Here is a 72,089-nt window from a genome sequence, read left to right on the forward strand (position 1 = left end):
ATACACCGCTCACTACGAGGTTCTAGCTTGTCGTAAGTCTCGCATCTCACGAAATCATGGCAGCCCCAAACCTTGATACGTGTTAACGAGGGAACCTTCCATGCCCACATCTTGTGAGGTGTTTTGGCAACCTATTAGTTGGGACTAGATTAAGGATATGGGCGACAGTCTCTAAGGCATACCTCCAAAATGAGATAGATAATGAAGCTCGACTCATCATGGAACGAACCATGTCCAACAAGGTTCGATTGCGCCTCTCAGCCACACCATTTAAGTTGTGGTGTGCTAGGAGGTGTCAATTGTGAAAAAATTTCACATTCCTTAAGATAGTCAAAAACTGGATACTAAGATACTCTACACCTCGATAAGATTGGAGCATCTTTATCTTCCTGCCCAACTGATTCTCCACTTCATGCTTAAACTCTTTAAATCTTTCAAAGGTTTTTGACTTATGCTTGATTAAGTAGACATAGCCATATCTAGAGGATTAAGCACGTTCAACATGCAAGGTGCATTGACATGAAGGATGATATTAGCTTTAGTGATTAGATAGAGTCTTAGAAAATTGTAACAATGTAATTGTTATTGACGTTTGATGATTAAATAATGGAGATTTATATATAAGTATTGTTTACTGTCTCTTGTCAATTGTTCATTTTGTGTTTCACTTTTGTATGTTTTACTTCCTGAATATTTGGATTATTCAAAACATCAATTGTCAATCGTACTTTGGAAGTAAGTAATGAAGCAAGACTATCATGAATTGGCTTGTAGATTGTCTAAGTGTTTAGACATAGCAAATGTTTGCTGCAACGTTCATGAGTACTCTTGAAATGGGATTTGAGTATTGGATTAAAACCATGCTCATTTGAATTACTTCATGGAATTTATCACGAGTAATTATGAGACGATATACTCATATAACCATTAAGCTGAGATATATGAGCTATTGTTTACGAGTTAGTTGTGCATTGATAATGCGTAAACGCATCAGTAACTTGATGTTATAAAACATATTGTTGTGTACGATTTAATGAGTAAATAGTACAAGCATATAAGTCAAAGTTTATATGTTCCTTTTTATGCCAAGGGGTAAAAGCAATATCTTGGGCCCCTTGATGATTTTGTGTTGACTTATGTGTCGGGCATGGTCAGGACTGAGTTGATGTGTTCAATTAAGTTTATTGTTGTACAAATCAGAAATCGAGAAAGAAAATTTTGTACAATGAGAATGATTATGTTCCATGTCTTTGTCCACATGGTATCTTGAAGAACGGAGGATTATAAGATCCTTTATTCCTTTATCTAAGGACACGCGACTGACTAAGTCAAAGTTCGACAGTGGCTTTTGAGAGTTATGATTCCTAGTCAGATTTTGAAGTCATACTTGTAATTATAGTTATTAGATTTATCCAAGTAGGAGAATATTGTATTAAGTTTTTAAGCCGATAACTATAATTGTTATGTACTTGATTTGATAATAGCATGATCCTTTTGGGTTGTCTTCACACTTACAACTAGACAGGATGACTATTGGAAAGAGATGTTGAGTTTATTATTTAGAATAATAAATTGGTGCATAAAAATGATTTATTAATATATTATAAGACTAATATGTTAATTAGAAATCATATTAGTAGTTAGTATTTAATCAGAAATTAATTTGGAATTGATTTTGGGATTAAAAGAACTGATTAAAAGTGCAGGGGTTGTTTTGTAATTATTTGATAGTCGTGGTTTTGGGCCATTGGATCACCCTTATTAGGGAGGGTCGGAAATCCCTAAAAGGTTATAGAGATTTTCGTCCAACCCATAAGGAAGGGGTCCATGGACTTGCTTTGGCCATAAGCTAAGGAATTAGGGTTTCCACCTTAAAGCCCTAGCTAACCTCAACTATGAATAGAACCCTTTGCCTCTTGAATTTGTGCACCTTATTGAAAACCTAAAAGAGCCGAAATTATGAGCAAGTGACTCCTATCTCCTCTCTCTCATATTCATCCTCTTGCCCTAGTGCGTTTGTGAGCCATTATAGTTACTATGCTTGTAATACTTGTTCTCAAAGGCAAGGATCTTCAAGAATTGGTTGTTATTGCTATATAGCAACAAAGGTATGTTTTATAATCTTTCCTATGTCGATTTCGAAATATTAGATGCATATTAGGGTTTTTTATTTTGTGTTCAATGCTTGTATGTCTAATAGATAAACCATAGATCCAATGTAGCTAGGGTTGAATGCATACAATTGGATTGTTTGTATAAAACCCAACATAATCTATATGGTGTACCGAATCCACAAAAGGGCTCCCACGTGTTTTGTATAATTCATTAAAATTGCTCTTAATCAACCATAAATTGAAAAACCATAAGGGAGGAGTGCCAAAATCAGTATTTGAAGGTTGGAGGATTAAAGGAGAGTGGTCAGAATGTTCTATAGGAAGAGTGAGGGCGGATGATAGTGGTTGTATGCTGATAAAATTGGAGCACACATGGAATCAATAAATTTTATTGAGTTTAAAACATCATCCTCGAGGAATGTAAAGTTCCTTTCACTCAATTGGAATTCTTGCAAGCCTTCATTCACAGTGAAATGATTAAAATCGACTACAGAGTATCTATAAAACTTTGAATTAAACCTATCTCCCGATTTTCGTACCGCATTAAAGTCTCTGCAAACACCCAATTTTCGGAAATTGCGTTCTTTAAATCATATAATTCATCCCATAAAGCTCCTTTTTTTTTTTGAAATTGATTAAGGAACATATACATTCACTATTGTTGTAATCCTGGGAAATCCTTTCCGGTGCCCGACAATGACAATGTAATACCTAGAGGCAACAAAGTTAACTTTGGAGAAAATAGCTTGATCCAAAATACATAACAATCTCCCGATCTACCTGTTGGATTTATAGCTTCAACATCAAAATCTTTTGATCCCTAACAATTTGTGGAATCGATATAATCGATGCCTACCACACGAGTTTTCTGTAGACCCACAAAATTGAAATGTACTTGTTTTTTTCTCACGATAAAATATATTTATATTTTTTTTATTAGTAATAGTATCATACTTACATTTTCGCTTCAAGTATGGTCATTACATATTATTTTTTACTTTTTTTTAAACCAGGAAATGAATATATTAATAATAGTGACCCAACAAGATGCTAGTCAACGAAGGAGTACAAGTAGATAACTAGGAAACAATTACAAACTTATAAAAGGACTTATGCTCCAATCCGTCCATTTTAAACGTCAATTACCATTCCTATGTTTGAACCATAAGAACGTGGTTGCTTTTATGATATCCGCCACCTTCATTGCAGGTACTTTGTTGTTGTTGAATAATCGGTCATTCATTGCTTTCCATATGCTCCAAAAGACACCGTAACAAACTCCAAATAACCTCTTCCTCTTTGTCTGGCAATTGCCCCACTTTAAAGCATACTCCAATACCTCCTACACTGTTTGAAGGCTTGCCATTTGAACCACTTGGGTTGTGGTGACTTGGTAAGACATGTGGAAGATATGGTGGATAACCTATTGACCCGTGTTCAAATCCTGACACCACTCAGCCCTTGTGGCTATGGAGGTTCGCCTGCAGTGATTCTAGGGCATGAGACAAAGCTTTATGTTTGCAGCGGGGATTAGTCGGTGCACGAAAACTGGCCCGAAAACCCTCGTTAGGGAAGTTCCCTTTCCAAAAAAAAAGTTTGCCGTTTGAATATTGCACCATTTAGATATCCATTGTGTAACTATTTTGCAAACTGACATTGTACAAGCACGTGGTCACTTGTTTCTGCATATGATTCACATTACTATTACCGTTACAAACAAGTAAGTGGTTAATGAATTGGAAATATGTTGTTAAAAATTATAAGAAATATAAGCATGTTGTTATTAATGGTAAAAAGGTAAAAATATTGCTAGACTCATGTAGTGTTATTGTTTGAGTACGAATTCAGTTTGAGGACAGTTTAGACTTTTTCTAGACACTGAGTACTAAAACTGACAAAAGTTTAAAGTTTACGGTCCAAGTAGAAATATTCCCACACCACCATCATCATTAGAGTAATCCCCATCGTCGATTACCGTGATTAGCCATTCAATCCAACGGTTCTAATACAATAAAACCCTTCCAAATTCCCAAACATAAGTTTTCAAAATCCCCTCTCTTCCTCAATAGATCTCATCTTCTCTCTGAAACCCCCACACTCGATACTCACGACGACAGCATCGCAATCTCTATTCAGATTCCCTTTTTCTATCTCATCCCAACCACGGGCTTGCCGTCTTCAGTACCAATTTACTCATCCAATTAAGTGTAATTTGTGATCCTAGATGCTCGATTTCACACTTATATACTTGTTCTCCGTCAAACCCTAGATTTCGTTGCTATTCGTGGGTTTTAGGGTTTTAAAGAATCGGGGTTTTGAACGGTTTGTGAAATGGCGAGTCCGTACGCATCCTCTGTTACCGCTTCCCAGGTCTTTATTTGTTGTGTGCTCATTCAAAAATGAAAACAATCGATAGCGATGTAGTTTGATTTGTTTGTGTTTCATTGATCTGTGGTTGTGATGAAACTTTTCCTTGTTGATTTCTTTAGGTTGGTTCATACTTTGTTCAGCAGTACTATCAGGTGCTTCAACAACAACCAGAATTTGTTCATCAGTTTTACACCGATTCCAGTACCATGATTCGGGTTGATGGCGAATCCACTGAGACCGCATCAGCTATATTCGTGAGTCTCTTCGATCTAACTATAGATATAATCAGAATTTTTGTAAACTCGAACCAATTTGCCCCCATTTGTCTGTGAGTTCGCGTTTTGCGCGAGTGGTCGGATGTTTTTTGATGTGATCATGCGATTTATTTTTACGCATGCGGTCTAATGTGAATTGAAATCACACTATTTTATGCTGTGCATGTATTTCTTTACTGAAGGGTTGAAGGGTGGATAGTCCTAACTCCTAAAAAGGCTTAGTTCTGATTTTACATATCCAAATTGAATGGTTTGGATCAATTAATCTGTGTTTTAAACTGATTAGTTCAAATTGAAGTTTCAGTAATCATTTGAGTGGCCTGGTATTCATGATTATGAATTTTGCATTCAGATAATTTAGATTCAAGATAATGGGTAACAAGTTTCTAACGAAGTGGCTGTCTTTCATGCAGCAAATTCATACACTTATTCAGTCATTACTTTTTAGTGGGATTGAAATCAAGACCATAAATGCTGTTCAATCATGGAATGAAGGAATCATTGTGGTGGTTTCTGGCTCAGTCAAATCAAAGTACTTCAGTGGATGGAGGAAATTTGTTCAGACATTTTTTCTTGCTCCTCAGGAAAAAGGTTACTTTGTCTTGAATGACATCTTCCACTTTGCAAGTGAGGAGGTTATCAATCATCTTCCTCCACCCATGGCTGCTACACACAATGATGATTTCCAACCAATCAGTTCAGCTTCTCCTGAGTTATTAGGTATTATTTAAACCTGATGATTAGTTGATTAGTTAAACAAGTGAAAATGCATTTTAATGTTCTTAGACTTATAATTCCAGTTGCTGAAGATGTGTTGGAGGTTGAAACAAGGGATAACTTCAATTCCTTACACTTAGAAGGTGAAGATGAAGGCGATTACTATACATCCCAAGAACATCAACACCAAAACCAAAACCAAAACCAACATCAACAGCAAGAATATGATGACAATGAAGACTATGAGGATGAACCACAAGTGGAAGATCAAATTCATAACCATGTGGACTATGTGCAAGAACCGTTGCATCACGAGACAGTGGAATATGTTCAAGAACCATTGCATCAGGACACGGTGGAATATGTTCAAGAACAAATTCCTGCTGTTGAAAAACCTGCTCCTGAACCTGTGAAATTTACCTATGCTTCCATAGTAAGTAATTCTTGTATAGTTTAATTGTTTACAGTTGATGTGATGTTTGCTCATTGAATTTTGTAAATGTTTTTTTTTTTTTTTTTTTTTTTTTTTTTTTTTTTTTACAGTTGCAATTGAAGGGGAAACCTGTGTCATCGGTTCCTGTTCAGGCACCTGTGGTTAAGAGTGTTGCGCCTGTAACCGAGTGGAATCAGCAGCCTGAACCAGTTGCTTCGTTTGTTCCCGAAACTACCCCTCATGTTACAGAGGAATCTTTATCTAATGAAGAAGGTGAATACATTTTCTCTTTTTGTTTCCTTTGGATTTCTGTTGTGCAACCTTGTTTAAGTAGCTGTATTTTTTTTTTTTTTTTTAATTTAGGGGAATCAAAGTCTGTTTATGTGAGGAACTTGCCCACTTCTGTTACCAGTCTTGAAATTTTTCAAGAATTCAAGAATTTCGGAAGAATCAAGCAAGATGGTGTGTTCTTAAAGAATCGAAAGGTTGTAATCCTTATTTTTTTTTATTATATATTTAAGCTACCAAATATTTTTTTAGTAAAGAATCAAACTTGTGCATTTTACAGGATGTTGGTATTTGCTTTGCCTTTGTTGAGTTTGAGGATGTTGTTGGTGTTCAAAAGGCCATTGAGGTTTGAGCTTGACGTGTTTTACCTCCACTTTTTTTTTTTCCTTAGATACCCAAAATACCCTTGTAAAGTTGGTCTGATGTTATGTTTTTCAAATTTCAGGCATCCCCTATACAGCTGGCTGGAAGGCAAGTGTACATTGAGGAGAGGAGAACAAACAGCAGCAACGGTTCTCGTGGAGGACGTAAGTTTTTATGCCTAAACAATTGGAAAAAAAACTAAATGTATTTGTAGAACTTGTAGAAAAAACCCTTAATTGATGTTTCAACTAAAATGTTAAAAAGAAAAAGGAAAGACATTGAATAACGGTTTGCAAAGTGAAATTGAGTTTGTTTTGAAAAATGTTGTTTGGGCACAGGAGGAGGAGTAGGAGGAAGAGGAGGAGTGGGGAGAGGCAGAGGAAGCTACAACGATGCATCAAGAGGAGGAGGAGGAGGAGGAGGACGTTATGGTGCTAATGGAAGGGGCAATGGCTTCCGTTGATTCTGCTTGTTTTGTTTACTTGTAGTCTTGTTTTTTGAAACTCACTTATTTGTTTGATTCTCAATTTTGTATGCGCTCTCCTCTCTCTACACTCTTCTGCGAATCTTCCCATCTTCATGATGCATATTGAGAATTTTGCCTTTTATCTCAATCCCTTTATGCAAAAATATGTGCTTGTGAATTTCGAGTCCTCATGATTTGAAAGCAACCGCGTGTTTTGAATAATCATAAGCACAGATCTGGTGCCTGTCAATTGTATTTTTAAATTTTATTAGTTGTTTATGTGTTTTTTTCTACAAGTTCTTATATTATTATTCAATGTGATGGGTATTTAAAATATCGAAAAAAGTTAACGTGGAAAAAATACGGTCGCGTTTTGAGATACTAGTAAAGGTTTTATTAAATTAGCTAGGGAAGGGGGTCTATAAGTAATGGGACAATTTGGTATGTAGTTTTGTTGTAATTGATGTAGAATTTAATATCTGTTTTTTTCGCTGATTTGGTTCTCTTTGCTTGCGTTCTTCCAATTTTAATCAAGTATCAGAGAGATATTGTGATTTTTTTTACAGATTTTTATCTGGCATCGATTTTCTGACTAGTCCTAGAACTTTGTTCTATTTGCACTTACAAATTGGCCCCTAAAATATCGTACTTTCAAAACATAACATAAAGCGTCTTTAACTAAAATCACTTACCTTTAGAATAATTGTCCTAAAGTAGTCATTATTAAGGTTGAAAGAACTACAAGATTATAAAATGCCTAATACAAAAAGTTATTAAAGATAGCTTCCTTGTGTCTGCCTAGATTCCAACTAGCTTTTGCTTTTATAAACTCTTTTTCCGTTCAAAAAAATAAACAAATACAAACATTTCAATAACAGTTAAGGAATTGAAGTGTGGTTGACATGAATGGAATGCAATTCAATAATAAAAAATCATAATTATTATTAAATTTTCACCTACATTCAAGTGTTTTCATTTTAATTTTTTTCGATATATATAATAATGGCATTATGGCCTTAATTAATGTCTTAAAGTTAAAACAAGAAAAAAGAAAGAATGAATTTAATTCATTCCACCCACATGGACGAATGATGAAATCTTTTCATATGAAACTAAATTTAGTTTATGAGAAATTAAATTACCTCCTATATGCCTACAATTATTTCTATTCACTAACATTATGACAAATCACCATTCAGTTTTACCTTATTTGATTGATCACTATTCTAAATACGAGTTTTTTTTTTTCTTCGGATATATGATTTCATTCAGATCAAGAGCCACAACCAAAATCCACGCCGAGGCTATCGAATCCTTTGATGGTGATAATGGAAGATTTACACGTCTGGAAAGAAACTTGGTTTTCTAAAATATTCGGTTTAATTTCTAGGACAATATCTGGTATTGCACTAAAACTCTATCAATCCCTTGACTTATATGACCTCAACTAATATTTGTTTATGATAGTTTTCTAACAAATGTAATTTTTTTTTTTTTTTTTTTTGGTTTTTAGAAACATGTTAACAGGGTAGATGGGGTTCACTTTCTAAGATGAAGTTAATTCAAAACCACTTTAGTATAGATTGAATTATTTATTTATTATCATTTTGTTTGTATTCATTTTGAAAAATTTATTTTAAAAAAATATTAAATGTGTATCGAGTCTTACATCTAGTATAACTAATCTTTTTGAAAAATAATTTTTTCAATATCGGGAAAAGTTGAATAAATGTTTTTTATATTAAATGAAAAAGGAAAAGTTGAATAAATGTTTCTATGTTAAATGTAATCAAACAATAGGAAGATAATTTCTATAATGCTGTGTGCCTCTTCATGATGTAATAATATTTATATACCTCCTAATATGACTATTTATATAAGGAGAAGAGATACTTATCACACAATCCATGAATCCAATAAAAAATATAATCGATGAAAATAAACGACATATAAATTAACTGACATATGATATAACCGGCCTAAGACTCGACCCGCTAATATTGCTGTAAAAGTATTAAAAGGTCCAAAGCACCCCTTCATATTATAGGAAAATTACATTCCAACCCAAATATTTTCCGACCCAAAAACCTGAAATCTACAGTTTGGCGTTACTAGGGTTCTGCACGCACTGCAGCGAAAAGAGGAAAGGGATGATTGGGAGGAGGTTTATTTCGTTTTTGAGGCGTAATTCTTCTCCTTCTAGGTATCAATTTGATGATATTTGTAATGTTTTATTGCAATTGATGTAAAATAATTTGAACCCCAAATTGATGAAATGGTGGTGCGATTTGTTATTGTGTGAGTCGCAGCGGCATCAGCTCGGCGGAAGTCGTGGTGGGGAAGGAAGCAAAACCCAAGACATGGGGCCGAAGAATTGTTTCCGGTGGCTTGATCTGTGTCACCGGCGGTGTTGCTTTAAGCGCCCTTGATGACCTTATCATTTATCATGGTTGTAGCAGGTAATCACTCAAAGTTTGACTCTTCCCCAAAAAAGTTATCAGCTACCGAAAATAGAAGTGTTCTAAATTTGTAATGAGTCGTTATCTAGAAATTCATGAGCGTAGATCAAAAGGAGAGAATGCTAATTCAGTCTCCCAGAGCTGCTTGTGTTGTTTGATGGAAATAAAACCATGCTGATTTGTATATGTATTTTGATCAGGATTTGTTGCTTCTGATCAAACATTCTGATGCTTACATATGTATTTTTGTAGCAAAGCCATGGAGAAGGCAAGCAAAAACCAGGCTGTAATAGACGCAATTGGGGAGCCAATTGCAAGAGGTCCTTGGTATAATGCATCACTTGCAGTGACTCACAAAAGGCACTCTGTTTCTTGCACTTTTCCTGTTTCTGGGCCACAAGGCTCTGGAATCTTTCAACTAAGAGCTGTTCGCAATGGAGGTAATTATATATTTACACACCAATATCTTCCTTTAATCATCATCATGTTTGTCTTTTAACCTTAAACGTATTGATGAATAAATGATGATGATGATGTGTAAACAACAGAAGAGAACTGGCTTTCATTTTTCCGACCACGTGACTGGGAGATTTTAATAATGGAAGCTCTCTTACATGTTCCTGAAAATGAAGAAAAGAATAGAACTTTCAGAATTAGCATAGCTGATGATTTATCTCTTCCACCAGCATGCCAGACATGTGTCACTGGTTGCACAAGAACTCAAGAACCAGATGCTTCCGGAAAGACGCATCCTCAACCTACACCCACCTAGTATTTATTGCTCACTTTTGAAATCCTTAAGTTTCACACATAATTCAGGTGCTTTTCTCAATAAAAATTTTGCTTCTAAAATCTAAACTATACACATTTAATACAATCGTTTGTGTCCGGTGTCCTGATAACTTGTATGCCCTTTTTACCCCTGTTTTATCATTTTTTTATTTTATGTTTTCATAGACTATGTTCTATATGATATCATTGTACCACACTATAAATATATGGTCTGCGACAAAAATATTTGTTACCATCTGGATAAAGTTGGACATGCGAAGACAAAATAAAGGTTCTCGATATCGTGTTATTTTATTTTTATTTTTCGCATACCAGGAATATCTGTTTGTAGGGAAGAAAGAAAATCTCATTTGTTTCTTTTATAACAGCCCCTTTTTTACCTAGAAGATGACATAACATAATAGACTGTATTTATTGCATTTGGTGTGCATTGGACTGGACTACGACCAGGACTTGTGTCCATATGGAAATAATTGTAATCTTTGGTCCCTCATGAAAAGGTGGAATATGGATATTTGTCTGCAAAAGACGCGAGTGCGCACATAGCTGTTGAAAACTTGTCTAATCATGTCATGTGTTAGAAATGCAACCTAATATTTGTTGGAAGAATTTATTGGTTTGGTGCAAAAGTGGTCAAATGCACTTTTGTGAGTTGTCTTGCATACAAAATCGTTTGTGTTTTTCTCGGTTTTTAGGTGAAATCCGTTCGGATACTTCTCGCTTTTTAAAGAGATTTATAATATTTGGTATGATAGAATCAAGTAATGAATGAAATCGTTAGTTTTATTGGAATGAAAAATAAATGTTTGTTTTTGTGATAAAATGGAGCGGATGATTCTTGAAGGGATATGGTGAGTTTTTTTTATCCAATTGTATAATGGATTTAAAATATAAACCTAGGTACATACATACCTATGTATATATATATTCGGTTTTTCAAAACTTGTTTTTCTTACTGTTGTTATACGTTCGTTTACCGTGTATCATTCTGTTGAAATTTGAATTTTTGTGTCATTTTTTCTTTGAACATTTTGCCCCCTTTATATCGGTGTAAAATATGTTGTTTTCTAATCACTTCTACGCTTTCCAATCAATCAGACGGGGTGCAACCTTTAGTATTAAGAATTTTAAATACGATGGAAATTAACTAGACTTAGTTTTAATACCCTATACCTTGATAATCAATCTAAGTTGTTTATAATGATTTTTTATCACAAACTTTATTATGCAATGCTCTATATAAATATGTAAATATTATTGAGGAAATCTCATTTTGTCTAATCCAACGTATAAATATATACTTGACGTACTTTTTGTCCTCAAAATTTGTTTTTTGTTATGTTCGTTACTTATAAAGTAGATTTTTCAGTTTATCAAATTTCTAAAAGATGAGGTGTCCAGACGTTCGAATCTATCATTTTGTATTGAGCTTGATACCGTAAATATCGTACGATTTCGAAACTAGCTAATCGTCATACATAGGGCGGATCCAAAAATTTTCCGAAGTGGGGGCAAATTTATTTTTTTAAAAACTTTTTATGGGGGCAAATTTTTTTGAAGAGTTAAAATATGTAATTTTAAATGGTTAAAATATAATATTTTTTGAAAAAAAAACTATTTTTTAATTTTTTTTTCCCATTGTAGGACCGCCTTGGTCATACATCACCGAGTTTAATGACAAGTTGTTTGTAATCTATGTCAATACAAAAATATAACCAAAATACGGAATTCTACTAATTTATATTTATTTATGCAAAGTATTAAATAAATAATCTTAAGTTGCATAGTATTAATAAAAACTTACCCATTTTTTATTTGTTGAATCCCACGAGACTGGAAACATTTTCTTTTAATTATTATAAAGAATAATGTTTTTTTAGAAACACAATTGTGACAGAAGATAGTCCTTTGCAGTTTGCAGATACATGAATGGAATCGGGGCCATGAGTTGTCAGATGAGAGTGTTTGAGTGCTGAATCGGGGCCTGGAAACATAGAAGGATACAGAACAAAAAGGGCGTTTACAGTCATATCTTATCTGGAATCAATCGAGTGAGATCTTCTGAGTTCTTGTCTATTTGGTGCGACTGTAATGGGATGGGCCCCACATTATAAAATTTGCAGCTTTGACTGTCCTCGTCCGGTCAAAACTAAAAAATATGACAAAATTTTCATATTTCATATGATATGATGGTTACGTTTATTTTCCTTCATATGATATGAGGTTAGGTTATTTAGTATCGAGTGAAATTCACATTCTAGGGTTTCGTATGTTTAGCTTTCTTCGGGATTTATGTAATGTGTTGTATAAAATTTTGTGAATTATGGCATGGAGGCCAAATATATTATATTAAAATAAGAACAAAAGAAGTACAAGTCGATCAGCTTTAGGTACCACTTTCCCCTTTAGTAAAAAAAAGATAGAAGTCGTTCTCGGTTGGCGAACACTTGCCCCTCTTCGCCGGACAGCAACCTACGCCATCAATATCAACACCCACCGTCTTTATGAAATTGACTAACCATTTTACATTGTATGTATAATCTGTCATCGTATTTATTTGACTAAAAGTGAAAATATTTTTTTGTTTAACTGTAAATATGTGGTTTATGAGTTGGGCAACATCATAACATGTCATATGTCCGTTTTATTTTTCAATACAAATTAAAACTTTAAATAGGTAAGTTCTGATTGATACGTAGACATTATTTCTTATATTCTACAAATATTGACATATTAAGAATAATAATAATAATTAGTAAAAAAAGTTCGTGCTTCACATGAGACCTATTTTTTTATTTTTTCTTTATTTTTATTTTTATTTTTTATATTTTTTGTTTGTTGCATCATTTTGTCAATGACATATAAATTGCCAAAATCATAGGAAATAACAATCTACTTTATCTTTAACCAATAATACCATTCTATTACATTTCTTTACACATAGAAACAACATACTTGTAAATTCTTACCTATAAAGTACATTGCTATTATGGGTAAAAACTTATAAGTAAGCTGCTATTATTGGAATAAGATATAAGTACGTTACCTATATTGGTAAAAAAGATTAGAGTAGATTCCTATACCGTAAAATTTGCCTTGAATAAATTTATAAACTTTAAAAAACACCAATCATATAAATGTCATTTAATGAAAGATAAATATTATGTATTTTGAACCATTGCTAAAAAGTTAATGAGTAATCACAATTGTTCAAATGTATAGATAATTAAGAAGAAAAGTTAAAACCAACCATTTGCTTGACTTCCTTTACATGTTCTTTATCCGATGAAACAAATTCAGTTGCTCAATTCAAAAGCTTCCTCATTAACTTTATCGCCACTTGTTGTAACATCCCAAAATTCATGACCAAAAATTTCATTTTTAATTAAGTAATTATAAAACGATAATCTGAAAACATCGATAATGTCATCTCATATCATACGCAAAACCCATGTATCAAATATATCAAAACATGTCATATAAAAATAATGTCAGAGTACATCTCCCATAGATCTCATGGAAAACCGTGTATGATGCGCTGCTATCATGCCGACTCCTTTCCTTTGAAGAATAAGGGCCTGAAACCAAAACTGAAAACCGTAAGCACGAACCTTAGTGAGTTCCCTCATCATATCACATAGACACATACTGCTAGGCATATCTGGGTTCCTGGCCTACCTTGTCAAGCATATCTAGGGTGCCTGTTACACTCTAAAATTTTAACCAAAATTTACATTTTTAAATCATACAAAAATCAGTATCACATTTTCTCAAAAACCACAATTTATCCAATGTCAAAACACAATTCAACAAAACAATTGATAAAATCCCATAATCCTCGACATAGTCTTAAACATGTGTGTACAATCAAGCCGACACCTTCCCGTGATTCTGAGAAGTACCTAAAACACATAACACACAACACGGTAAGCAGGAAGCTTGGTGAGTTCCCTAAAATACCACATACACAAATAATAAGCCTCAAATGGCTATAGCTCAGCATGGATCCTCCGGTCATGCGTCTCGGTGAGGACCCTCCGGTTTCACGACTCGGTGTGGACCCTCCGGTCATGTGTCCCAGTGAGGAACCTCCGGTCTCACAGCTAGGGTTGGACCCTCCAGTCCTGTATTTCAGTGAGGACCCTCCAATCTCACTGCTCAGGTTGGACCCTTCGGTCCTATCTCAGTAAAGCACCAAATAATATAACATATATCATAAAGACAAAATGCATAATATCACGTAACTCAATATAAACACATAGGACCCTCCAGTCGATAACTCAAATAAAACCCTTCGGTCACTCGGTATTACCACTCAGGTTAGTATAGTGAGAAGACTCACCTCGGAAGTAAGCAAGTAGATCTAGCACCCAAGATTAGTCTAGACTACGCCTATATAATATAATTATCTCTAATAAGCAAATAGTAATAACCACTCAATATGCTAAGCTAACTCCCCTACTAAATCTCAAAATGGTGAAAAGACCATTTTACCCCTCCATGGTCTGTAAAGTCCACAGTTGACCAAACCCTAAAAGTCAACGCTCCAGTCAACAATCCATGTTGACTAAACTCGTCGATTGCACCCATACAACTCGTTGAGTTCCTTTGTTTTCTCTAGAATATCGGGAAAATCCAACTCAACTTGCCGAGTTGTCTCATAAACTCGCCGAGTTGTAGCGTGTCCAGTATATCAGGGGAAAACCCTAGCTGACTCGTCGAGTCCCTCTAGACAATTTCTCATTCAGACGATTCTAAGCAGAAATAAGGTCTCAAACTCTAGATCTAGCCTCCTAAGGCTGAAATACCACGTAAAGTTGCGAGCTTTATGTCCATGCATGGCATTTAGGGCTCGAAATGACAACATAAGCTCTATATAGGGTTAAATGCATAAAAGCTTGCCTCTAGCTTAATAAAGCTTGGATCTTTGGGCTCAAAGGACCTCCTACAGTCCAGATCTAATGTTTTAATCTCATGTCATGCTCAAGTGACTTAATAACCAAAAGATTGATGTGAGAAAACACTAAAAATCCCTAGAAAGAGATCTAACAAAAGAAATGATCAAGATGGTAGCTTTTTACCTCCAAACAGAAGCTAACAGTGAAGAACACTGGATCCAAAATTCCCTCCTTGTTCCAAGCTGTGTTGCTCTCTAATCTCCTTCCAAAAGTGCACAAGAATAACCAAATTTACCTCTCTCTCTCTCTCTCCCACAACGAATGAAGCTTGTTTAGGGTTTCTCACAAAGCTCTAATGTGACAAGGGAGGCAGATATGAAGGCTTAAGGTCCTTTAAATAGGACACAAACCCTGAAAATTAGGGTTTTCTCACTCAACACCTACTTGTCGAGTTGGGGTCCTCTAACTCGTCGAGTAGACTCTAAAAATCACGTGGCCAGTGACTCCTCTACTCAGTGTGTTGGGGCATCCAAATTGTCGAGTTGCTCTGAAATTATGAAAGTAAATTAATTAAACATTATACCTGCAAGTTGGGATGTTACAATTCTCCCCCACTAGAATCAGACTTCGCCCTCGAAGCCATCCTCTGGAAACAACTTTGGGTATTGCTCCCGCCTCTCGTAATCCGACTCCCAAGTCCACTCGGACCCCTTTCGATGTTACTACTGGACTTGAACCATGGGCACCTCTTTATTCCTTAAGACCTTCACCTTCCTATCGAAGATCGCTATCAACCTCTCAATATAGTTCAGGTTTTCATCAACCTGAATGTCCTCTAAAGGAACCACTGTCGTCTCATCGACTACAAACTTCCTTAACCGGGACACATGGAAGGTGTTGTGAATGTGGCTCAACTTTGCAGGAAGCTCCAATCTATAAGCTACCGTACCCACTCGTATAATCACCCTGAAAGGACCAGTGTATCTAGAGCCCAACTTGCCCCGTTTTTTGAATCGGATCACCCCCTTCCATAGGGATATCTTGAGGAGGACAAAATCTCCGACCTGAAACTCTAGCTCTAAACGGCGCCGGTCTGCGTAACTCTTCAGACGACTCTGGGCTGTCAGTAACCTATTTCTGACCTGTTGGATTTGCTCTGTCATCTTGAGCACTATCTCAGTGCCCCCATCACTCTCTGTCCTACCACTCCCCAACATATGGGAGTCTGACACCTTCTCTTATATAAGAGCTCAAAGGGAGGCATACCTATACTGGAATGATAGATGTTGTTGTATGAAACTTAGCCAAGGGCAAGTAAGTGTCCCAACTTCCACCGAAGTCCATAACACATGCTCGTAACATGTCCTTGAGCGTCTGAGTCATCCACTCACTCCGCCCGTCTGTCTGTGGGTGATATACGGTACTGAAGTACAACCGGGTACCCAACTCCTCATGAAATTTCTTCCAGAACCCGGAAGTAAAGCGCACATCTCAATCTGAAACTATCGATGTCGGCACTCCATGTGGTGCCACCACTTCTCGCACGTAGATCTCAACCAATTTCTCTGCAGAAGAGCTCTCATTGATAACCAGGAAGTGAGCACTCTTCGTCAACTGGTCTACAATCACCCATATCGCGTCGACACGTCACATAATCCTCGGTAATTCGGTGATAAAATCCATGGAAATTTTTTCCCACTTCCATTGGGGAATCTTTAGAGGCTGCAACGGGCCATGTGGACGCTGGTGCTCCGCCTTAACCTGAAGACAGGTCAAGCATCTCTCAACTACCCATGCCATATCTCTCTTCATGCAGGGCCACCAGTAATCGCTATTCAAATCCAAATACATATTGGTGTCCCCCAAATGTATAGAGAATCTCGAACGATAAGCCTCCTCCATCAAAATACGTCGAGCTCCGCCTGTATAAGGCACCCAAATCCGCACATGGAAAGTTATAAGCCCCCGACTATCTGTCCCAAACTTAGAAATCTCCTCGATCACTCGCTCTCTTTTACGGTTCTCTGGTCTCACTGCCACCTCCTGGGCCTCTCGGATGGTATCTAGGATTGGAGTCATCACCGTCATCCTCATGCATACGTCTCAGATCGGATCCCTCACTACTCTACGAATCAGGGCATCGACTACCACATTAGCCTTGCCAGGGTGATACAAGATCTCACGATCGTAGTCTTTCACTACATGAAACCACCACCTCTGTCTCATATTCATGTTGGGCCAATCCATAAGGTAATTCAGGCTCTTATGGTTTGTATATATGGTACACCGGACACCATAGAGATATTGGCGCCAGATCTTGAGGGCAAACACCACTGCCAGCAACTCCAAATCGTGGGTGGGATACCTTATCTCGTGAAGCTTCAACTGCCTTGATGCATATGCTATCATGTGGCCTCTCTGTATCAACACTGCACCCATCCCTGGTATAGATGCATCACAGTAAACTACGAAGTCCTCCCTTCCTCGGGAAGGGCTAACACTGGAGCTTCGCACAATCTCTGGCGAAGAGTCTCGAATGAGGCCTACTGCTCAAGCCCACAGGAAAAAGTAACACCCTTCCTGGTCAATCTGGTAAGAGGAACAACAATCTTGGAGAAATATCTGATAAATCTCCGGTAGTAGCCTGCCAAGCCAAGAAAACTCCTGATCTCGGATGGGGACCTCGACACCTCCCATAGCATAACTGCCTCAATCTTGGCCGGGTCAACAAAAATCCCATTCTGATTAACGAGGTACCCTAGGAACTGGACCTCTCGTAACTAGAAATCACACTTGGAGAATTTTGCGTAAAGCCTCTCCGCCCTCAATACCCCAAGAATAACCCGAAGATGTTGCTCGTGCTACTCTTTGGACCTCAAGTACACCAGAATATCATCAATGAACATGATCACCGACCGATCCAACATGGTCCTGCATAGCCGGTTCATGAGATCCATGAACATTTCTGGTGTGTTAGTGAGTCCGAAATGCATCACCACAAACTCATATAGTGCCCATAACAAACCCTAAAGGCCCTCTTCTGGATATACTCCTCGCAAACTCTCCTATGATGATACCTAGATCTCAAATAAATCTTGGAAAACCAAGATGCCCCTGCAACTGATCGAATAAGTCGTCGATCCTCGGTAGTGGATAACGGTTCTTGACCGTCAGATTGTTCAACTCCCGGTAGTCGATACACATTCGGTGTGAACCATCCTTCTTCTTGACAAAAAGGATTGGCGCTCCCCACGGTGAGCTATACGGTATAATAAAACCCTTTCCCTGTAGATCCTAGAGCTATGAGGATAACTCCTTCATCTCGGGTGGTGTAATGTGATAAGGTTCCCTGGCTATAGGCACCGCACCCGAAACCAAATCGATCTGGAACTCCACTAGCCTCTCAAGAGGCACGCCTGGTAATTCCTCAAGGAAAGCATCCGGGAACTCACACACTACTTGTACATCGGAAATAGAACTTGGCCTCTCAGTGGAAACTCTCGTATCATTCATATATGCTAAATATCCCATACACCCTTGCTGTAAACTCTGCCTCGCCTTGGTGGCAGAGCAGAAAGCTGACCCAGATCTAGTCCCCTTGCCATATACGATAAGCACTCCCCCACTAGGGTCTTTTATGGTCACCATTTGACGCTCACAGTCGATCACAACTCCAAACCGGCCAACCAGTCCATGCCCACTATGATATAGACGTCACCCATCTCTATTGGCACTGGATCTATCGGGAAATCAACACCGAAAGTCTCCAATACACATCCCCAGAATACATCGGTGGCAAAAACCGCATGCTCGTCAGCTATAGAAACCCTCAGTGGCCGACTCAACGCCTCACGCCTGACACTAATGTGACGACTAAAGGATAGAGACACAAAAGATCGACTCGCACCCGAGTCGAATAACACCAAAGCAGGCACAAAACTCACACGAAAGTGCCTATATACAACACAATATAAGCACAACAAATCTCAAAATAATATAAATAATGAGATACGTACCAACAACGACATCAGGCGCAGCGCGGACCTCCTCTGCGATCAGCTGAAATGCTCTCCCACGAGCCCTCGAAGGCTCAGCCTTCCCCGGACGGCCATTAGTAACACGTAAAGCAGCAGGAGTAGCACTCTGGGCTGATCCCTAAGTAAGTTAGGGACACTCAGCCTTCCGATGACCCGTCTGGTTGTAGTGAAAGCAAACAGAAAATCCCTCAGGGAAACCCCTCACCATATGTCCCTCCTTTCCACATTTGTAGCAAATCCCTGATCAGAAAGACCCCTCATGGCTCTTGCCACACTTTCTACAAGTTTGGCCGTTCTAGCCTCCATCTCTCGAATATCTCTCCTCCTGGCATTGGTCTGTTCGATATCATGAGTTCGTCATGAACTCCCGAATATATCTCCTCAAGATGCTCAGATACCGACGCACATGTGCCTGCTCAGTGGACACGTGCTCAGGGCAGAACAAATGCCCTCTCATGGAACATCCTCGTAATCTCAGCCACTGACTCTGTCTTCTGCTTGAGAGACAAAAATTCCTGTGCCAAACGTTACCTCTCCACATGGGGGACATACTCATCTCGGAATAACCTGGTAAACCTATCCCACGTTACCGCATCATGATCTGCAGGGGTAAAATAAGTAGTCACAAACGTCCACCAGTCCTTCGCTCCCAAGCGAAGCTGGTTCAGCACGAACCAGACTCTCAGATGCTCTGGACATGAACACGTATAAAAACACCCCTCAATGTCAGAGATCCATCTCATGGCAACGATCGGATCCTATGACCTATTAAACTCTGGTGGCTTCGTGTTGCTGAACTAACGAAACAACAATGAGTCACTTCCTTGTGGCCTAGCTGCAACTATGGTCGTGATGGCAGCAACAACAGTAGCCTCTGTAACAGCAGCATATCGCTCATTGAATGTCTCAATTATGTGGTCTTAATAGACCCAAACATCTCTGGTATGGCCTCTCGGATAGCTGTGGCCACCTCCTCATGAATGATCCTGGGGATCTCCTCGTTACTCGTACCACTGCCCCCGGGGTGGTTGCGGGTAATCACCATATTGTCTCTGAAACACATAACACAAAATCATCATACACTATCTCAATATACAACACACTCGATTACCCACCCCTATACGCTCCTTAGCATCCTAAGATTCTTACTTGGGTCGCACACAAATCCGGTGTTTTCAGTAGTATGGGCCCACTACTACCTTCCACACCAACCTGTAGTCATCTCGAGTCCTCCTCTTAGGATCCTAATTCACAGTACTCTAGCTCTAATTTATGGGCCTTCATGGATTTTATCTACCCACTCAGTAGATTCCTCAATGCTCATCTAGATATCTCTCCTAGTCTAAGGCATGATGAATCAGGAAACTCTAGCTCTAATTTATGAAGTACCTAGACTATTCTTTAGCATGCAACTCTAATATCTCATAAATATCTCATAATATAAACAAATAATGGTATTTTGGGAAATCACCATTCGAACTCTAGCTGATTGTACACACTGCTCTATCTTATTTTCTCTTTAAAACTCTTACTCGTTTTAGAAAATCATTTTCATTTATAAAATTTTCTCAATTTCTCAGTTTGAGTCCAAACATACCTGATGGTACATCCGAATCCCTCAAACTAAGGCTCTGATACCAACTTGTTACACTCTAAAATTTCAAACAAAAATTTCATTTTTAAATAACATAAAAATTGTAACGCCCCATTTTCTGGTATGTAATCTAAATATAGCATTGTAGTCCCTTTTCTTAAGTTGTACTCGGTGGATTAGAAGCTCGACTCGTCGAGTAGAGGCGGGTTGTGCAAGCGAGTTTAGCTGGCGACATGACGAATCTATATTCTTGGACTCGGTGTGTCAGCCTGTCTGGATGAAACCCTAATTTCAAGGGTTTGCACCCTATTTAAACCACTTTATGCACCCAAACCAGCCTCCATCACCCACAGAACGTCCCTTACTAAACCCTAGCCTTCCCTTAAATAATTTTGGAGTGTTTCTCACCTTGTGAAGGATTTTGGTGCATTTTGGAGTTAGAAGAAGAAGAGAGAAGAAGAGCTTTCAAGAGGAGCAAAGAAGATCCGAGTTTCTTGTTGCATTTCAGTTCCCATTGAGGTATAAAGCTCAAATCTTTGCTTGTTATCATTTAAATCTCCTTAAAAGCTTGCTATTGTTGTTTTTAATCCATTTCTAGACGTTGATGTCGATTTACGAGTAACTTAGATGAATGGGCTTCAGATCTAAGCATTTCAGAGCTCCTTAAGCTCAAGGGTGCCACCTTTATTGTGCTAAATTCCTGTTCCAAACCTAGATCTCCATTTGTAGCTCATTTAGGGTATTTAAACTCCATTTCATCATGTATGCACGTAAAGTTAGAAACTTTAAGTGTAAATCCAACCCTAGGAACCCAGAACTATGAATGGAATGCTCTGTAATCGACTGTGTAGTATTGCCATGCATGAGACTCGACAATTCGTTCTTAGGACTCGATGAGTCGGTTCGTGATCCCCAAATTGCTTTCCCTTTTCTGTGTTACGAGATGGACGTGTAAATGAAGATTAGACTCGGTGATTTAGGAAGCAAAGTTGGAAATGGAGGGACTCGACGAGTCGATGCCATGACTCAGTGAGTCCAAGGCAATCTTCTTGTCTCAAGAATAGACTCGACGGGTTGTTCATACAACTCGGCGAGTCACAGTATGGACGTGTTCATATGATGAAGGAGAACTTGACAAGTTGTTCATACAACTCGGCGAGTCGAATGAAGTTAGATTGGACGTTAGTATGGAAGGAGAACTCGTCGAAGTTGTTGCAAAACTCGATGAGTTGAAATGAGTAGAGGTTCAGAAAAGGTGTTAGGGACTCGGCGAGTTGGGTGCCCAACTCGGCGAGTCCGTTCAACTAAAAGTTGACTTTGGCCTGGGGTAAAATAGTCATTTTACTCTAAGGACAGTTATTAGTATCTGACTTAGTGTTTATGGGATTTGTAGCCGGGGAATTCCGGAGCAGCAATCGGCCAGTTTCAGATTTAGCACCTCAACAGCCAGCGTTACGAGGTGAGTCTCCTTCCAGTAGAAACGGGTCTACTGCCATAATACCGACCCGTCTAGATAGAAATTTCGGACTTCATTCTGATGCCGTGAGGGTCCCGAGAAGTAGATATGTGTGCTTGATGTCTTCGTGATTCAAGCATGTTATGTTATGTGCTATATGTTCTGGATTTCGGTCCGATGTAGTAGGTGGGGTCCAAGTTAGTTCCAGACTTCCATCTGATGTCGGGCGGGGCCCAATGTAGTGGGCAGGGCCCAGTATGTGCTTATATGTTATTATATGGTATGTGGTATTTTGGGGGAGCTCACTATGCTTCGTGCTTACAGTTTCAGTTTTGGTTTCAGCTACTTCCGCCAATAAGGGAAAGAGCTCGTGATGATGGCATGGCACACACCAAAGTTTCAGTTAGCCGGTGAGTTCGCTTTGATATTTTGGATATGATTTGACACAGTTTTGATGTGATACATTTATTATGACTTTTGAGATACATGGCTTATGGTTTTTATTATATGGTATTCGATATTATAGTTTAATATAGTTTTCAAATGAAATTTTTGGGTTGTATTTTTGGGATGTTTGAAAAATCAGTATCACGTTTTCTCAAAAACCACAATGTATCAAATGTCAAAACACAATTCAACCAAAAAATTGATAAAATCCAAGAATCCTTAACATAGTCTCAAACATGTGTGTACAATCAAGCCGATGCCTTCCTGCGACCTTTAGAAGTACCTAAAACACATAACACACAACACGGTAAGCACGAAGCTTAGTGAGTTCCCAAAAATACCACATACACAAATAATAAGCCTCTCATGGATATAGCTCGGCATGGACCCTCCGGTCATGCGTCTCGGTGAGGACCCACCGGTCACACGGCTCGGTGTGGACCCTCTGGCCATGTGTCCCAATGAGGACCCTCCGGTCTCACAGCTTGGGTTGGACCCTCCAGTCCTGTATTTCAATGAGGACCTTCCGGTCTCACTGCTCAGGTTGGACCCTCCGGTCCTATCTAAGTAAAGCACCAAATAATATAACATATATTGTAACGACCCAATTTTCACGTCCAGAAATTTCGTTTTCTTAAAACTTTACTTAGAAAACACTAATAATTAAAACATTGTTTAATTAAACTATTTCACATCGAAAACCCAAATTTAAAATCCACAACATGTAAACAACCAAAATATCAGAGTATCAATCCCAGAATAAACTCGTAACTGCGGAATCAAGAGTGTGTGTGATATGCTGCTACCGCGCCGACTCTTTTCCCTTAGCTGAAAAGGTACCTGAAACCAAAACTGAAAACCGTAAGCACGAAGCTTAGTGAGTTCCCCTACTGTACCACATACCATATAATCACATAACATACATAAATTTTCAGGCATATCTGGGTGCTCGACCTACCCCTTCGGTCCTCTTGACCGGATGCTGCCTAGTATATCTGGGTGCTGGCCTCCCCTTCGGTCATCTCGACCGGATACTACCTAGCATATCTGGGTGTTGGCCTCCCCTTCGGTCCTCTCGATCGGATTCTGCCTAGCATATCTGGGTGCTGGCCTCCCCTTCGGTCCTCTCGACCGGATACTGGGGACTATTTCACCCCCTACTACTACCACATAACACATATCTCACATAGTCTATCTAGCATGGCTGGGCATGACCGCCCCTTCGGCCCTACCGGCCGGTATTCTGGGGGACTATCTCCCCTTACTGTCACTAACACATAAGCATAACATAGGTAGTAGAAACCCTAGATGAATATCACAAAGACAATCATCTAATCACACATCTCCTACTGGTGGGACGACATTGTGGCCTTAGACCCACCGCTACTGGAAGGTAACTCACCTCAAAGTAGCTGCTGATCTGATCGGAAACTGACTGTCTATTGCTGCTGCTGCGGACGCCCTCCGGCTATAATTCCCACAAAACGATCAGTCAAACACTGCTAGATGTTCTAAGGGTAAAATGACCCTTTTTCCCTCGACCGGGTTGTTTTTAGCTAGTTTCGACTTTCATTTTTGTGCCTAATGGGGGTAAAATATATGATTTTACAAAAATCATATCTCTCATATAGATCCCGTTTTCGACATTCTTTACCATAAAGTTTTTATCTCAAGGAGTACTACGAATCTCCTATTTGTACTTTTAGTCAAAGTCAACCAATATCTAAGTATCGTTTCAACGTAGTTAACTTTAATTACGCGGCTGATTTTTATTTTATAAAGTCTATAACTCTCTTATTTGGAGTCGGATTTTTACAAATCTTATATCTTTTAAATCACGTTAACAAGTACTTTTCAAATACATTAACCAACTTTGAAGACGGTACAACTTTTTGCACGCTTATTTTTTATCCTAACAATCAATTTAACCATAAATCTAATGGCACATTTGATTTTTATTATATATTAAATCAAATATTACAATATTAAACTATTACATCTATTTTTTTCCTACTCTTTCCTATCAGTGGTTAGTGACAGAATCCTCTCGGTTGTCATAGTATCGACAACACCTTTCATGTTTGCTATTTGAGGAAGTGCTTGGGAGAAGGGCCTGATATGATTCCATTTTCGGAATTAAGGACCGATGAAGAGAAGAGGCTGGTTGAAGAGCCTGAAGTAATTTTTGACCACAAGAAGAAGAAATTATGACATAAGATGATTTGACATAATGCTTAAGTGGTTGACACATTCGGCAAGGCCAAACCTCACCTGGGAGATAGGGGTGATAGGAAGAGTCTCTATCCTCATCTGTTTGGTGATGCATGATTCTAGGAAGTAATCATCCTAAGAAGAAGATAATTGTAACATTATTGTTTATCGCTAGGCATAGTTAAAATTTTATATATATGTCGTTTAACGATTGAAATAGCCTATGAATAAATAAAAGTCAATTATATATATATATATATATATATATATGTGTGTGTGTGTGTGTGTGTGTGTTTATGTGAATTTTATAGATATTAGGTGTATATGCTATCTGTGTGAAATCTTACGTCGGAACATAATAAATGGTGTGTTTTATACAAATAATCCTATGTGTGCATGCAACCCTAGAGTTGGATCGATGTTATCATAATTAGTTATATAACATTATGAACATGTGAAGAACCCTAACAAGCTTCTAGGGATTTCGAAATTCACTAAGAAAGATGAAATACATACCTCTTGTTGTTATATCTTAATAACAACTTAAATCTTGAATCTTCTTGTCTTTGAAAGCAAGTACCACAAGTGTAGTACCTATAATGGTTCACAAGCACCAAGAGCAAATGGAGAGGCAAGAGAGAAAGAGGAGAGGTATGAAATTCGGCTCTAGGAACCCTAGATCAAGGCATGGACGAATTTCATATGCCAAAGGGTGTTTATATAGGTGTAAGGATTAGGGATTCAATCCTTATCCTTATCTGGTTTCTTGCCCACCAAGCAGCCCAAATGATAACCCTAGAAACCTTATCATGGACGAATTCTAAGGCCTTATCCCCTTGAATTCATCCACCCTATCCTATAGGGCATCCATTGCCCCTACTTTGCAACTATTACATAATTACAGTTCAGCCCCCTAGTTTAGTTAACTTCTTTTAATCACAGAATTAATTCTTGACCAATGTTAACTAAATAAATATGATTTCTCCTTTAATATATTATTCATATAATATATTAATAAACCATAATAACGTATTTCTCTATTATTTCTCCAGTTAAGTTGCTTTGGTGAAGGCAACCCAAAAGGACCATGCACAACCGGGTCAAGTACTCACCAAATATGGTTACGGGCTTAGACACTAATCCAACAATAAATAGGTCTAAAATATAAATTAAAAGTAAAAAATTATTTTGGATAAATAATCTAAACGAAAGTCTTAGTAATCGAAAACACGAACTCATCCATATAAAGAACGTCTAAATCTAACTTCGTATGAGAAAGTTATAATTTTTATATGGAGTTGAAATCATTCGATTGTTAGGAAAGACAAGCAAAACGAGAGTTGAAGATCTCTTCAATACCTATCCATCGATATAAAGACAGTCGAGAACAAATATCGTATGAGAAAGTTATAATTTTTATATGGAGTTAAACAGTCTAAGTCTGTTAAAAAACTTAGCTTTAAAAATAAAGTGATAATTAGCCGATGTAGTCTAAACGAAAGCTATAGTACTCAGTAATAGCTACATGTGGATATAAAGAACATCGAAAATGGAGCTCGTATGAAAATTATATGAATTTTTAAAGAACTTAATGTTATCGCACACGCTGACAAGAGGCATGACGCGCCTTTGATACACCACCAGAAACTCGCCATACGTCACCACTTAGATGACGTCACGTCATCTTTTTCCGACCATTTGCGCTGCATGCCCTCAAATTTCCCCTATATAAATAAGCGAAGTTCAACTCATTCTTCGACCCATTCCTTCATATTCTCTCTAGAATTCTTCATACCTCTCGTACCCTTTACTCCCAAATTCCTGAATGCTTTAGCGAGGCCCTGGCGTTAGATTGCCGGAGAAAAAGAAGTTCTCGAGTTAGAGTTATGTCCGCGTAATTACCAGTTCTCGCTAGAAAACTCTGTAAGTTTGGCTACAACTATTTTAATTCAAATGTAACTTATATTTATAATCATAATCATTATTATGAACCTATGAATAAGATTTATTAGTGATTCCAAGTCATTATACTAATTGATCTAGTTACAGGAGTGATCTCTATACTGGATTTAGTGCATGTGTTTAGTTCAAATTTATGCAAATACAACCCCCCCCCCCTTTTTTGTGACTTTAATACCTTAGAAAAATAGGCATAAACATTTGTCTTGTGTCTCCGTGGATCGACTCTGCTTACCTTGTATTATCTTTTAGTGCAAAATAATAATGTTTTTGGACTTCATTTTGTACCCTATTATTTGTTGGGTTTGACACGCTAACACGAACAAATCAAACCAAACGGAATGCAGAAATAAATTTGAAAAACATACCAGACAATCATAGAAAATGGACCGAATACAAGTCTTATACCATGTGAACTAATAAGGATCTACATAGAACTAATAATAATATAAACGACTAAGGTTATATTATTGATGGAAAATTGTTTATACAAAGAAAGGTAAATAAGAGTATAAATAGAAAATTATCTAAAATTAACCTGGTTAAAGGGTTAAACATAAAATCCAATACAAAAAAACCCAAATAACTTATTATCTTAATAAGTATAATGAATTAATAGGGTAAGTATAATGAATTAATAGGGTAACATAGTTTTCAATATGTATCACGTTTAGTCCTCATTGTGTATTTATGTGTGTGTGCTCGTAAAATACGCCTTTAACTTGTTGTTTTGTACGCATTTAGTCCTTATGACCAACTACTTTGGGCTAAGTTATCAGTTTATACACATTTAGTCTTTAATGCTTTTTTGTTGTAAAATAACTCCTTGTTGTTTTTGTACACATTCAGTCCTTATTACCGATTTTCTTAGGTTTTGCTCAAATGACATCCTACGTGGGACAATTATTAACAAAGTGTTCTCATACGTGGCTTGTCCTTCGCTTATGTCAGTAACGTAATTCACACATCGGTCAAATAATGTTGGTACCCTAGTTTTCTCTAAGAATAAGATATCTTCAACTTCAATTTCATATATCTCCATAGCAGACAAACAAATTCTTTATGATTGATTTATCCCAACTCGAATTTGCACTTCCAAGACAAGATAACACCATGAAAAAAGTTCTTCCCTAATTCCTTGGTTTGTCGATCTTGATCATTTTTCAACAAATATGATTTTTGTTTATTTCACCCAACCCCAAATTTTGAAGATGAGCTTGCAGATGTTAAAGACGAGGTTTCCAATCTCAACCACCTTGAATCACAAAATACTAAAACCCTAGAACGTTTAAGGTTTTGTCGCGATGATTAAGGAGACGCGTCATGAACTTCTATTAATTTATTAATCACTAATTAATTAACAAATTGGATCCTGATAAACTCTCATGTTAATAATTGCTTAAATTTGTCATTACGTGTAATCCAAAGCGACTCCGATATTAAATGTAATATTACCAATTGTTTATGAACATGAACATTATTTCCAACAATTGAAATCATTATGAATAATTTATTTTTTCTCACCCGATGTAATGTAGTCGGTATTGATATTAATTGAAGTTTGCATTTTCATTAAATGTAGTTAATATTATACTATAATAGTTACTAATATCAGAGGTACAAATCTATTGCCAAAACAAAGACAAGAAACATATGATTTCACTTCCCAAAGAAATCATGTATGAGAACGATTCATTAATGATTGTCTCACATATAATATCATGTGAGTAAAATTTATAGAAACTTATCATAAAAACTAAATGTATATAAAAACAACAAAATTTTATTTTGTAAAGAAAAGATTAAAGATTAAATATGTACAAACTAAGAACTTAACCTACAGTAGTCTGTCATAAGAACCGAGTGTGTACAAAAACAATACGTTCAAGGGTTTATAGGAAAAATAATAAAAATCAAACGGGTACATAACAAAAAAAAATATATTATGTTAAAATCATTTTTCCATATACCATCTTACAAGACGTATACCAACAGTCTTGGGTATATTAAAAAAAAGTTTTATATATTCAAATGTATTCTAATTTATAACAAAAAAAAAAAAAAAAAAACTTTATTTCATATTTTTGTGAGTAGAAAGTTGAACATGAATCGTAAAATTACACATCAGCAGGGTGAATTTCAAAAAAGTCGTAGACATAGAGCCCTGAGGAGACTTTATTGGACCCCACATCTTGTCGGCTTGTCGTTTGGATTCCTTGTCCGTGTCCTCTCCTTCAATTTCTCTTCTCTCGGCGATATTTCCTTTTACCAAACTTTATTGCTTCTATTTCTGTTTTCTGCCCTCAACCCTTTACTTTAAAGAAATGTCACAATCACCCCTAAAGCTTTCTCTCGTTTATTGTTTTGCGCAATACCACCCTCAATTTTTGTTGAAGCAACCCTTTATCTCTTTCTTTACGGAACTTTATTGTGTCTATGCTTATGAATGGTCAAGAAAAATAGAATATCTTTGCTTGAAGAAATAAAAAGGATATGTATCACATACTAAAATTGGATAAAATATTCAAACAAATATTTAGTTGAAATGTTTTATTCAACTTCAAACAGCATTCAGATTTTCAAACTATATATCTAATTATAAAATATTCTAGTTTTGTGGCTAACTTTTTTTGGTGTACTAGTCAAATAAAAGAATATAAAGAATGTCAAAACCTTTTGATGTTGTGTATTTTATTTTCAAGAATGACTAAACTGTTTCAAGATACTTTTAAACAAGATTTAGAGATTGAATCAAGACTTCGACTCACGTTTTGGAATCAATATTCCTTCTAGATCACTTTGACATCATTTTTTCACAGAAATATCTTGAATTTACAAATAAACGTGTTGTTTCTTTTTTGCTTTATATAATTATTATATATATTCAATAAAGACACGACTTAATCTGTTAAGCTATATATAAATGCTTTTTATTAATATAAATAAAAGTAAAAAAAACATTTTCAACTAATATAAATAAAATTAAAAAAAAGTAAGGGAAATGACATTTCTCTTATTATTATTATTATTTTTTTTTATATATTTTACAAATTTATCATCATCTAAACTTTCCAGTGATTCAAAGAAGTCTCAGTTTGTCAAATGGAGCATCTTTTTTGAACAGTATTTAGTAAGGAAAAGAATAGGGCCTGAAACAAATTTTATAAAACGAGTCATTTAATCAAAGAAAAGGAGTTATTCCAAAAGCTGTTTTAACTTGGAATTTACCCAAAAAAAAGTGTTTTTTAGATTCTTGTTTTTCTTTCTTTCTTTGTTGGTGCATAGGATTCTATGCTTTTAATGAAGATAATCGTATTAAATATATGAAGGAAAACACTAACCGAAAAAGAAAAAACAGAAGGGCTTTTGCTTTTAAGAAAGCAACTTTCACAGAAAGAAATACAAGTAGCAAAGTCAGCTGTATTGTGTTGTACTCAAATCATATTTTTTTGTGCAGAAATAGTTGTACTTTTGATGAGAGAAAGCCTGCAACATTTCAGAAATAATTATGGGTCGTCAAGAAGGTTTCTTGTATATTGGTGGGGGCAGAGTGTTTAATTACAAATGGAAACAGAGATGACTGTGTTTGTTTTTGTAATTGTGTGGGGACAAAGTTAGGAGAAATCGATGATGAATTGTGAGACGCACAAAGCCGACATGTGGGTCCCACTCTCCACCATCACCACCCTCCTCCTCCTCCTCCTCCACCTCCATTGTCTTCTTTTGTATCACCAAACTCACCTCCCCTGTCTTTATTCTCTTTATCCCAACAAAGTTTAAATCTTTCCTTAGTGATTTCAAATATCTCTTGTCAAATGGATGTTACCCTTGGCTTGTTAGGTAATTCTCCGGCCGTTGATGATGGTGGTGGAGGTGGAGTGCCGTCTGGTGGATCAACCACCGCTAGGTCTATCTTGACAGTATCGAAGGAAGATAACAAGAACAACATGGTAACCATGTCTGTTGAGGTTACTTCATCGTACCCTGTTGTTGATGAGAATTTAGATGATCTTGAATTGGGACTCGGGTTGAGTATCGGAATCGGTGGTGGTTTGAAGTCAAAAGCGGTGGTAGCAGGGCCTTGTTGGAATCAGTATGCAAGAATCTTGACAGCGAAAGATTTCCCTTCTTTGGTTTCGAAACCTAACTCTTCTTCTTCGTCTTCTTCAGTAAATATCCCAAATTCATCCACTTCTGGTTCCAAAAGAACCGCGGCAGATTCTGTTTCTCCTCCTAATGGTAACAGGTATACAGTTCTTCTACTATATTTCTCTTTCTTCTGTTAGAAATTAGGGTTCTTATCTTCAATTCGAACGATATACGAAAAAGCATGTACCTTAGGTGTCCTTGTTCTTTGTTTTGGTCAAAATTGATCACAAGTTTTGGATTTATTTTGGTTTACTGATTTCTGTTTTTAAATTTCCGTAACTGAAGCGTCGTTGGGTGGCCGCCGGTAAGCAGAGCTCACCGGATCCCTAGTTTGGCGAACAACTGCAAATCACAAACCGAAGAACTTAACTCAATACCCGAACAAAACAAAAACAAGAACACAACGAACAGAATCAAGGATTATTCAACTGAAAGAAACGGGATTTCCTACAAGAAATATCGTTCTGTAAAGGTGAACATGGATGGAACCCTGATCGGAAGGAAAGTCGATCTCAATGCTCACAACTCATACGAGGCCTTGGCTCAGACGTTAGAAGAAATGTTCTGGGGAAGACGTAAGTTGGTATTTTTGTTTTTGATCTTGATTAAGTTCCTGAACTGCATAATTTGGTGTTTATATTTTTCAATTACTGATGTAGTAATCATCTTGTTTAGGGTCGAGCACAAAAGCAGGAGGATCTTCAAGATTATTGGACGGAACATCTGAATTTGTTCTAACTTATGAAGACAAAGATGGAGACTGTATGCTTGTCGGAGATGTTCCTTGGCAGTAGGGTTTCTCAACTTCCATTTCTTAAAAATCTGATTGGATAAATGTGTCGTATCCGATGTGATGTGACATCGGATATTGGTACACCAATCAAATATCGCGTTGCATTTGCAACGCGATATGTCAGAACGATCTAACATGTTTATCTGATTTCAGGATGTTTTTAAGTTCCGTTAAGAGGCTTAGGATCATGAAAAATTCCGATTGTAGTGAGCTTTCAAGAAATCAACACGAGACACATAACTGATGCAGTATAATGATATGCATATAAACTTTTATATTTTTGATTAGATGTAGTTGAACCAAGTTCTTGTTGGTTGAAGGGTGAAAGGAGAGTGATGGTTTGGTTCTACGGGTTGTTTAAATCCAAAGTGTCTCGGGTGAGACCGGTTTTGTCCGGGAGGTTTGTATAAGTGTCTTGTTCTTGGTGCAAGCATATTTTAACAAAGCATACACAATGCACACATCACTGATAATTTGAGTTCTATGATATTGTAATTATGGAATTTACTACATATGAAATTAGGGTTTTGGGGATTTTGTGTAATCTTGGTTGGATTTTTCTTCCATGATCAGCTCTCAGAGTTCAAGATCTGTATGGTTTCTTGTTTATAAATTTTCCATAATCCTCTACAAAAGACCTACGGGGCAACTCCTTATGTGGGTCAAAATCACGACGGGTCTTGTTGAGTTGAAATTGTAAAAACCCACTTTAACATCGATAAAGAAGTTTGAGTATATCATGATCACTTGTTACATATGACACGAGAAAATATGTTGTTCCATATTCCATGTTTGGGTGTGTGTAGGACAAAATGATGTTAACGGAATAAGATTACAATTTGTTAAAAATAAGAAATTTTTTTGTTCGATCATAAAAGGTGGAATAAAGAGGGACTGAGACTCACTTTCAATCTTTTGTTTGTGTAGAAAGATATGAGTAGGGGCTTCATCCTCATTATCAAATAATTGGTCTAGAAAGTGTGTCTTGTCATTTCTCGTGTAACAAACATATTTCATAAGTTTTCTAATTTTTAATGTTGATTAAGATGTTATATCTAGTTGATAACTTTGAATTGCTTCGGTTTTAAAAATAGTATCATAGAAATAGCCATTTTTTGTAATGAGGTGAGGATTCAAGCATCTCTTGAACTATTGATTTTGAGTACGTAGCGTCGTAGCCCTTGCGAAACAGCGAGTGTTTTAAGTGGGTGCGGTGTGGAAATTACAAATGAACGAAAATCACTTGGAAATAAAAGCTACATGTTTAAGAACCCCCAACTAGAATCTTGTTCTTCAAAGAAATAATATCTAAATCTTTTACAAAAGTTATCAATACTAAACTCAATTCAAACTCAATAATTAATTCAAACACGGAACTAAGTCACTAACTCCAATTTATAATACTAAACTCTAAAAGACTCTTAAACTTATCAGAAAACAATAATTATAAAAAGCAAGCAAATAAAATAAATGGATATAGACGAAACTAATCTTTATAAATGTAATTAACAAAAATGGCCAAATTTATCTTACTTTCTAAATAGAGCCACTTTGCTCGGAACATCTTGTTCCCAACTAGTTATATTTGGTCCAAAGTGATAGTAAGATGGATGGCAAGTAACAAAAATACATTTTGGAATTTGACATGGGAGAAAGAAAGTTATATTTCAGATTGTCATTTTACATTTCAGATTAAATAAAATACTTTTCAAATGCACAATCCCTAATATTTTAAAATATACCCTTTGTTTCCGTAAATACTTTTATTATGAATACACGTAGCCAATTTTAGTCAAAATTTTCAACAACTAAAAATGAGTTCATATTCACGAAAAAACTTTGCCAACCTCCATCTTTACTATAATAATCTTCAAAGAACCAATTTAGAAACTATTAACCATATCAAAAGAGGTGTGAACGACCATTTTAACATCCCTCTTTATTACCATATTCTTCAAAGAACCAATTCGGAAACTACAAATCATATCAAAAGAGATTTGAATGACCATTTTAACCTCCCTCTTTACTACCATAATCTTCAAAGAACCAATTCGGAAACTATGAACCTTAGAAAACAAAAGATGTGAACGGTCATTTTAACCTCCCTCTTTACTACCATAATCGTCAGAGAACCAATTCGAAAACAATTAACCATATCAAAAGAGATATGAATGACCATTTTAAGTTTTTCTTCGTTGCCCTTGGCAATGTATTCCATATCGGCGCAACACGATCTTATAAGTGAGTATATATATTGGAGTTCCCCTTCTCTCCACAAGGGCTCTTTTGGAGAGACGATATTGGGCTCCACATATATTTACATGGTATCAGAGTCGGCGTCATGCACCCATGTGGTTCAACACATCCCTATTTACCCTTATCGAGCCTCCGACTACGAGGGGGAGTGTTAGTGTATCCTACATCGGTACAACACGATCTTATAAGTGATTATTGTTAGGTGTATTTTGTGCATCTTTTTGTACACATTTTAGTCTCATTTATGCATCTATTTAACATAGTTGTTATTCATTTGTCTTGAAATTTCATCCAATTCATACTAGTCTCAAGAACAACATTATTTGCTAGTCTCAAGAACAAAATTATTTGCAAGCTTTCATGTTCTTTTCAGGTAAACCAGAGGTTAGAACGTGCTTTGGGAGGTGCCGGGAAGCATTGGTGAAGATTTCGGGATGATCAAGCGAAGAAAGGAAAAGTTGGAAAAATCAAGTTTGGATTCGGAGTTAGAGGAATACACGGGTCGTGTTCGATTTGCACTGAAAAATGAACACGAGTCGTGTTTGACCTAGAAGAAGCTGTTGACCATGCTGAACACGACCCTTGTCAGTTTAGCCTGTTTTAACACGGGTTGTGTTGACCATGTTGAACACGACCCGTGTCAGTTTAACATATTTTGACACGGGCAGTGTTCGTCCCAAAAACTGCATTTTGACAGTTTTTCCTATTTTTCATATTACGGGATTAGGGTCATTTTTAAACACACACGTCATAACAGAGCACTACTGGTGAGGGGATTTCGAAATTTTTTTCAAGGGTTTGATCATTTGTCATTTGAAAACATTATTTATCTTATTTGTAAGTTGTAATTGCATACTATTTCCATCTTGTAACTTGTGATCTTGTTCTAGCCATGTGTGGCTAGAACCCTAGTTTCTCCAACTTCATGTCTTGACTTCTTAGTTGTGATTTCAATAATATGACCTGATGTTTGCTTTTAATTTCTATCTAGTGATATTGATTTTGCTTTAATCGAATGTTTGATTCTAATTGTGATTCTTATTAGCCATTTGAATTAGGGTTAGGTCATTCAAGTTATCTATTTTGCAAAATCCGTAATTGTTTTGTGAATTGGCTAAGTAACAAGAACTAAACTGATTTTCATTGAATGAATTCAGTGTAAATCTTATTCACACATTCTTACACTCCTGAGCTTGTGAGGAGTAGTGGGTGTTGTTGGGAACATTCACATAAAGCTTAATGCAATCTTTTAATCTAATTCTCAGAGCTTGTTTAGATTAGATTAGTAAGGTTAGGGTTAATCAAAGAGCTTGTTTTGGTTAATTAATCTGATGAATGGGAAGTGTTAGAGCTTGTTAACGCTTTCAAGTACCAACTTAGATAGAATTGAGCAAGTATCTAGTCATCTTTGAATCGCATTGCTAAGTTATCATACATAGAGTTGGAGTCCTTACAATGTTTGAATTTAATTCACTTATTTAGTCGATTACTTGTGTCTTTAATTATTTGTTATAATCATTGCATTCAAATCCCCCCCCCCCCCTTCTTTACTGTTGGTGACCAAAGTGCCTTGCACAAAGAGGTATAGACTGATTGTCCCGTATCTTTGTGGATGGATCCTACTTACCTTGTACTACCTTTAGTGCAATATAATAGTGTTCTTTTGGACTATATCGTACCCCTTTATTTGTTGGGCTTGACACGCCTAACAACTATATATGTTGGAGTTCCCCTTATCTCCATAATGACTCTTTTGGAGAGACAATCTTGGGTTCCACATATATTTACATCCTTAAGATGTGTGGTAATATACTTTTGTAATATATCACTTTTTTGCTTGCAATAACAGTTCCATTAATATGATTAATGGAAAAAGAATTTGTAGATTTAGGCATATATAAAATGTTTTAATCATAACAATTTTTATTCACTTTAAAAATGAGTTCATATGATGAAGAATATTGTTATATTTGTTCTAATGAACCATTTCCTGATGCCGGCCTAAAAGTTAATCATGATGAACCATTACGAGCTAAGATACCTAATTTATATATTTTGAAGTGATGACAAATGATATAGAAGACAACCGAAAGGACTTAGAAAATAGTTGAATACTTAATGAAAGTGTAACCACTCTGGCTCATAGGTGAAAGAAAAGATGAAATGGGTAAAGGGACCATGCACTCACTTGATAAGGTGGTGACTCGGCACTCGGACAACACTTCGTTATTGTTAAAACAATTTCCCTCGGAAAAAACCTAGTATCAATACTACTAGGGTTTAGTCTAACGTTAACCGCGACTAACTAATAGTCCAGCTATTATTACTATTATATAAGCGTTAAACAATACTTATATAACCCATAATAATAGCCCAAGTACTTATGATAAGTTCTCAATAACATTACTATATTGAAACATAAGCTATACAAAAGATAGGATAGGCATAACTCACTTACAGCGGGTTTTCTCGAAAACCAGGCTCTACCAGAGCAGATTTTCTGAGCTGAAGGCTCTTCTCTTCGTAGCCGCCAGGCGCTCCAGGAGCCTCGGGGCTTCCTTCAAGTGCTAGGGGGTTTACCTAGGCTTTGGGGGGGGGGGGTTAGGAACCTTTAGAGAGAGAGTGTAGAGAGAGAAGGTTAAAGAGGAGAGGTGTGAGAAATGAGAGAATCTGAAACCTCTATTTATAGGGCCAAATCCCAATGGACTCGCCGAGTCGGTGCCACTTGTCAGCTTTCTGGTGGCAAAACGTGTGTGACCTACATTGTGCCACGTCACTCCTTTTGCAGCAACACCCTACCGGCTTCTAAACCCCATAAATTTCACATACAAGCTCCGTTCTCGACATTCTTTATATCCACACGTATGTAAAAACAAGATCTACAACTTTCATTTAGACTCTGTTGGCTAATTCTTGACAAATCTTAAATTTAAAAGTAGGAGGAAATTATACTATTAAATATCCGTGTAAAATTTATAACTTCTACATACAGACTCTGTTTTCATCTGTATTTTTACTATTGAGTTCCTATTAATGAGATCTTCAACTCTCATTTAGGTCGCGTAGTCCAAAAACCACTCGAACTAAAATTCGAGTTTCGGGTCGTGCACTGTTATGCTAAATCTTAGAAAAATCATAACTTCCTCATACGAAGTCAGCTTTGGGAGTTCTTTTTATGGACGCTCTCAGTTTAACATATTCTACGACTTTTGTTTAGATTACTAAGGCTAAAAAGTTCTCTATCGTAAATTCACTATTTACGTCTCTCTGTGCCGTGCCGGTTTTGCCGAAAAACTTCGACGGGTTATAACTTCTTCGTTATAACTCGGATTTTGTCGTTCTTTATATGTACGGAATCCTTGTAACATATACTAAAAATTGGTTAAGATTAATCCTTATAAATAATCTTCCATAAAAAATTCATTTTTTGATGCTTATTGTCTCTAAATTGATTAGCCCGGATGTACGGGTGTTACAAAAGTCAAGCTAGTTCAACAAGTCAACGGTTAAGATCAAAGTCACATTCAACACTTCTATTAGCCGACCCTCACATTGTGACCAACTCATGGTTACGTCGTGGGAAACAGACTCAACCCAGTCCTAACTCAGTCATAAATCAACTCGGTCTCAACTCAACTCGGTCTTGATCCAAACCATCATCACGTAGTATTGTACAGGTCATCACATCGTGATGAAATTAGTCCAAGTTAATCGGTAAAAACCCTAGTCGTCACGTCGTGGCACAGAGGGTGTCGCGTCATAAAAACTGGTTATCTCACCTTAATGGATTAATCCATTTTCCATTGATTCCATGAGCTATGAAGCTCAGATCTGATGCTTCCTAAGGTCTTAATGGATGAAGTTTCCAACTTTATACACTAGAACATCCCTCTAAGCCAAGATCTTATGTCCAGGGTCCTTTAAGGCCACTTAATACATGTAATCAATCATTAAGAATGCAATTAAGATGTCTTCAATCCAAAACTTCCAAAAGGGTTGTAGGGACCCTACTGATCCCTAAAAATGCAAAATATATGAACATGCATATCCTTTCCCAACACTAGGTCAAAAAATGCAATGTGACCAAAAATCCATGAAAGACTCCCAAATCACCACAACATCCTAGATCTATGAGATTATATACTCTTGGGACACAAAGAGATCAAAAAGTTGCAAACTATATCTTTTCTACCCATCTCATCACCATAAATGGGGCTAAATATGGCATAGAGCTTAGATCTAAGAGGCATACAACAAAAGATGAGGGTTTGAGGACTTACAAAAACTCGAGAAGCTGCACACAAGAATGATGAGAGATTTCTTAGAGGAAATAGGCACCTAAAACTTCTTTTTCTTCCTTCAAAACCACCAAAACTTGAAAAATGAGCTCAAAAGCTTCAAGAGAGCTATGGTTTGGTCAAAGAGTCTTTTAGAGGTGATAGAGGTTGTGAGTGGAAGAAACCCTAGCCCCCTACTTGCTTTAAATAAGGTCCACATCCAAAATTAGGGTTTTACATCTGATTAGGTGTCACGTCGTAACCCATAGAGTCACTCGTGACACATAATTGATCAATCCCGAAGAATGTGGCCATGTCACGTTGTAAAGGTGATTCCCTCACGTCGTGACCTTCCTAAAACTCATACTTGTTTTACAATTCCATACCTCGAGAATCCAAATGTTACATAATCTATTAAGTCCAAGCCTCTAACTTTTAGATATAAATCAACATGGTGTCAAGATAGATAAAGTTTCCAACTTTATCCATAACAATGCCCACAAACTTACAAGATCCAGATTTTAATGCACCGAGATGACCAAAATAACATTTATTGGTAAAAGAACATACACAAGATGCCAACTTTCCAAGTCCAAATGGTTCACTCAACAACCCTAAGTGCTCAAAAGGAGTTGGAGTTATCTCAACTCCAACTCATCACGAAAATGGGACCAAAAGTGCATAAAAGGGACCATTAGCAAGATCTAACAACTAGAAAGAACACGTTGAAGCTTTATACTTACAAAAGCCTAAAAAAAATGAGAACTTTATGGATCCAAACTTGAAACAATCCCTTGCAATCAACAAGACTTTCTTGATCTTTAATCTTCATCAAATTACCACCAAAATGCACCCAAAAATGGTTTAAAGAGAGAGGATAAGCTCACTTTACTTAAAGGAGTTTATGGTTTCACTCAAAGAATAATATAGGGGTGTTGGAGGGTGAAAATGATCAAACCCTAAGGGTTAATGGCCTTTAAATACCTTAAAAACCCTAAGCCCACTAGATTGGGGGTGCTCCACGCTCCTTAAGGGCGCCCCACGCTTTTGCAAAAAACTCCAGATTTTAAGATTTTAAGCTTCAACTTCAAACAATCATAACTTCTTAGTTTCAACTCCATATTCAATGATCTTTATATGCACGTGAAAGTATTGACAAGCCCCACAATCATATCTACTTATTTTTGATTTAATACATACCGAACTAAAATCTTTAATTCATGCAAGAAGCCAAACATACCACCTTTCCCATTTTACCCTTTTGCTTCAAAGCAAAAAGTCTAGGGCTTAAACCACTTAACTAAGATTATCAATATCCGATAAGGTCTAAGCTCTATTCCCTTGAAGCTTAAGATCTTTACTCGATCAAAATACAATCCGTTATCCCGAAATTAAAAACATACCAAAACTAGGTGTTACAAAAAGTCATCGTAAAAAATTTAACAACAAAAAGAAGGAAAAAAAAAACATAATTGAGGCCTTCAAATATGAAATATTTTGAACCATTTGTTGTATTCCAAAATCGATCTTCGCATTTTGGGCAAGTAGTTAAATATTCAGAGTTGAATTCATAGTAGAAAACAAGTGAAACTAATCGGATCGTCTCTGTTCAAAATTAATTTCAAATCCTAAGTTGAAATTTTTTTCAGACAAATCCGAAACAAGGTTCAGGTAGAAGGTGGGTCCTATTTATTTAGGAGGACCATAAAATGGGTTTTGACCAGTTTTAATCGGGTCTTGAATGACCCCCCATCCATTTGGAAAAAGATGGTTACACAAACGTATAGCTTCTTTCTAGCCTAACATTTGTGCCTACTTTGCAAAACTACCAATCGACTTCATTATCGGAGTGACCTTGTTTGTCTGACAATCCCATGTTTTGTCACCTTCCTTAATCCTCCTTTTTGGCTTCATTCGTTTGTTTTAGGGTTGCCATTAGGGATATTTAGTTTTTGAATCAAATTGAATTATCCAATCGGAGAATTTGAATTGTACTATTTTGTTCGGATAATCATATTTTTTGATTGGTTAGAACCAAAATCGAATTATTAATTTATATTTCAAATTGGTTTTGGTTAATAAAATGAGAACCAAATAGTTGGAACGAACCATATACAAATAATTTATTTATTTATATTTTTTATTTTAATATATGTATTTAGTAATTTATTATTTATTTAGAGTTGTTATCAATTAAATTAGGAGACATGTCAATAAAATGTCTTTATTAATATAAATTAAAGTTTAGAAAACATTTGCTTTTATTTCTTTTATTAGAGTTGACTTTAATGACAAGATATTCTATTATTTGTGGATTTAAATTTGACAACTCAAACTTATTAAGTTGAAGTTTGTATATTTTTTGAATATCTAAACTCTTGATAATCTAAGAGTTGTGAAAACCAATCCTACGGAACTATAATCAATCCACTTGGTTTCTGATCGGATTATAATTTAGTTCGATCTATTCAGATTCATATTTTAAAAACCGAAATTAATTTGGATTAGCTTTGATCGGATCGGATCGCAACCATCATTCAAACAAACACCGATGATTGGGAGGTTGCAAGTAAAAAACTGCAAAAGGGTTGGAGATGCAAAAAAAACAAGCATGCAACTGAAAATGGATTCATTGATCATTGCATAGAACAGTATATACAATTTAGGAAACCACTTTACTTACATATTACAATCCAAAAAATCATTCCAATATTGTTACACTTGCACACAAATCTACAAATCCCACAACCAAACCTGTAAATTATACCCAAGGGCGGCGACCTTTTTAAAATACTCAAGGCTCAAACCTAGCCATTACTAATAATCTGGCTATAAACCCTACAAATCACTAATCACTGTTATTATTCTGTATTAGGGTAATTATATATATATATATATATATATATATATATATATATATATATATATATATTTTTTATATGTACTTCATTTTCATCAGATCATACACCCCAAAATGAAAGCATGAATCTCAGCCCAACTAGAAACCGTGTAAAGAGTACCAGACAGACCTTTCCATGGACACCCGCCTTCAATAAACTCTCTTTGTTTCTTCACCAAACCAGAAAACAAAGGCACAAAAGAGAACCCAAATAAACCTCCAAGTCTCTTTAAATTAGCACTTGGTGAGATCACAATCCCTATATCTGCTTTCAACAGGCAAAGCAAGTCTTCCACTGAACCCCCAATGTAAACCGACAACCTCCCGCCTTTCTTGCAGATTTCATCAAAAGTTTGAAGCTTTTCTATCGGACATTGCACCTTCTTCAAGATCTCTCCACTTGATATTGATTCCTCAAAGACCAACTCATTTGAATGCACATCAGGAAATCCTGAATCACCAGAGGAAAAGGCAGATCTAATGAGATCACCAGACCAACAGTAGGAAAGTATATGAGCATCAACTGCAACATCTTTCATCTTCTCAATCTCTCTAAAAAACTCTACACAACCATCTTGAAAAACAAGGTGTTCACCAGCCCACTTAATGTCATCCATATGCAATCCTTTCAAAACACCAGACCTACAAACTCTTAAATTTCCTGCCTTTTCTAGATCTGATAACCCACCAAGTGCTTTACACAAGCTTTCAAAGTTGAACTCCATGACTTTTTCACTAACCATGATGCTGTCGATACATTGTTCGTATTCTCTGACATAGTGACCATGAAGACTGCTCCAGACATCCCGATTATCCAACAAAGTGCCATCTGAAAGGGACTCATATCCATTCGAGTTTACAGTCTTTGATGATTTTATAATAGCAATATCAGCCAAAAGGGCACATGAATCAACAGCACTACATGTCAGGTCGAATCCACTACATATCACAACATTGTGTTCTTCAGTTCCATGAAATCGATACAAAGGTACTATGGTGTTCTGAATGATCGGTTGAGTTGAGTAAAAATCTACTTGAAGCTTCATGGCTTTGTGATAGATCGTTTCTACAAACTGAAGCTCTTCACCGGTCAAACACACGGTCAATTTGTCCAACAGTTCTTCGATCTGAGATGCTGAAGCCTAAAAGTGGAACAAAAAAAAAAAAAAATATATATATATATATATATATATATATATATATATATATATATATATATATATATATTTATATAAGATTCCAGTTTTCTTGATTGATTAAGTTGAATGGATGACGAGACAAACCTCGTATTTTTGAGAGGAGAGACTATCGATCCATTTTTTGTAAAGATGGATGTTTGCATCAGGTTCAAGAACTGCTTGTATCTCCTTGCTTAAAAATGATTGAAGCCTCATGGAGGGTGCCATGGCAGCAAGGGCATAAGCAGAAAGCTTAGTTTTCTCAAATGGAGTTGCGAGCTTACCAGGGAATCTCTCTCCTACTGCTTTTCCAGATGCTGTTGCGAGCAAGAAATCTGTATATTTGATCATTGCACGATCTGAAATATTCCCTGTTGGAAGTTCAAAGCCCCATTCCTGCATTAATAAATACCAATCAAACCTAAATTCATCAAATTAAATCTTTTTATACTGTTGATTTTGTAGACTATAGACATTGGAATTCAGACGCCTACTTGGACAATTGATCGAAACATTGTCATCTTCTTCAACACCCGTTTTCTGATCTTACAAATTACGGTTTTATCGTCATCGTCATCTGAGCATTCTTCTGCCATCTCTAAACTAAAAAGTCATCAATTCAAAACAATTACATACATGAAGTGGATCAATACACGACTTATATATATATATATATATATATATATATATATATATATATATATATATATATATATATATATATATATATATATATATATATATATATGAATGAGCTACCAAACTTACGCCTCAGCAGAAGCTTGAAGAAAACGAAGATCCTGAGATATACAATGGAGGAAAGAGCCAGAATCCAACTTCCCAGATGCTAGTGACAATATATAAGGAGTATAAATTGCGAATACAGATTCATTTGTCGATTTTACCCATAAACTTTTCGCGATTCCTGCCTCATCTCTAATCGCTAAACCCCCCATTTCTAAGATTAAAAAAAAAAAAGAGAGAGAGAGAGAGAACTTGGGACAACAAACTTGTTTTTTTTTTCTTTTTTCTTTTTAATAACAGAAAGAATTAGATAAAGCCCAACATCAAATAACAACCCCCCTAGATACAATTGAATATTTTGGATTAAATCGGACAGCGATTGGTTGAATTTTCCGTCAGAAATTCAGGATTCTCGCGACCCCTCCTTCGAAGATTGGAAGAGACAAAGAATTTTATGGCAAGAAACTTGATCTTTTTCAAAATTGGAAAAAGCAGATGAAACCCCACATCAGATAACACCTCCCACACATACAATTGAATAACTGAGGACAAGATCCATTCAAATTCAACAACATAACAGACTAAACAGAATTGCTTGTAATCCACGATGCGTTGTAACCTTCATAAGAAATTCATGACTTGCATTTATGAGTTTCAGGGTAATTTGATTGGGTCTCCGGAGACGAATATAAAAGAAATTGACGAAGAGGCGATGGCTGGGTCAAGTGCCGCCGACATGGGAGACTCGTGAATAGAGAGAACTCGTTGTTAATGGGGAATTTGAAGTCAATGATTTTGACTTTTAAACAACCAAAGAATTAGCCGTCGCCTTCCGTACGAATAGCACACAATAAGTTTTTAAGTAACTCTTTTATTATATTTTTGAAAGGCTAAATTCATTAAACAAAATTACAAAATAAATTTTCTATTGGAAAAATTAAATATCCTTCTAATTTTTTAGTTTTTTCTTTTTCTAATTTGTATTCCTTTACATTTTGATGATTGGATCGGATATAGTCGATTACTAAGGTGTTGTTTGTTTCGCCGATTACTAAGGTGTTGTTTGTTTCTTTTTGAGGTAAAATGTTTGCAGTCTGCAGATCATATCTACGTACATTTGTAGTAGAAGAGGTGGATTAAATATCTGCAGCCCGAAAGGAAAAGGTTGTTTGTTTTTTAACATCTACGTGGTACTAAAATAAACTAAAATTTAACAAAATTGATTTTTTTAGAAAACTTAAAAGAGTTTTTAAATAATTTTATAACTTTATTATAAATAATTAACAAATGTAGATCAATTTTTACGTATTATTGTATAAAAAAAGAAAATAAAATGGTATTATTTAATATATATATATATATATTAAATAAAAACAACAAACTATGATCGTAAAGTTATACCTAAACATTACAATTAGGGATAAAACAGTTTAACACATAAAATAATAAACTTTGATTTTAAGTTAAACTTTTCAATTTTTTTTTCAATTAAATCAATAGAAAACTAACCATAAATATTTTTTAAAAGAAATGAATAATACTGCAATAAATTATGTTTTGTAAAATTTAGCACAAAAAATATAAGATAATATTATGATTTTTTTCATATATATGTATAGATAGCTCCAACGATAATTATTATAATTTAATATTTATTTATAAATTTATCACAAAGGTCATGATTGTGTTGTTGAACCTTTTTTTCTTTAAGTGTTGTAATTTTTTTTTCAAATTTTTTTATTATAGATAAAGTTGGAATAAATCTAAGTTAAAAAAATAAACAAAGATATATGTGTTTTTTTAGGCTAGAAGATGTCTGAAGAGATTTGAAGACTCTGATCCACATATGCGCCAAAAAGAGGACATGTAAAACTTTTTAGGTCTACAGTCTTAAAAAAACAGTCCACAAAGTCTATTGTGTGCGCGTGGTCTGCACGATACATACAGAAGAGACCAAAAAGATCTGCAGAATATATATATATATATATATATATATATATATATATATATATATATATATATATATATATATATATATATATATATATATATATCACCTAAATCTTCTTGTAAAAGTATGATTTCTGAAATTTTCCTTTTTGTCTTTTATTTACCATTTTTTTACATCTTTTATCTATTATTTGTTGTTAATCAAAAATAAAGTTAAAAAAAAAAAAAAAAAAAAAAAACAATGTTCACACTCTTTCATTTGTACATCAGGATTTATAAATAATAATACAAAATATTATTATTCATACTAAATAAAAGATAGAAACGCCAATGTGAGACTATCCAACTTAATAGAGACTTTGCCTCTTAGATTGGAGGTATCGAGTTTTAATCCTGATGTGTGAAATTTATGATACAAACTTCTAACAATTAAACCCGTTGTTCAAAAATAATAATAATAACAGATGGAACCATCTTATTTATAGATGTAATTATATATAGACTAATGTTGAACTCCTTATTGAACAATACTTTGCTGGTGGATTCTTTTTTTTCCGGGTTTTGGTAAAGATAATCTCTTCCTTATTGTTTTCCCAATGTTCCCTTACACTTGTCTTTGAATTGAGAACGTATATCTACAGGTGGGGTTTGGCTAAAAAGATACCCTATTTTACCATTTAGACAACCTTAATTAATGTTTGAAATATTTTTATTGGTTGAAATTGCATTGTTTTCCGAAAAAGATGATTACAAGAAGTTGATTATAGGTTGACTTTTTATAAAAATGATTATAGGGTGTCTTAAGGGGTGTCTTGTTAGCAGCATCCCTACGGATGGTGTCACCTCCCACTTCTTCCAATAAAACACGGACAACATAACTCACCGCATCATCTCCTTCTTATTTATGAAACGTGTGTTCCACCGCTTCAGGCTTTGCTCAAGAGCCTCAAAACTATTGATAAATCAATTCCTTCTTCGAGTTTCTTCTACCCTCCATACGCTCCTCCCAAACCACTGCCCTACACTTCCCTCTTCCACCGTCCGTCATCAACCAGTTCACCTAATCAGATCTAATTTCTTCTTGCTACTGCAGCTAGCATTTTGAAAATCTGTCATCATCATAGATTTGGCACAAAATTCTCTTCCCGCCTTTACAGACCCCATTCTTCACCCATACTTCATCTCAATTTCATTCTTACCACCACCAATCTTAAAACTTATCTTTTTCCTTTTCGCAGGCAACTTGCTGATTTGCTTATCTGATTCGGTCGCTCGCGTCTTCTTCTCCCATGCAGTTTCATTTGATGCAGTAAAGATCACTTTTTCTCTAACGTCACCAATTTTAGGGAAATCCGGTAACCAAGTCGCAACATGATTCCAGTTTGTATTCTGATTGGAAAAAACATGGTGGATTGGATAGTTGGGGTCAACTTCTATCTCTAAACTCTAAACCTCTACGATTCACAATTCTACGTGTATTAATTTTTTTGTTTTTGATTATGTAGTTCAATTCGGAATCGACGAACATCGAAGATCGATCCTATATAGAAATATATCTTGCTATATTTTCATTACGTATTCAAGTAACATTCTATATATATAGTAGCTACCATGTGAAACATGTAAGGTACGAAATCAATCCCTCTTATAGTAATTTGGTTACTTAATTTCACAATTCTTTTAGTGAAGTATGGCGAATGATCTGTTTGTAGAAAAATGCGCCATGGTTATCAGTGCCACAATTTGGGGATTGGGACCATAAGGGACCATTACCAGACTACTCTTTGGATTTCTAAAAAATCAGGGAGAAGAAGAAACAAAACAAGAGAGAGATATCAAGAAATAGCATTCGTAATGAAGAAGACTTCATCTCCTCCAATAAAGTCAAACAAGATACACCACAGCCAAGTGCTCCCCTTAAGCAGTACAACGAGGACCCCCACTCTCCAAATGTAAGCACCTTCATATCCACAAATATTTAATCAAGATAACTATATGTTTCATATACATCACAGAGAATGGTGATTTTTGTTTTGTTGCTTTGTTTTTTTGTTTATACTTTTCAAGTTTACATCCATTTTGGGTGTATTTAGATGGTGGTTTTAGATCAAACTATGTTAGTGAGCATCTTTTTTGAAATGGTTGTTTTAATATCTTTGTAGGTTAGACAACTGAACAAAAAATGGATGAGGTTTTTACATAGCTCACCCTATTTCAAGAACAAAATGTAAGTTTTCAGTTCTACTACTTCATTTTTTGTGAGAAGTAGTCACTTCATTGTTATATTTGTAGGTAAATTAATGAATTAACGTGTAAGCTTACAATGTTGATTTCTTTATTAAAATGTAATTTGATTAAACATGCCCAAACTTACATTCACTTTATAGTGAAAGTCAAGCACAGTTTGATAGGTATAATCCTCTTTCTATCTAATTTTTTATTTCTCCAAATTATTTACTTCACAAATTTTACATACAAGTTACAACCAACCAAAATTTCAATATAATAATAGCAAATTACAAATTTCATCATTGTGTTTTCCTTAAAATTCCAAATTTTGGATTTTATTTTTCTAAAATTTGCTTTTTACAGTGGATATAATCCCTGTGATCTAGTCAAGGTAATCAAGGTTACAAGTTAAGTCCAAAATAAGTCCAAAATTTGTAGCCATTTTATATGGGCCAACAGTTTATGTTTGGGAATTGCCCTTCTACCCTTAAAAAACTACTTTTTGGACTTCTGTTAAGGTTTTTGTGGAACCCTAATAACTGATTTTGGTATTTTATATCTTAAAAACATATTTTCCATAAAAAAATTTCTGGAATTCTTTTTTATTTGCAGATATAAAGAAGCACGAACATTGATGAGCAACTATTCTCATAATTTTGGCCTTTTAACACGCTTGCAAGAGGTCCATCTTAAAAATATGATTATATTGACAATTTTCGAGTTTTCAATGTTATTTCAAGTATTATACATTTAATATATATATATATATATATATATATATATATATATATATATATATATATATATATATATAACATTTCAGGCTGTTCATCATCCTTGAAGAAACCCAAAAGATACAAGAGGGATGAATGGATTTTTTTTGGATGAAATGAAAAATCTGGATCAACTCAATTGCTTAACCAACTCCGCTCTTCCCTAGTTTAAAATAAGTCTCTTTGTGATCTTAATATTTATTTAATTTTTTTTTGTAAGTTATTCAAATTTATAATATTTACTTAAATAAATAAAAATAAACCGTAAAAAATGTTTCAACCCTTTAGCCAATGTAAAAATATTTCTTTACTAAATTGTCACATAAATATTATATAAGAATAATAAAAAGCGTAAATAAATGGTATTAAAAAGAAAAAACATTATAAACCCAAAAAAAATTAGGAATACAACAAATATTTTAGCTACACAAACAAGCCATACTTAGTTATAAGGAGGTAAATAGAAAAAAAAAAATGTTGAAAGGCCCGCGCGAAAACAACGTTCATGACCAATGAGGGAAAATTGGAAATAGTTGATTGTTGAATTCAACTTTTTCCTCAAAAAATCCTATGTTCTTTGAGATACCTTACGTACGAGAAAAGCTATTAAGGGTTTGTTTTTTGTCATTATTGTTGTATGGATAAACAATGTCATTATGTACTATGTAACCTAATATAAATGTAATTATGTACATAAAATAAGAATATAAAACATATCATGTATGCAAACATAAAATATAAAAAAACCTACCATACATACATACAATCAAAATCAAAACCGAAACCTAACATGCAATGTTAATCATAAATAATACAAATACACTTATATACATCAAATTCACATAAAAAACCTAACCTACATAGCATCTAAATAAAAAACCTAACATATATACAGAGAGTATGAATGATATGGAAATCCGGATGACTACAACGAACATATATACATAACTAATAGAAAACCTAACATACGTGAAAACCTAGATGACAAAGATGAACATACATACCTATGACAAAGATGAACATACATACCTACATACTTATTAGGAAAAACCAGACATATATGAAAGCCTAGATTGTTGCGATGAATGTATATGAAAAGCTAATAATAAGCCTCTCATTTTTAACAAGTTAACTGGTTGTTGTTGTTGACTCGTTAAGTCGGTCTTATTGAACCTTCGAGCTAACCGGTCCTTAGTGTTAGACAAGTGTTAGCTGCATTTTATGCATCATTTGGCATGTGCGCTTTATAAATTTATGTTGCATTTTAGTGTTATGTTTCATGCATTTTGTCAATTTTGGGACATTTTATGTGGATTCGTGAAATCTTGTTCTTTGCACAAATTTTGGATGTTTTAAGGGTATTTGGAGATTGCATCGTGCTTAGGATGATGTTAGGAGTTTCGGTGCAAGTTTTGGGAAAATCGAACTAGAATTTTTTTTTTTTTTTGAAATTTTAGAAAAGACTTGTCCGGGCAGAAGTTACTCAATCATTATCCTTTACTCTATGGGCTGATTCAGTTAAGTCATTTTGGAAAATTGTAGATTAAGATATAAGATGTTTGACCTGCTCTAGTCAATTTTACCCTATATGTTGACTCGGTCGAGTCAACATCGCTAGTCGTTAGAGAACTTTTAGCCTTTAAATACTTCCTTAGGTCATATCTACAAACCAATTGACTTTTTGCCCAAGTAATCTCGACATTATGACCAAGCAAAGCGATTTAGGAGAAGAAAAGGTTGAAGGTCTCATTTGAAACATCATTTTGGTATATTTTGTTAATTAAATTAACACATTACATTCATTCAATTTTACTTTTGATTGTTCCGTTTTAGCCATGAACAACTATAAACTCTATTTTCTGGTTTCAACTTTAACGTTCATCTATGCGTAGTTAATTTCATTGGATTGATTTTTGATTCGTTTCTAAACTAGTGAATCTTGTATTGTTTGATTTGTACTCTTGAATTTTTACTTGGTTCATGCTTGCCACTTGAGTTAGGTTAGTTCTCATATAGTTATTTTATTTTTAAAAGTTGTGACTGTCTTATGAATTAAAATTTAGTAACAAGCAATGAGTTGTTTGTGCTTTTGGATATAATTTCGTTGTAAACTTGATATCACATGTTTTCAAACTTATTGAAACGACCCAAAAATCACGACCAAAAAAAATTCTTTAAAAGCATTACTAGAATCATAATTATAAAAACTGTATCATAAGTCATAACATAAATTCTCGAGTATTAATTCAAAACATAATATCATTATCAGAGTCAAACATTCCCAGGCTAACTGACTATGGTGTGTGCACTGCAATCTCCCCGAGCTCCTCTTTTGAAAACTGAGTACCTGAAACCAAAACTGAAAAACCGTAAGCACGAAGCTTAGTGAGCTCCCCCAAACTACCACATACCATACAATAACATATAAACACATATTGGGCCTTGCCCACTGCATCGGGACGAAGCCCGGAAACTGCATCAGACCGGAGTCCGGAACTGACTGGGACCTTGTCCCCTGCATCGGACCAAAGTCCGGAACTAACTGCATCGGACCGAAGCCCAGAACTGACTGGGACCTTGTCCCCTGCATCGGACCGAGGTCCGGACTAACTGGCGCCTTGCCCCTTACATCGGACCGAAGTTCGGAAACTGACTGGGACCTTGTCCCCTGCATCGGACCGAAGTCCGGACTAACTGGGGCCTTGCCCCCTACATCGGACTGAAGTCCGGAAACTGACTGGGACCTTGTCCCCTGCATCGGACCGAAGTCCGGACTAACTGACTGAACATAGCATAGCATAACATATCAACTAGCATGAACACATATACTGCATACTACATCGGGCCGTAGCCCGGAACACATAACACATAACACATAAAACATAGCACATAAATCCTGTCTGAGCCACGAAGGCATCAAACTTACTAACTACTGCATCGGACCGAAGTCCGGAAACTACTGCTAACTGAACGGGCCGGTATTGTGGCCTTAGACCTGTCCCTACTAGAAGGAAACGCACCTGATGCAGCTGAACTGCTGCTGCTAATCCTTTTGACTGCTACCTGACCTCTGACTTCGACTGCTGCTCCACTAGCTCCTCAAGCTACCAATATCAATATAACACTTAGTCCAACTGACCTCCAAAGGTCACTAGGTCAATTCTGGTCAAGGTCAAAATCCTGGTCAAAGTCAACCTTCTGGGTCAACCCTACTCGCCGAGTCTATCTACTGACTCGCCGAGTTCATATGCTCTGGGTCTTTCTTATTCGCGACTCGACTCGCCGAGTCAATCCATGACTCGCCGAGTCTAACTAGGTCCAAGTCCTGTCATGTCCAACTCGCTGAGTCACCACCCGACTCACTGATTCGAGTCTCAACTCGAAGGGTTTAGGGTTTCGCGATCTGACTCGCCGAGTCCAAGAACAGACTCGCCGAGTCCTAGACAATCTTCAACCAACTCGTCAGGTTGTTCATCCAACTAGCCGAGTCCATGCCTAACTTCATCCGACTCGACGAGTTGTTCATCCTACTCATCGAGTTCCTCCTCATCTTCAAGCTACTCGCCGAGTCCACTCGAAGGACTCGCCGAGTCTATCCAGTCCTCAATCCATGCAGTGGCTTTTCGAGCCAAACAGAGTTTCCAACTCATAGATCCATACTTCTAGGGACTATTCCCCACGTAAAGTGGCAAACTTTACGTGTAGATTAAGAGATCTAGGCTCAAAACACCCTAAATTCGGGTTTATGGCAAACATACTTCTTCAACATACCAAGGGCTGATACTTTAGGGGATTCAAGACCAAAACAAACATGGATCTGAGGTAGCAACCTCAGATCTGAACCTCCAACTCGGATTGGTTACATATCATACTAAAAATGACCGAAACTCACATATAAGAATAGATCTAGGTGCAAAGGGAGTCCAAGCAACAACTTATTACCTCCAACTGGTCTGAAATGTCTTCTCAATCTCGGATCTACAGTCCCTTCTTGCACCTCCAAGGCTTTTCTTCCTTCTCCAAGCTTTAGTGCATTCTTCTAGGCAAGATCTAGCTCAAAAACAGATATGGCGGCTAGGGTTTGGTGTTCTGGGGTAAAGAGGCAGTAAAGGAACCCTAGGAAGGAGAATGAGACGCTTAAATAGGCTCCAAGTTCCCGGATTTAGGGTTTTCCTCGTTCAGACCCAACTCGTCGAGTCTCCTTAGCCGACTCGCTGAGTCGGTCGCTTTCACCACAACCCGGATCCCGCTCGGACTCGCCGAGTCCCTCCATGGACTCGCCGAGTCTCCCCTAAACTTGAGGTTTTCTTTCTCTTCTTGGGTCTCCAAACTTTGGGGTGTTACACTTATGAACCAATGAGAAGTAATGAATATTGTTTTGGAATACTTGTAAAGAACGTAATACAATATTTAAAATTAATCTAAGAGCTTGTTTATGTTAATTTAGTAAAGTTAGGTTTAGTTAAATAATTTTTTTTACTAAACAATTTGACAAATGAAGTGAAACTAAAGCTTATTAGTGTTGCTTGATATCATTTTAGATTAGAAAATGATTCATGCATCAATCTATCACTAACTTACATTATAAATGGATATAACAAAAAACTGGAATAGTTTTCCAGTTTGATTTCTAAACCTTAGTGTTTATTATATACTCAACTACTTTGCTTATTAGAATACAAAATTTGTCACAACTAGGAATTCTATACCATGTAACAACAACAATGATAACAATTATGAACCAAAAATGTGGAAGCACATATGATGCTTATTCAATAACAACAAATTGTCCATCAAATGCTCTATGCAAGCACTTCAAATAGTCAACAAAGAATTGGAAACCCTAGAAATCCCGGTTTAAGTCCATTATGGACTAGGATTTCCTTATTGGGCCTAATGGGCCAATAAGCTTCCAATTTGACTATTTTGGGCTTAGAACTCTTAAATGGGCTCAAATTGGACCCACTTCCATTTATTTTAACATTTTGGGACATGTTGGGCCTAGAATGAAATAAAATACCCTAATGGACCTTATTGGGCCATAATTAATCTAATTAACTTTAATGGACTATGAAGCCAATTACTTTTGACAAATTGGGCCGTAAACCATCATGGGAGCCAAATGGGCCGAAAAATCATCAAATTGGGCCCACAATATGGATTTAAGCAAAAAGGACCAAAACTCTCTTCTATTTTCTCTAATTCTCGGCCCAAGCCCAACCCAAGAAGAGGAGTTGACTCTTGGATGCCACCTCACAATTGTTCAAAGGATTTCCATGCAAAATGACTCATAATTCCATGCACCATACAACCATTCACTCTCTCTTCTCTCCTCTCTTTCTTGCTCTCGGCTGAATCCAAACACACACACCCACACTTCACTTAAAAATCCTCTCAAGAAAACTCTCTCCACTCCTCTCCATACTTTTGAGATTCAAAGGCTTTGCAAGGAGGATTCTTCACAAAAATCATCATCTTAGGTAAGTTGTTGCTTGGATCCACACTCTAGATTCTTTGCTCTATCTAAATCTCTTCTTAACTCATATAAATTCATGATCTTGCATCTTAGAACCCTCTAAGTTCGAGATCCATCCAAGAAACTTGCTAGGGCCGAAAATAGCAACAAACTCTTCTCTTTTCTTCTTCAAATCGAAAACAACAAGCAAAGGTGAGTTTCATGCCCCTTTATTTTCGGTTTTTATGAGTTTTATGGGGGAGAATACAAGAAAAATGTGTATATCTATGTGTATATGTATGCTATGTGTGATTTGATGCATGTATGTGTGTGATTTCATGTGTATTGTGATGAATATGTTACCAAAAAGGGTGTAAACCCGAGATCTAAGATATGAGAAAGGAAAAAAAATAGAACTTAAGCTATCTTACACTAAACAAGTCAAGAGTAATAGCTTATAAGGTCATGATGAACAAATTCTAACATAAAACCCATTTTTGGGCTTAAATTGTCAAAAATACAAACGTGGGGTACAATTCAACAAGTCACGGTTTCTTGAAGGTTAAAAGGGTCAAAACAATTTCTATAAATATTTTTCTGAACATTAGGAATTTCAAGGGACTTAAAATGTAAATTTTTGGCCTAATGGGCTATTTATGGGCTTCTCGGCCCAATAAGCCTCAAAATGCGAAAATGATAAGTTTGAGGAGTTGAAAATGTAACTTTCTGTAAAACAGGGGGTAATTAGCATAACAAAATGTTTATAAGGGTCAAAAACGCTTTTCACTATAAAAAAGGACCAAAAATGTAAACTTTTTAGATTTTGGGTCAAAACTGTAAAAGTTGTGAAAGTGAGTTCCTAACCGTGAAACACTATTTTAAAGGGGCTGAAGCTGTCAACAAAATAAGTTTTGGGTTAAAATCGTGTTTTCTTCAAATAAATAATACAAAAGTGTCAAGAAAAGGGTTTTAAGGACTAAAAATAAGATTCTTTTATATGAGAGGACTCTCCATCCTTCATTTTAGTCGTGATCATGGAGGAAATGATCTCATACCTCTCCTGCCGAGCACTTTGATGGTACCTTACCATCAAGTCCTGGTGCACTTTATAAGGCCAAAAGTCCTCATATGACTTTTGGAGCTCAACAGTCATGGTTGCTTTCATTATACATGACACTTTGGTCACGTCCCTCTCATGAGTTTTGTACTCAATAACTTGTTCGGTAGTAGCAGTGGATTCGTCAATCTCCTTAACTCTTTATCAAGGACATAGTATTTGTCCTCATAACTAATTGCCATTCTTATGTTTCGAATACAATCATTGAAATTTGATCCATTGAAGATGACCCTCCCACATACGTTTATGAGGGAGAAAGAGCCGGAAGGGATTGGATTGTAAGCATTGTTTGAAGTAGACATCTGAAAAGAAAGACAAAGTTTAGATTAGATAATGATCCTTAATATAACACCCAAAATGAGATCTTAAGGCTAGGACCCAACACAATATTTTACAATTTGGAAGATGGATGTCGTAATCCAATTCCAAAATATTTGAAGGTAGGTAAATGACGATTTACCAATTTCCACCATGAAAACCGTAAATGAAGATTAGGTTTTAAATGAATTGAAATTCCTAGATTCTTTTGAGATTCATTGAACTTTTCAATGGCATATTTAAATCTCAATTATGCCCTTCAAGTTTGTGACTGGGATATCGAGGATCACAAACAATGTGTGAATAACCATGCAAATTAGCTTGGTACTCTCGATGTTACAAATCACCCAATCAATGTGTCTGTTAACCACACCCGTTCTATTGATACATGATTAACACCAAGCTACCCTTTAACACACATTGTCAATCCCAAATTAGTGTGTCGGTTAACCACACACGCTCCACTAACGACTTAACAAGGTGCAAAGTGCAATTTCATGGAATAACACCATTTCACATTTTTCCTAAAGTAACTAAGATTGGGAATTTTTAAAAGTTTAGTTACTTTAATAATTTTCATTATACTTATTAATGAGAATTAGTGTCATATCCTACCCATTCGGCTAACGACCCTCTACCAGTCAAGGAAGCAGTGGGTGAGAGTGGACACCCATTAAACCACCATTTTATAGGCAATAACTTTATACGCCCTTATAGACCGACTTCATGAATGAGGCCTACTAACGGTAAGACTGACTTGTCTTATACATATATATATGTATTAAACTTTAATATTATAATAGTATAAGAGTTGAATTTTAAACTTTTAAAACTCTAGGGTTTGGAAGTAAAGTTTCATTAATGTAACTTTTCAAGTTCCAAAACTTGAGGGAAAGTTTTGTAACTTGTCAAGACTTTTGATATTCATAACTTATAAACTTTTATGTTCCATGAATGAGACAATTCCAATTCCAAACTTATGTATGACTTGTGAAACCTTCCAAGACTCTTAGAATTCTATAACTTACACTAGTTAATGGTTTCATAAATAAGGAATTTTCATGTTCCATAACTTGAGGACAAGTTATGGAACTTAATCAAGAACACACATAGATCAAATTAACTAATCCAATTACAATAGGATGACTGTTTACCAACTTGACCTAATATGTTCATGTTACATGATAACATCAAATTTTACAAATAACTAGTATTTACCAAAAATCAAGTAGTTATCTTAGAATTTGACAAACATCATGTTCTTGGATGGGGATTAACATTACCATGTCATTAAAATTAAATTTTATGAACCAAAACAGTTTGTGGCAATGTTCCAAATCCAAAACAAGCCAAAAAAAACTCAAAAATTCTGCTCACAGACAGACCAACTCACGAGTGCACTGATGAACTCGATGAGTTCATCATCATAAGGCACCTACTCGTCGAGTAGGCCTGACAAAATCTATTTTTATAGTTTTTTCATCTTTGAAAATTACACAGTTGCATCAATACAATAGAAAACATCTTAGGCTCTGATACCACTGTTGGGTTTATGTACTCTAACATTCCTATGATGCACATACAACCCTAATGCTTTGGATCTAAGTTTTTTCTAATTATACATGCAATAAACATTTTCCAAAGCATAAAGCCTAAACTAGCATGCAAGGTGATATTTGAATCATAAAAACTAGTTAGAATATTACCTTGTGTAGTAGCTTGAATAACTTGGCCTCAAGAAAGGTTAGCACCCCAAGTGTGATTCCTCAAATGGAATCACAAAACACCAAGAACAATTTAGGATGAATATAGAGATGTTATGGAGACTCTAAAATTGAATCTCACTCTTCAAATACACGTGGTCACCGATTTTGTACCTATATATAGGGATGAGATTTAGAACCGGAAACCCGGACCGGAACCGGAATCGGACCGGAACCGGAACCGGAATCGGACCGGAACCGGAACCGTTAGAACCGGAATATATAAAACCGGTTCCGGTTCTGGGTTTTAAAATTGGCTTTATCCGGGTTCCGGGTAATCCGGGTTTGGGTCCATCGGGTCCGAGTAAAACGGGTCTAAAAACCGGAACCGGTGTTTGGAACCGGAACCACTTTTAGGGCCGGAACCGGTTTTTGTGAAACGTTTAAAAGATGCATATCTGATTCGTTTTAACTCCGATTGACATGCGGTTTTTTCCAACATGTAGTTTAGAGTTTGTACATGTTTTTAGACTATAAATTTGCCATTTTTAGTTTAATATTCATTGACTTACAGTCTCCCAAAGTCGAGATATCAAAGCTGGAAGTTTTTAGTTTTTTTGTTTTTTTGTATTCGGTGAAAGTTTTAAAACATGCATATCTAATTCGTTTGAAGTCGGATTGATATGTGTTTTTTTGCAACTTGTAGTTTACAGTTTGTGCATGAGTTTAGATTTTAATTTTATCATTTTTGGTTTCACATTCAATGATTTACAGTCCTCCAAATTCGGGATATCAAAATTGAAAATTTTCAACTTTTCAGCAATTTATTTTTGTACTTTGTATTATGTGAAAATGTTAACACATGCATATCTCATTCGTTTAAAGTCGGATTGACATGCTGTTTTTTCCAGAGTGTATTTTAGAGTTTGTACATGATTTTAGACTATAATTTTGTTAATTTTAGTTTCTTATTCAATGAGTTACAGTCCCCCAAAGTCGGGATATCAATATGAAAATTTTCAAAGTTTAATCCGCTAAGTAGTAAGTAATTACAAAAAAATTCCGGTTTTTCCGGTTCTAAACCCACTTTATCCGGTTCCAACCTACTCACTTTACTGTTTCCGGGTTTTTCGGTTCTAGACCCACTTTACCCGGAACGGTACCCAGAACCGAACCGGAACCGGTTCCTATATACCGGTCCGGTTTCCGGTTCTACAAAATCCCATTAACCGGTTCCGGGTTTTCCGGGTCTAGGTCCATCCGGTCCGGGTTTTGACCCACTTTCATCCCTACCTATATATATATATATATATATATATATATATATATATATATATATATATATATATATATATATATGTGTGTGTGTGTGTGTGTGTGTGTGTGTGTGTGTGTAGAATATCAAGGGTCATGTGTAACCCTAATCCATACACATTAGCCCATGACCCATCCATTTGAATTGGATAAATACTTTATGAATTAATCCATAAGCCCATCAGAAATCAAACCATGGATCTTTAGCCCAACTCATATGTATCATTTTAATTAGTCTCATTTGATCACTAAATTAATTTTTAAATTAATTCTTGATCAATACTGATTAAATAATATGATTCCTCAATTAATATATTATACTTATAATAAATTAATTAATTGTAAATAACCTCTTACTCAAATATCTTTCCTAACATATTGCATTGATGAATGCAACCCAAATGGATCATGCTACCATCAGGTCAAGTACATACAAATTATAGTTATAGGCTTAAACACCTTTTCTAACACTTTCAACCCTTATCATTCATTTACCCATGTTTTACCCAACATATTTTTTAGATATAAAATACATATACGATTTAAATCATTTAAAACATGTATAATATCGTTCATCTAGCATAGATATCAAGTAAAAATATAATATGCACACATAGCACGCAATTTATATAAAATACTTCATATCTATGTGTAAGATGAAAATAACTTTGCACTCACTTGTAAAAGTGATGATTCCAACTTGGACAACGCTTCGCTTCTTAACAATATAATTTCCTCCAACGAAACTTAGTATTATTACCACTAGATTTTAATTTAATATTTATTGCGACTACTTATTAGTGTAGATTCATCATTAACTCAGAGTCTACTTCATGATCTATCAAGTAAGAAACAACCAGGTAGGATCATATCGGAGGTAGGGTCCATTTGGTATACGAAGTATACTTTTTGAAAATTTCACTTTAAACACCTCACTAAATCACAACCTAGACATCATCCCCGTAAGTAGATCAATCAGTATAATGACTTTGAATCAATGATAAATCTTATTTATAGGTTCATAATAACAATATTATATTTAAATATAAGTTATATTTAAAGTAGGGTATGTGTATCTCACTTACAACGGGTTTTACTAAAAACTGGGTTCCGCTAGGGTAGAGCTTTTGAGTCGAAAAGCTCTTTTTCTCAGAGTCTTCAGGTGCTCTGGGGCTTTCCTCTAGCACCTTGAGGTTACTACGAATTTAGAGGGGTTTTGGTAGTCTAGAGATAAATAAATACTTATGGTGTGAAGAAAATATGAAGAATTCATCATTTATTTATAGGGGTTTGATCATAGGGTAGGCCCTAAGTTTCGTCCGTATCTTCCGCATACGAGATCCGTTTTCTACATTCTTTATATCCGTGCGTTGATATTTACGAGTACTACAACTTTCATTTAGACGACGTCGACTAATTCTCATTGTATCTCTGATTTACAAAACTGTATCGAATTTATCGCGCTCGAAGAGTAGGGACTAAGTTCCGTCCATATCTTTAACATACGATCTCTATTATCAACGTTCTTTATATATACAGAACCCTTGTGACATATACTATAACTTGGTTGAGATTATTTATTATAAATAATCTTCCATCAAAAAGTCATTTTTGACGCTTATTGTCTTTAAATTCATTAGCACGAATCTGCGGGGTTTACAGAGGGCAACCTAAAAAAAGACTTTGTTTCTAATTACAAGAATATATCAATTTAGTTACTAGATTAGACACCTTAATCCAACAAAATTTTCTATTGACAAGGGTTGTCATTGGAAGGTAAAGATGAAAAGGGAACGCCTTAGTTTGTTTATCCTCAACTTTTGAGCATCAGATATGTCATTGTTGTTTATCCAAGTTTGATTTTCAAGTTTAAGAAACCCTAACTTCATCGGATTTACCAGTGTGTGTAATTTGAGCTCTAAGTTTATGTGTGTGTGTATGTGATGATTTTTCTAGGTGTATCATTTTTCCAGATCTAATGATGGTGGTATATGAATTTGATTGATGGTGGTGGTTGTGATATATTGGTTAATACAATGGTATTGTTGATATTTGATAGATGGTCCCTGTGTGTTCAAATGTTAGTTTTAGGGCTATTGCAAACCACGCCAGCCCAAATTTCAATTCATCTGCAACCGGAGCATGTTTTATGGTAACGTAAACCAACAGTGATATTTTTTGAATAATTATATATTTATATATTAAAACCTAACATGCCTGTTTGTAAACAGTAAGCTTCCATAGTTTCCGACTTTCACCACGTTACTTTGTACATATTCACTTTTTTGTCCTTCTATTTTTTCATTATCTTAGTGTCCCAATCTAAGATCCCACCGCAATTGTTTTTCAAATTATTTGGACTCCTTTCCTTCTTCATTCCCAACATTCGCCAACAACCTCTATTGCCACCACCGATCGTCCGCCAACAACCTTCGGTGCTCTGTTACTGTTTCGAATTTCGGTATGTTGTATGTTGTTTCAATTTGATTATGATTTTTTGTTCAATTTCTCTTCCTTCTGTTCTTCTCTGTGATGTCTTCGACTCTGTAGGTTTCACGTTTCCAACGATTTCCCGTCCAAAATTTCGGGATTCCGATATCTGTGGCCAACAACTGTTTGAGCTCTATTGTCGCCACCAATCGCCTGTACTCTTGTGCTCTGTTGTTTGGGATTTGGAATTTTGGTATGTTGTATGTTGTTTCATTTTGATTATGATTTTATGTTCAACGATCTTCCTTCTGTTTTTTGTGCGATGGCTCCCGTTTCATGTATAATTCATGTAAAAGAAAAAAAACGAACCTGCAAATTTGGATATTCTGCAAGTTCATACATTGCCCATTCCTATCTATAGCTTAAATTTTATCTAGAAAAAGTTCGACATAACAAAATGAAAATTGTTGCAATTTCATAGATTTGAGAGAGTTACAGAAAAATTGCATTTGCAATACTTTCAACATCCGCTACTAATTTATCTGGAAGTTGCCCAGTTTTACAATTTTGCCTCCAAAATGGTTTTACTTTGATTTTAGTGTCACTTTTTAATGTCCGACTGTCTGTAAGATTAGGGTTCTGAGTAACTGTTTGTATTTTTATTTTGATTTGGTTTTAAGAATCTAAAGGGTTGTTACTGTTTTATTCTTTAAATGCTATTTTTTTGGAATGGGTTTCTCGGTTTTCATATTTCAACCTATTACATATGATTCCTATGAAATCCATAAATTATGCTTTTGTTGTCCTGCTACAAACTAATGAAACTATAACTAGACTCATTGATTTGGGTCTGTTAGAGATGATGAAATTGTGGATCCAATGGTAATGACATTTCTCAATACCTCCAGAATCTACAAGTATTTTCTTAATATGTTTGTGTATTATTAAAAGGTTTGAAAAATCATATGTTTTGTTTTTTGATTGGTTAATAGTGAATTCATGCTGAAAATCAAAATTAAGGTCTAAGTTTCATTTTTCTATATCTATAATATTATTACAAAAACATTTGTTGGCACTGAGATACTAGATGTTAAAATGGGAAGGGTTTTTTTTTTTTTTTTTTTGGCTTAATGTGCTTAAGAGATACCTTTTTTTTTTTTTTTTTTTTGACTTAATTTGTTGAAGGGACTTGAGCTTCAACAAATTAACATGCTACATACCAGACTCTTTATGAGATTCTTAATCTTTGCATTTCATGTAATTTTCTCAATTTTTTTTACATTATAAGATTACAAATCTTCAATTATAACACAATTTTATATAATTTTCAAGTAACTTGGAAGCAATGACTTACAATCGCAAATCTCCAGAACCTCCAAAACAAAAAACACAAACAGTAACATAAAAAAAGACCAAAGTGCCCTTGCATGATAAGTTGATAAGTTTAAACCAGAACAACCTAGAACCTTTTATAAACCCCTTATTCCTTCTCTTTTTGTATTTTTTCCGAATAGACCCAAAAACTCCTTTAGTTAGATCCTCCCTTCTCCTTTTATCAATCTTTTACGATCAACCCCAACCTAAAGAATGAAAAATAATCCCATAAAAATCCAAACCAACAAAACCTTATGACGCCATATCTATCGAGTGTCCAAGAAGTCCAAATCAAACTCGTAGAAGGTGTAAGGCTGGTAGGTGTGGGTAACACCCACACCGATGTTTTTGAGAAAAAGAAGAAAAACGACGTCAATTGAAGGTGGTGGTGGTAAGGGGAAGCAACACGTAGGCGTATAACGCCCAATAATGGAGAAGGCGGCGGTTTTTATGCGTTATAACGCCCAAAAACACCCCGGTGGGCGTTGACCATACCCAACTGTCTAATACAAAAAGAACTGAAAATCACTTTTCTTCTTTTCGTGCACCAGAAGCACCTTTTAATTATTTGAATAAGCTTATCACAATAATTCATTTGCCAACCTGTAATATGAACCATCATCTATCCTGACAACACGTAGCCTTTTCTTTTTGATTAAAAAAAACCCAAATATAGCATCGTACTCTCAAGAGTACCTTCATATAACATTCCGTTTTCAATTTTTTCCACGTAAATCTAGCAAATATAGCATTTTACTTTAATTTTTTTTTAAACTACACCGACATAGAATTGCATATAGCATTGTACATTGATTTTATTACTGCTTTGTATAGGAATTATAGACAACACTGTACTTTTTGTTTGTTTCTTATTAAACAATGTACTTTGAAAGACTACCAAATTATATCATTGTATTTCCAATTTTATTTCTTATTAGAATATTAGATCTCAGTTGAATTCATGAATCATTCTACTACGAACCAACTTTCAAACTATTACCATGTGCCTAATCTGCTGGTGCTTAATTTTTTACTTTTTGAAGGTTTTTAGGTGTTTTGATTTACATCCTTCAAATCGATCACCCTTTCCATTGATGATTGTCCAAAAAATCGGAATCTAGTAACATATGTTTCCCTAATTTACATGGTGTTTTGATTTACATCATTGAAAATGCTGACTTAACCATGATGTTAATATACTTAGAAAGGTAACTTATAGTGAAGATTACTTCATTTACCAACAGCAAATTAAATACTACAACATTTAATACGGACCTAATGACAAAGCCCGTCTCACAATAGAAAAAAACCAACAAAAAAGTGACCCGTGGTTCACCACGGCTCACTCACTAGTTTTTTGATAAATGGTATCGCTAAACCTACATTGATACCTTTTGAACAAATTATAAGATTATCGAAAATTAAGCTAAGCTAAAGTTAAGAGGACAGACATTGCTTCTTTTAAACCAAATGGGCATGCAAATGGAAAGCTTGGTAGCTATTAGTAATCCAGTTTATACCTCCGTGTAGTGATGATCAAGTTTGCTGTTTTGGTTTAGAGAAAAAGGGATCCCATTCATGAACATCCACAGTCTCCTCCTCCTCATCTTCTTCTAACAACGCATATTTCCAACTAAGTTCTTCAATAAAACCACCATTATTCCTCCTCCCAGCAACCAAATCCCTTCTCAATTTCGTCACCTTGTTGATAACCGCTTCCACAGATACATCGAATGCGTCTTTTAAACTCTCCAATCTGGAACGAGGATCTGCATATATCAACCTCGGAATCAAATCCACCACCTCCTTCCTCATCATCTTTACAGTTTCGGAATCGATTTGACCTAACCGCTGTTCAATGCTGATATTCCGGCGAATATCGTCTTCCGGGATAAAAATGGAATATTTTGTATACTTTTTCGGGAGATGCCACGTGTACTGCGTGTAAAACGAAGCGGGATGAAAGAAAACCGGGATACAACCCGCCAAAATCGAATCGAAAGCTGATCTTCGTGTATACGAATCGCCAGGTGGTTGTAAGCAGAAAACTGAACGTTGAAACATTTTCATTATATTACTTGGGGAATGACACTTGCTTTCATCATTTCCACATTCTAAAAGCTTCCCGGAGTTTGAATTCTTGCATTGATCGATTAAAAGACTTCGAATTGATTTCGGGTTACCTGGACGTGGAGCTCCGGCGAAACAGAACAGCCATTTCCGGTCAAGTTTCATCATCCGGTTTTGCCAAGTGAAAACATCGGAGTCTTTTGATGGATGGAAGTAAGTAGGGTATGGAATGGCGAAATCGTTTGAATTAAATGGACTTGATTCTATGAGAAGAACTGACATGTTCTTGGAAGCTGGTAAGAATAAGAACTTGTTTCCCCAATCGGTGTAGTTGTTGCTTAATCTCCTGAAATCCCAAGTGATTCTTCCTCCGACGAGAAAATGATCTTTTCCGTTCATCACTTTCCATTCATCTCTATTCTGCAACCAATCAACAAGATCAAGCGACGCGGCATCCCTTACGGATGTGTTATACCCCCAAAGATATCTCGAAGCATCAAACCCTGCGTAAAATGGGACGAAAATGGCTGCTGCCATTGACGAATCGTTGGTCAAGCATTTGTATTGTTTCATTCGGTTTCTGAAGATGACGTCGAGGGTGAACTGATTGGTGGCGTACCATCCATTATCGGAAAACACACCTAATTCAGTATTCTGTAATGGTGGTCCAACCCCAGAATTTTTAGTGAACTTACACATATCGAAGCATCTGTTAATGCTACCACATTCCTTGACAGATCATGAACATAAACGTACCTTCCACCACAGGGGTCACTCTTATTGTCTATGGTTCTTAATGTTTTCATAAATGGGAAAACCTTTGGGGTTTTGGATGGAGAAACAGCCGATTCGGATTCGACATTCTCTGGTTCGTGACTAACAACAGGTATAGGTATAGATTCTTGAATCCTAGATTGGTTTGAGGTGGGACTGATTTGAAGACTGCTGCTCCAGAAAGTTCTACCTTGGAAAACCCCGAAAGGAGAGTATAATAAGCAAAACCAAAAGAGAGCACAAAGTAATCCAAATACACACATTATACTAGATTGTTGGAACACATGGCTGCTGCCCTTCGCCATGGATGCTATTGCTGGCTTGTGAATGGCGTCTAGTTAGATTTCAAAAAAAAAAAAACAAATCACTGAAAATCTATAGGTGATGAATGTAAATCAAACGGTTAACTAGTTTCGCTAAATCAAGAAACTATTGATATACAACCATAGTAAAACTGGATCGATTAACGCTTCAAATTCAGTTATGATTCTAACTTGACTAAATTGACTGAATAGGATTATTGAGAGAGAGAGAGAGAGAGAGAGAGAGAGAGAGAGAGAGAGAGTGCTGGCGATGAGGAGGTAATAGATTATTCTGTGAATAATGGATTAGTCGAAGGACCAAGGATGAAGACGAAGCTTAAGTTAGCGTCATTAGCGCATAATATTGTATTATTGTATTGGACGGATATGGCATGATGGCAGATGGTGTTTTACTACTTTTTACAAAAGCAATGTGGGTAGCCTCTAACCATGTGCCGCGTGGAGGGTTATTTCCGCTAATCATTCCTATGGTCAAATAAGTTCTCCCCGCATATTCTGCCATCAAAACGCCAAAACTATATTGGAATGTCTTGTACATGGAATTTATTAATATAATTAAAATATTAATACATATTTTGATATTAAAACTAGAAAAATTCATAGAAGAATCCATCTTATTATATTTTTATATTAGGTTAATATATATTAAAAACTACGGTTATACAATGATAATTAAATTAATGAAAATTCAACTCATTATGTAAAAAAATGAAAATTCCACTCATTATGTAATAAAACTACGATTGAAAAAAATATATATTATGGATAATTTAAAATCGTAATGACTAATCAAAAATTTATTAATTTATAAATATCAAAGTTTTGTTTGTAAGTATATAAACTAATGAAAATTAATATATATATATATATATATATATATATATATATATATATATATATATATATATATATATTGAATATCCAATGGTAAGTTTTGTATGTATAGATGACTTTTTGATGCTGATGTGGCCAACTCTATATGTTATTAAGTTAAGTTAGGGTTTAAGGGCCCATTTTCTAAAGGATCTCATTTAACCTAAGTACCACGATGTCGATACTTCTCTTCTCCAACTTCATTTGTTGATTACTGATACGCACGTCTCCTCAAAACTCAAAAGCGACAATCTGACGTTTGTTCTTCTTCCTTTCTTCTCCATTCTCAATGTCGTCGAATGACTTATTATCAATTTAGGCTTCTCAAATCTCGGTTCTTGGACAATGAAAAGCTACATGAACTGTTAATTGTCGAAATACCTTCATTGTTCTTCTTCCTTTTCTATTCTTGGATTTGTGATGAATTTCTTTGATTCTCCATTGTTGAAAAATCTTTGATGATTCATTCAATTGATTCAAGGTATGTGTAGTCAGTGTTTTCACTTGATTTTTCCATTATTTGATTATCTATTAGACTTGATTTTTACCATTATCTGATTTTCCATTATTCTTTGTTCATTGATTAATACTTGATTTCTTTGTTTCTATTTGATTTTTGTTTTTTAGTTAGTATTTCCACTCAATTTTTGCGTTGTTGGCTTGCTACTTGATTTTTATGTTTCCCTTTTTAATTATAATATGATGCAACCTGAGTTCTTTTATTTTTTACATCACACCTAAGCACTAGAGCTAAGAAATGTTGGTTATTGATTGATTTCTATGTGGCTTGTTCATTGATTTATGTATTGAGTTGTGTATAGATTTGAATTAAAATAATCCTGTAAGTTTGAGTTACTTTAAATTATAGATAAGTTCTCCTTTTAATTAAAACACTACAAGTTTAAATATATTAATCCATAATTTATTACTTCAAGTTTAGTGTTTGTTCATTACTAATTGTATCGGCGATTGTTCATTGTTGTTATAAATAATTAATAACTCTTTCTAAGAGAAAATACACATCATGGACTTTAAAAAAGAAAAGGAAAATGCAACTAGTAAAGGTCAAAGGGTCCAAAACTTTTAGTTCGTTTAGAGCCCCCAAACTGGTTAAACCGTTCCTGCTGCTGTGTTTATTTCTTTTCCCATGTACATACTTATTTTCAATTTTCCACTCATAATCCTTTTACTTCATCATCAAAAATCACTAAGATCATAAATAATTAGATCGGAACTACCCTCATATTTGGTTTAATAAATCTATTATAACAACAAATATTGATTATACTACTTGATTGTGTATGTAAATATTTGAAGTCATATCTCGTCATGTTGTTAGAGTTGATAGACTATTGGACTACAATAAGCAAATAATTACATGGAGAGGGGCATGTGGGAGTGGGACAAGACAAGACTGTATAACTTGTTCAAGAATTAGATTTTTGGTCAGGAATGCATAGCGAGATCGAGAAGTTTGTGCAAGAGTGTTGCATTTGTTAAATGTCGAAGCATACGACTACGAATATCGAATTATACACACCGTTACCCGTGCCGACCAAACCATGGGTTGACATCGGTGTGGACTTTGTAGTGGTTTGCCCAGCACACAACACGGTAACGACTCAACCTTCATTATGGTTGACCACTCCTCAAAAATGGTGCATTTTATACCATGTAAGAAGACGACAAATGATGTTAATGTTGTCCAACTTTTCTTTCGTGACATTTATGGCCTCCACGGACTTCCTACTTCAATTCTATCAGATTGTGACACACGGTTCCTTAGTCACTTTTGGTGTACTCTATGGAAAATGGTAAATACAAAACTCAATTTTAGTAGCACCTACCACCCACAAACGGATGGCCAGACCGAAGTTGTTAATGGCTCTCCGGGAAATCTTCTTTGTTATCTAGTTGGTGATCACCCAAAGAGTTGGGATTACCAATTGAGCCAAGCTGAGTTTGCCCATAACCAAATTACCAACCGTAGCACCATATTCAGCCCTTTCCTGGTCGTGTACTTCGCTCAACCACAGGGACTGTTATTTCCGAGCACCACAAATGATGAAGGGAGAGCTATTGCTTTTGTTGAAGGACTGCTTGATACCCACAAGGCTGTGTATGACAACCTAACTACTGTTAATGCCAAGTACAAGTTCGATGCTGACAAAAAACGTCGTCACATTGAGTTCGAAAATCTGAGATTTTTTCGGGGCCATACTTACCAAGGACCGTTTCTCTGCTGGCCATTACAACATACTTAAGTCAAAGAAGATTGGACTTGTAGAAGTCATTAAAAAGATAAACCCCAAAGCTTACTGCCTCAAACTCCCAAGTCACGTTCATATTGCTGATGCAGTCAATATCAAACACCTTATTCGTTTCTCTAATGACGATCCGGACCAGACTTCGAGGGCGAATTCTTTCCACCCCAAGGGAATGATGTGAGTCGAGACTTGGAGGAAAAGGCTCTAGCTTTTTTGGATCGATTTAATGAGCTACATGTTTAAGTTTGTTGGTTGATTATCCATTTTTTATTCTTATTTTGACCTGAGTTTGTGTTTGACTTTAGGTTTTTGTTTCTTGTTTAAAGGGGTGTTTGAGTTATCTTTTGAGAGGCTAAAAGTTCTTTTAGAAAAAGATAAAAAGTAAAAGATGTTTGGTATAAACATTTTAAAAGTTACTTTTGGATTTTGAATATAAGGAAAACTGAATTTTTGGAAAAGTCGGGAAAACCTGGTTTTTTGCAACTTTTGCTAAAAAAAACTTTTGTTTCTCAAAAAGATAAGTCAACCCCCCTCCCCCCCCCCCCCCCCCCCCCGCCCCCCACCTCCACCAAAAAAAAAAACAAAAAAAAAAAAAACTCATTGTTCTGACAAAAGGATCAGTTTTTGGAGAAAAAAAAAATTGTTCCCAATTTGTTCCGATACCTAATTCTCTGTAGGATTTTGTATTGTTGCCTCAATCCGGTATTTACGTAATTGAGAATCAACGGATTTGAAAGAGTCACATTTGGTATTAGTGTGTGAATCAACATTGTGATTGTTTTATCAAGTTATGGGTTTCCTACTCAATTTCCCTAATAATTATAATGAATTGATGTTATATGTAAATTTCATTTAAAAAAATCAACAACTACTAATAAAGGATTATATAAATTCTAAGAGAAACAAGTGTAAACCTAATTAAGATCATGTTTGCTGTTTTGGTTTAGAGAAAAAGGGATCCCATTCATGAACATCCACAGTCTCCTCCTCCTCATCTTCTTCTAACAACGCATATTTCCAACTAAGTTCTTCAATAAAACCACCATTATTCCTCCTCCCAGCAACCAAATCCCTTCTCAATTTCGTCACCTTGTTGATAACCGCTTCCACAGATACATCGAATGCGTCTTTTAAACTCTCCAATCTGGAACGAGGATCTGCATATATCAACCTCGGAATCAAATCCACCACCTCCTTCCTCATCATCTTTACAGTTTCGGAATCGATTTGACCTAACCGCTGTTCAATGCTGATATTCCGGCGAATATCGTCTTCCGGGATAAAAATGGAATATTTTGTATACTTTTTCGGGAGATGCCACGTGTACTGCGTGTAAAACGAAGCGGGATGAAAGAAAACCGGGATACAACCCGCCAAAATCGAATCGAAAGCTGATCTTCGTGTATACGAATCGCCAGGTGGTTGTAAGCAGAAAACTGAACGTTGAAACATTTTCATTATATTACTTGGGGAATGACACTTGCTTTCATCATTTCCACATTCTAAAAGCTTCCCGGAGTTTGAATTCTTGCATTGATCGATTAAAAGACTTCGAATTGATTTCGGGTTACCTGGACGTGGAGCTCCGGCGAAACAGAACAGCCATTTCCGGTCAAGTTTCATCATCCGGTTTTGCCAAGTGAAAACATCGGAGTCTTTTGATGGATGGAAGTAAGTAGGGTATGGAATGGCGAAATCGTTTGAATTAAATGGACTTGATTCTATGAGAAGAACTGACATGTTCTTGGAAGCTGGTAAGAATAAGAACTTGTTTCCCCAATCGGTGTCGTTGTTGCTTAATCTCCTGAAATCCCAAGTGATTCTTCCTCCGACGAGAAAATGATCTTTTCCGTTCATCACTTTCCATTCATCTCTATTCTGCAACCAATCAACAAGATCAAGCGACGCGGCATCCCTTACGGATGTGTTATACCCCCAAAGATATCTCGAAGCATCAAACCCTGCGTAAAATGGGACGAAAATGGCTGCTGCCATTGACGAATCGTTGGTCAAGCATTTGTATTGTTTCATTCGGTTTCTGAAGATGACGTCGAGGGTGAACTGATTGGTGGCGTACCATCCATTATCTGAAAACACACCTTCCGAATTCTCTAATGGTGGTCCAAGCCCAGAATTCTTAATGAACTTACACATATTGATGAATCTGTTAATGCTACCACATTCCTTCACCATATCTTCATTGAATCTGGAAGGAAGATCATGAACATAAATGTACCTTCCACCACAGGGGTCACTCTTATTGTCTATGGTTCTTAATGTTTTCATAAATGGGAAAACCTTTGGGGTTTTGGATGGAGAAACAGCCGATTCGGATTCGACATTCTCTGGTTCGTGACTAACAACAGGTATAGGTATAGATTCTTGAATCCTAGATTGGTTTGAGTTGGGACTGATTTGAAGACTGCTGCTCCATAAAGTTCTACCTTCGAAAACACCGAAAGGGGAGTATAATAAGCAAAACCAAAAGAGAGCACAAAGTAATCCAAATACACATATAGATGATTGTTGGAACACATGGCCGCTCCCCTTCTCCATGAATGCTATTGCTGGCCGGTTCATTAATTGGCGTCTTGTTAGATTTCAGAAAAAACAAACCATTGAAAAATGTAAGTTTCGTTCAATCAAGAAACTATGAGCGATTAACGCTGCAAATTCTGTAAATATGATTCGAACTTCAGTATATTAATTAGATGGAGGTTAGAATGACCAGGGGGAATGATTTATGGGATTATTTATAAGGAGAGAATGAGATGTAGTGGTGGCGATGAACGGGGTAATAAATTGCTCTGTAGTGTGAATACTTAATAATGGGTAGTCCAAGGATGAAGACGAAGCTTATGTTAGCGTCATTAGCGCATTGTATGCATATGGTATTTTACTACTTTTTCCAAAAGCAATGTGGTCGCCACTAACCGTGTGCCGCGTGGAGGCTTCTTTCCGGTAATCATTCCGATTCCTGGTCAAATCAGTTCTTCCCGCATATTCTGCCATATTAACGCCAAAACTATTTCGAGAAATTAATTCTAAATTCTTTTTCCAATCAATTTTGTGTTGTGATATATTTTTTATATTAAAAGCGTAACGATAAATTGTAAACTTTTAATTGAATAAAAAATTTCGGTTACTTTATTTGATTTAGAGTATATATATATCATAGATTCGTAAATATTAATTTTAGAGATTAGAGATATATTTTCTAAGTACGCTATTTAGATAATTGAAAACTTTTTCTCTTTGTCTTCAATCTGAATTATTGTTTCACCTATTAATTTCGATATTAATGTCAATAACATTTTTAGCCTTACATTTTTTTTTTTTTTTTGAATTTTCTGGCTGGAAAACGTTTTAGATATTTAAAATGTAAGTAACTACTTTTATTGAATCAAATTGAAGTAATAAGGATTACTTTATCGTTTATTTCCCAAAAATTGTACAACGATCTTTTTTTTTTTTTTTTTTTTTTTTTTTTTACAAAGTCTCCTCAGTTTACTTTTTAACAAGTTAGTGATTACAATTAAAATTTATAACTTCAATTTATTAAACGTTGAATACCTTCGATGCAATGAGTAAAAGTTTCCATTTTAGAATGAATCGAAATAAATACAATATTACTTGTTATAATACGTATATCATATGCATATATGATTAATAACCAAACATGCCGTTTTGCTATCAGTCAAATTGATTGCTATAGCCTAAAAACAACATTTTACCTTTTAAGACAATTTGCAGTAAAAAAAAAACACGAAAATATTAAACAATCTGTCATTGCAAATTTAGAATCTTCTTTACCAATAATATATTATATATAACGTTATAAAAACCTATAATATTATTCGAAATCCTTATATTCTTTGTATTTTTATATTTATTAAGCATGAATCAAGACCTTGAATCATTTTGATTTTACAGACCCGATACAC

General features: G+C 35.6%; 6 protein-coding genes and 1 pseudogene across 6 annotated transcripts; 4 read left to right on the forward strand and 3 right to left on the reverse strand.

Moving 5' to 3' along the window:
* The first annotated feature begins 4,152 nt into the window (after positions 1-4,152).
* LOC145015651 (nuclear transport factor 2-like) lies at positions 4,153-7,174 on the forward strand. The gene is made up of 9 exons (XM_078974121.1): positions 4,153-4,484; positions 4,604-4,738; positions 5,173-5,479; positions 5,560-5,909; positions 6,020-6,182; positions 6,273-6,394; positions 6,478-6,543; positions 6,643-6,724; positions 6,899-7,174. Exons 1-9 carry the CDS (start codon positions 4,446-4,448, stop codon positions 7,021-7,023), a joined length of 1,389 nt encoding a protein of 462 aa, XP_078830247.1. The 5' UTR covers positions 4,153-4,445; the 3' UTR covers positions 7,024-7,174.
* A 1,887-nt stretch (positions 7,175-9,061) lies between these two features.
* LOC145014002 (cytochrome oxidase complex assembly protein) lies at positions 9,062-10,577 on the forward strand. Its single transcript, XM_078972350.1, has 4 exons — positions 9,062-9,229; positions 9,336-9,485; positions 9,738-9,925; positions 10,034-10,577. Exons 1-4 carry the CDS (start codon positions 9,177-9,179, stop codon positions 10,255-10,257), a joined length of 615 nt encoding a protein of 204 aa, XP_078828476.1. The 5' UTR covers positions 9,062-9,176; the 3' UTR covers positions 10,258-10,577.
* Positions 10,578-30,400: 19,823 nt separating this feature from the next.
* On the forward strand, positions 30,401-32,365 carry LOC145017348 (auxin-responsive protein IAA12-like). The gene is made up of 4 exons (XM_078975393.1): positions 30,401-31,125; positions 31,314-31,603; positions 31,704-31,818; positions 31,975-32,365. The coding sequence occupies exons 1-4, from the start codon at positions 30,695-30,697 to the stop codon at positions 32,063-32,065; spliced, it is 927 nt and encodes a 308-aa protein (XP_078831519.1). The 5' UTR covers positions 30,401-30,694; the 3' UTR covers positions 32,066-32,365.
* An 8,601-nt stretch (positions 32,366-40,966) lies between these two features.
* Positions 40,967-43,954, reverse strand: LOC145015428 (bifunctional TH2 protein, mitochondrial-like). Its single transcript, XM_078973902.1, has 4 exons — positions 43,200-43,954; positions 42,926-43,034; positions 42,537-42,827; positions 40,967-42,395 (listed from the first exon to the last, which is right to left on the reverse strand). Exons 1-4 carry the CDS (start codon positions 43,385-43,387, stop codon positions 41,310-41,312), a joined length of 1,674 nt encoding a protein of 557 aa, XP_078830028.1. The 5' UTR covers positions 43,388-43,954; the 3' UTR covers positions 40,967-41,309.
* A 2,080-nt stretch (positions 43,955-46,034) lies between these two features.
* Positions 46,035-48,392, forward strand: LOC145014387 (uncharacterized). The gene is made up of 6 exons (XM_078972761.1): positions 46,035-46,550; positions 46,631-46,752; positions 46,838-47,077; positions 47,288-47,352; positions 47,967-48,036; positions 48,178-48,392. The coding sequence occupies exons 1-4, from the start codon at positions 46,497-46,499 to the stop codon at positions 47,298-47,300; spliced, it is 429 nt and encodes a 142-aa protein (XP_078828887.1). The 5' UTR covers positions 46,035-46,496; the 3' UTR covers positions 47,301-47,352; positions 47,967-48,036; positions 48,178-48,392.
* Positions 48,393-63,057: 14,665 nt separating this feature from the next.
* On the reverse strand, positions 63,058-65,257 carry LOC145018172 (xyloglucan galactosyltransferase MUR3-like; annotated as a pseudogene).
* A 3,740-nt stretch (positions 65,258-68,997) lies between these two features.
* LOC145017400 (xyloglucan galactosyltransferase MUR3-like) lies at positions 68,998-70,969 on the reverse strand. Its single transcript, XM_078975437.1, has one exon. It carries the CDS (start codon positions 70,723-70,725, stop codon positions 69,070-69,072), a length of 1,656 nt encoding a protein of 551 aa, XP_078831563.1. The 5' UTR covers positions 70,726-70,969; the 3' UTR covers positions 68,998-69,069.
* Positions 70,970-72,089: the final 1,120 nt, after the last annotated feature.

Source organism: Lactuca saligna, chromosome 9, assembly GCF_052625555.1.
Source record: "Lactuca saligna cultivar CGN05327 chromosome 9, ASM5262555v1, whole genome shotgun sequence".
NCBI classification, from domain to species: Eukaryota; Viridiplantae; Streptophyta; class Magnoliopsida; order Asterales; family Asteraceae; genus Lactuca; species Lactuca saligna.

Excerpts from the sequence above, each read along its gene's own strand:
- LOC145015651 (XM_078974121.1), top strand. The coding sequence starts at position 4,446 with ATGGCGAGTCCGTACGCATCCTCTGTTACCGCTTCCCAG. Across the intron at positions 5,480-5,559 it reads AGCTTCTCCTGAGTTATTAG|TTGCTGAAGATGTGTTGGAG; the intron begins GTATTATTTAAA and ends TTATAATTCCAG. Across the intron at positions 6,395-6,477 it reads TGTTCTTAAAGAATCGAAAG|GATGTTGGTATTTGCTTTGC; the intron begins GTTGTAATCCTT and ends TGCATTTTACAG.
- LOC145014002 (XM_078972350.1), top strand. The coding sequence starts at position 9,177 with ATGATTGGGAGGAGGTTTATTTCGTTTTTGAGGCGTAATTCTTCTCCT. Across the intron at positions 9,230-9,335 it reads CGTAATTCTTCTCCTTCTAG|CGGCATCAGCTCGGCGGAAG; the intron begins GTATCAATTTGA and ends TGTGAGTCGCAG. Across the intron at positions 9,926-10,033 it reads AAGAGCTGTTCGCAATGGAG|AAGAGAACTGGCTTTCATTT; the intron begins GTAATTATATAT and ends TGTAAACAACAG.
- LOC145017348 (XM_078975393.1), top strand. The coding sequence starts at position 30,695 with ATGGATGTTACCCTTGGCTTGTTAGGTAATTCTCCGGCCGTTGATGAT. Across the intron at positions 31,126-31,313 it reads TCTCCTCCTAATGGTAACAG|CGTCGTTGGGTGGCCGCCGG; the intron begins GTATACAGTTCT and ends CCGTAACTGAAG. Across the intron at positions 31,819-31,974 it reads GTCGGAGATGTTCCTTGGCA|GATGTTTTTAAGTTCCGTTA; the intron begins GTAGGGTTTCTC and ends ATCTGATTTCAG.
- LOC145015428 (XM_078973902.1), bottom strand. The coding sequence starts at position 43,387 with ATGGGGGGTTTAGCGATTAGAGATGAGGCAGGAATCGCGAAAAGTTTA. Across the intron at positions 43,035-43,199 it reads CTTCAAGCTTCTGCTGAGGC|TTTAGAGATGGCAGAAGAAT; the intron begins GTAAGTTTGGTA and ends ATGACTTTTTAG. Across the intron at positions 42,828-42,925 it reads TGTTTCGATCAATTGTCCAA|GAATGGGGCTTTGAACTTCC; the intron begins GTAGGCGTCTGA and ends TTATTAATGCAG.
- LOC145014387 (XM_078972761.1), top strand. The coding sequence starts at position 46,497 with ATGATTCCAGTTTGTATTCTGATTGGAAAAAACATGGTGGATTGGATA. Across the intron at positions 46,551-46,630 it reads TGGTGGATTGGATAGTTGGG|TTCAATTCGGAATCGACGAA; the intron begins GTCAACTTCTAT and ends TTGATTATGTAG. Across the intron at positions 46,753-46,837 it reads TACCATGTGAAACATGTAAG|AAAAATGCGCCATGGTTATC; the intron begins GTACGAAATCAA and ends ATCTGTTTGTAG.
- LOC145017400 (XM_078975437.1), bottom strand. The coding sequence starts at position 70,725 with ATGAACCGGCCAGCAATAGCATTCATGGAGAAGGGGAGCGGCCATGTG.